At 51.3% G+C, this 71866-nt stretch overlaps 1 protein-coding gene across 1 annotated transcript; it reads left to right on the top strand.

Moving 5' to 3' along the window:
• Positions 1-30677: 30677 nt before the first annotated feature.
• On the top strand, positions 30678-61008 carry LOC119958883 (basic phospholipase A2 PA-15-like). The gene is made up of 4 exons (XM_038787397.1): positions 30678-30772; positions 37124-37289; positions 48520-48626; positions 60624-61008. The coding sequence occupies exons 1-4, from the start codon at positions 30730-30732 to the stop codon at positions 60773-60775; spliced, it is 468 nt and encodes a 155-aa protein (XP_038643325.1). The 5' UTR covers positions 30678-30729; the 3' UTR covers positions 60776-61008.
• The last annotated feature ends 10858 nt before the right edge of the window (positions 61009-71866 follow it).

The following is a 71866-nucleotide window of genomic DNA, read 5'->3' as shown; positions in this document are numbered from 1 at the left end:
ACCCCCCCCCCCCGGCCAGCGCCTGGGCACCGACACAGACACCCCCCCCTCCGGCCAGCGCCTGGGCACCGACGCAGACCCCCCCCCCCCCCGGCCAGCGCCTGGGCACCGACACAGACACCCCCCCCCCCCCCCGGCCAGCGCCTGGGCACCGACACAGACACCCCCCCCCCCGGCCAGCGCCTGGGCACCGACGCAGACACCCCCCCCCCCGGCCAGCGCCCGGGCACCGACGCAGACCAACCGGGCGCACATGGCAGACACCGCCCCTCCCCCGGCCACCGCCTGGGTGGTCAGCCCACAGGGACACGAGCAGTGACGGGGAGGGCAGCTCCAACAAAGCCACCCGGCCGGTCCAGTGATGACACAACTTCGCAGGACAGCAGCACACAGGGGACAGACAGACATAAAAGGACACAACACAACACCAACACGGAGGGGACGGACAGACAGGACACGGAACCCCAGGGGACCCCCGACCACATGTACGATGAAGTTACCAAGGTTGCGTCACAGCTTTCTCCTCCCCCCCCCCCTCCTCCCCGCCATCACTGAGACACTCACCTCGGTTGGCCACATTCATGATGAGGCTTCTGGGACACTAATTGGTGAGCAGCACAAAGCCGCTCCGGTACAGCAGGTGGAGGTAGGAGCAGCCGAGGGGCCGGACGGTGGGAGGGCAGCCCAGCCCCGGCAAACACCGGTCCCCCGGATGGTCCTGGGACCCTGGAGTTTCCCCGCCCACCCATAGACCTGATGCAGTCAGGGACCCAGGGGTGTGATAGTGTGACGGCCGGTTTCCAGCAGCTGCAGACGCAAGTGCAGGAGAGCATCCGCATCCCGGAGCAGGAAATGGTGCCGGTCATGAGTGTCACACAGGCCAACGCCGTACAGGGGGTGTCCGCGGTGGAGACAATGTTGGTGACGGTGTTGGGCTTGGGTCTGAGCCTGCAAGGCCTGGGGCTATCTGGGCACGCGGCCTCTGCAGCCCGGAACAGGGCTGCCGTCGCACAGGAAGCCATGGGCCAGAGCCAGCTGAACATCGCAGAGACGCTCAACAACCTGGCCCAGTCCCAGCAGGCCATGGCCCAGTCCCAGCAGGCCATTGCCCAGTCCCAGCAGGCCACAGCCCAGTCCCAGCAGGCCACAGCCCAGTCCCAGCATGCCATGGCCCAGTCCCAGCAGGCCATTGCCCAGTCTCAGCAGGCCACAGCCCAGTCCCAGCAGGCCACAGCCCACTCCCAACAGGCCATGGCCCAGTCCCAGTAGGCCACAGCCCAGTCCCAGCAGGCCACAGCCCAGTCCCAGCAGGCCATGGCCCAGTCCCAGCAGGCCAGAGCCCAGTCCCAGCAGGCCATGGCCCAGTCCCAGCAGACCACAGCCCAGTCCCAGCAGGCCATGGCCCAGTCCCAGCAGGCCACGGTCCAGTCCCAGCAGGGCACGGCCCAGTCCCAGCAGGCCATGGCCCATTCCCAGCAGGCCACGGCCCAGTCCCAGCGGGCCACGGCCCAGTCCCAGCAGGCCACGGCCCATTCCCAGCAGGCCACGGCCCAGTCCCAGCAGGCCACGGCCCAGTCCCAGCAGGCCACGGCCCAGTCCCAGCAGGCCCTGGCCCAGTCCCAGCAGGCCATGGCGCAGTGTCTGCAGGCCATCGCTAACAGCATCAGCGCCATTGACCGGATGATGGATGGCGTTGTACAGAGCTAGACACGGATGGCGCATCGAGACCCTTGTTGTACCAGCGCGGGCCTCCACGACTGGCAGTGCCAGGTGATGCCGGTGCCCCAGGTGCTGGATCCGCCCGCACCCCCATCCCATGGGGAGCCCCGGGGGCCACCGGGCACCCGGGGAGGGGGAGGAGGTGCTGGGGCGCATCCCGGGTTCCCCTGCAGGGCGGGTCCCCGAACCCCATGCCACTTCCGCGCTTCCTCCTACCATCCCTGGTGCACCTGGTGGGCAGCGGGCAGAACCGCACCACACCACATTGATGTACCATCAATTGTACGCGAGGCGAGTGATTTACCAAAGTCCGGCTGGGGCGGCCCTGGGGGAGAGAGAGAGGCACACAGACCGGGGGGGGGGGGGGAGAGAGAGAGGCACACAGACCGGGGGGGGGGGAGAGAGAGAGGCACACAGACCGGGGGGGGGGGGGGGGGAGAGAGAGGCACACAGACCGGGGGGGGGGGAGGGAGAGAAGCACACAGACCGGGGGGGGGGGGTGGAGAGAGGGCCACAGACCGGGGGGGGGGGGGGAGAGAGAGGCACACAGACCGGGGGGGGGGGGGAGAGAGAGGCACACAGACCGTCACAGGAGGCCGGGGGGGGGGGGGGGGAGAGGCACACAGACCGGTCACAGAGGCCTGTGGGGGGGGGGGGGAGAGAGGCACACAGACCGGTCAGCAGAGGGCCTGGGGTGGGGGGGAGAGAGATGCACACAGAACCGGGGGGGGGGGAGAGGAGGCACACAGACCGGTCACAGAGGCCTGGGGGGGGGGGGGGGGGGAGAGGAGAGGGGGGGAGGAGAGGCACACAGACCGGTCACAGAGGCCTGGGGGGGGGGGGGGGAGGAGAGAGGCACACAGGCCGGTCGCAGAGGCCTGGGGGGGGGGGGGAGAGAGGCACACAGGCCGTTCGCAGAGGCCTGGGGGGAGGGGGGGGGGGGGGAGAGGCACACAGGCCGTTCGCAGAGGCCTGGGGGGGGGGGGGGGGGAGAGGACAAGGACGGTCGCAGGGCGGGGGGGGGGGGGGGGGCCGGGGAGGGGGGGGGGGAGTGCTGTGCAGCTTCCAGAAGCTCTGCAAGCCAGCGATTGTGGCCTGGCAGACCGTGGTAGTAGTGGCCCTTCTTCCCGCAGCTCTTACAGAGGGCGGAGCGGGCTGGGCAGCGCGATGGAGGGTGTTTTGCGTACCCGCCAAAGTAGCAGCGGGCCCCGCCGGATTTATCGGGGCGTCCCGGCACAAGCCTGAGGGAGGTCGGGAGCGGCGGGTGGCGGGTGGGAAGCGTGCCAGGAGGCCTGGCCAGGGTCACTAGGTGCGAGCGCTTTGATCTGCGACCTCCAGAGAGGAGGAGAGAGTCAGCGTCTCCGTTAAACTGAGTTTGTCTCTTTCCAGCATCCGCTGGCGGATCACGGGGGACAGCATCCCAGCCACGTAAGCGTCTCTGATCAGTAGCTCCATGTGCTCTGTAGCCGAGACCTCTACACAGGAGCAACTTCTCCCCAGGGCATAGAGGGCCCGGGCATATTGGCTTAGAGACTCACCGGGGACCTGCTTTCTGGTGGCCAGCAGATGTCGAGCGAATACCCTGTTGACCGGTTTGATGAATTGTCCTTTTAGCTTTTGTATAGCGTCATCATAATCCGTTTCCTCTTTGATTATTGCGTAAGCGCCGATACCCACGCTGGAGTGGAGGACGTGCAGCTTCTGTGCCCCGGTGGGGGGGGGGGGGGGTGGTTGTAGATGCTAGGAACCCTTCGAGGCAAGTCAGCAAGAGTTGGAAAAGTTCTGCAGAGTTCGGAGTTTGCGGGCTGATGCGGAGGCATTCGGGCTTGATGCGGAACTCCATCTTCAAAGTCGTAGTCTATTAAATTGGGATGGCGTGGTACCACACCACGCCATCCCAATTGCCCGAGGTGCGGCCTGGCCCATCCAGGCCGAGTCGCCTCAGGAAGCGGCTGCCATTGAGGGCTCAGTCACAGGGCAGGAATCACAGGAGTCCACCTCCAGCCCTGCTGCACCGTCTGGGGGACACCTAGACGTAGCCATAGGGCCCGTAAGGCTAGACAGGTAGACACGGATGAGTGAGTTGACACGGGTGCAGGGCACAGATTAGTTAGATGGGCGAGGACACATGTACAGGATGTCTGTTATTAAACACATTCCACACCTATGCGAAAAAGTGGAGAAAATGAATGTGCCGTGCGCATGTATCTGTCTCTGTCTCTTGTGTATCTTCTCCGTCTTGTGTTTGTGCCGTCCGTCCGTCTGTGTGATGTGTGTGTCTGTCCGCATCTGCCTGTCTGACATGTTTGTCTATACATCAGGAGGATCAGCATCATTTGGGAATCCAATCAATGTAATTTATAATAAATATTTCAGAGTATTTAAACAACAATATTTACAAAATATACAAATTTCTTTCAGAGAAAAGTCAGTTACAACGATGAGGATCTTTCTGCGATCAGTTGTTATAAATACGATGGTCTGGCCGAGGTCAGTTGTTTTCAGGATGATGATTTGGCCGAGGTCAGTTGTTTTCAGGATGATGATTTGGCCGATGTCAGTTGTTTTCAGGATGATGATTTGGCCGAGGTCAGTTGTTTTCAGTATGATGATTTGGCCGAGGTCAGTTGTTTTCAGGATGATGATTTGGCCGAGATCAGTTGTTTTCAGGATGATGATTTGGCCGAGGTCAGTTGTTTTCAGGATGATGATTTGGCCGAGGTCAGTTGTTTTCAGGGTGATGATTTGGCCGAGGTCAGTTGTTTTCAGGATGATGATGTGGCCGAGGTCAGTTGTTTTCAGGATGATGATTTGGCCGAGGTCAGTTGTTTTCAGGATGATGATGTGGCCGAGGTCAGTTGTTTTCAGGATGATGATTTGGCCGAGGTCAGTTGTTTTCAGGATGATGATTTGGCCGAGGTCAGTTGTTTTCACAATGATGATTTGGCCGAGGTCAGTTGTTTTCAGGATGATGATTTGGCCGAGATCAGTTGTTTTCAGGATGATGATTTGGCCGAGATCAGTTGTTTTCAGGGTGATGATTTGGCCGAGGTCAGTTGTTTTCACAATGATGATTTGGCCGAGGTCAGTTGTTTTCAGTATGATGATTTGGCCGAGGTCAGTTGTTTTCAGGATGATGATTTGGCCGAGGTCAGTTGTTTTCAGTATGATGATGTGGCCGAGGTCAGTTGTTTTCAGTATGATGATGTGGCCGAGGTCAGTTGTTTTCACAATGATGATTTGGCCGAGGTCAGTTGTTTTCAGGGTGATGATTTGGCCGAGGTCAGTTGTTTTCAGGATGATAATTTGGCCGAGATCAGTTGTTTTCAGGGTGATGATTTGGCCGAGGTCAGTTGTTTTCAGGATGATGATTTGGCCGAGATCAGTTGTTTTCAGGATGATGATTTGGCCGAGGTCAGTTGTTTTCAGGATGATGATTTGGCCGAGGTCAGTTGTTTTCAGGATGATGATTTGGCCGAGATCAGTTGTTTTCAGGGTGATGATTTAGCCGAGATCAGTTGTTTTCAGGATGATGATTTGGCCGAGATCAGTAGTTTTCAGGATGATGATTTGGCCGAGATCAGTTGTTTTCAGGATGAAGATTTGGCCGAGGTCAGTTGTTTTCAGGATGATGATTTGGCCGAGATCAGTTGTTTTCAGGATGATGTTTTGGCCGAGGTCAGTTGTTTTCAGGATGATGATTTGGCCGAGGTCAGTTGTTTTCAGGATGATGATTTGGCCGAGGTCAGTTGTTTTCAGGATGATGATTTGGCCGAGGTCAGTTGTGACAATGATGAGTATCTCACTGAGGTCAGTTCTTCGAAGCTGAGAATGTGGTTGAGATCAGTTGTTACAAAAACAACGATATGGCTGAGTTCAGTTGCCCCAAATTTGAGGAGCTGGCTGTGATTAGATATTATAAAGAGGAGGATCTGGCTTAGATCGGATGTTACCAAGATGAGGATCTGGCTGACATCAGTTGTTACCAAGATGTGGATTTGGCTGCAAACAGTTATGTTAACAATCAGGTTCAGGACAGTATCACTGGCTGTTGCACTGAGGGTTCATCAGAGTTGTGCCAATATGGCTACACAGTTGGTCGAGACTGCCTACCATCCAGCTTTCTGATCAAGGTTTAAGTCTGGAACCGCAAGAGGAGACGATCGGGGTTCTGAAATCTTGACATCATGAAACACTGAACCCCGATGCGCAGCGTGAGCAGGTGGCAGAAGCAGTTTCCAAGTCTGTGCCCCATGATCAGCTGGACACCCTGTTGCTCATGGTCTTCGACTACTTGGCTGATCAACATCAGAGTTGTGCCAATATGGCTGCACAGTTGGTGGAGACAATCTTGACAAATCATCATCAAGATCTTCAGGACAAGGTATCAGAGATGATTGATGTGCTGGGGGTTCATTGTCTGTCCATTCCATACCAGGAGGTCAAACGGCGAGTTTTGCGAGGTATAACAATTTTGACCTCACACAGCTCAACAGCAGCTGTGAACCACCAGCTGACCTGCCACATCCCTGGGGAGGAGTTCATCAAGGATGTGAGGAGAGCAGCGCCTGAGGACACAGACTGCGCAGTGAGTACCATAAAGCATCTGGTGAACTCACTTCAGAGTCAATCCTGCCCTATCAGTGGGAACGTGTATCCGACTATTACATCACTGGTTGCTGTCGTTGGAGTGTTCGATATTATAACTCAGCCCGAGATGGAAGTGGTGAGTACATTGATCAGAAAGCTGGATGGTAAGCAGTCTGTAAATGGTGTCCAAGGCAGTCTGTTGAACAGCAAGAGAGTGGTCTGCGCAGCGTGGAAGCAGTCCTCCAAGCAATGTCCCCATGATCTTCTGAGGAATTCTTCTGCTGATGGAGTGAGATTTTACCAGCTCCAAGATGGTAGACAGAGCTGCCTGTCGCTCATGGTCTTCGACTGAAACGATCCCCTCTTCGATCTTGTCTATTTGTGATCTCCCCTCAGTGTTCACAACCAACTCCTCAATAGCAGCTGGAAATAAACGCAGAAGTTTCATTTTATGTCTGATGTTATTTTCACACAGGATCCTCGGAATGAAGTTTACTGACTGAACACGGATGTGCCTTTCGTTGTGGTTTTATATCCACAATAGATTGCATCACTTAACTGTGTCGTCATGGCTCCCATTGTGATGCCAGGTTACCTGACCCCTCAAATGTGATGTAACTCTGAACCTGCGCCCATTTAAGTCCTGCCAACTGTTGGTGACCACTTAAGGTGGCGCTGAGGTTTAAAGTGCCACAATTGAAATACAGGCCATTTGGGACACTGCAACATTTCCAGTCTTTAGCAGTAATATTTGTCTGAAGAGCTTCCATTGTTAATAAAGTATCCACTTCACCATAGTCACTCAAAGTGCTTTGACAACAAATGTTGGACTGGGAGTCTAGGACAGGCATTTTTAGCAGCATGTTGAAGTTTCAGATCATGGGCAAACATGTTGGAATACACGAGGGTCTTGGGAACAAAGAACTTAAAGTGTCATAATATAATTTGGCAGCCACAGTAGGGATTTGTGTCAGAGAAATCTTGGTTGGCCATCTTATTAAGAGGTTTTGAGGCTGTTTCGTGTAGCATAGATAAGTAGGAACAAGAGGATGTCGTGTGCGAGGATTTTCAAAAAGTGTTCAACAAGGTGCTGCCAACAGGTTAATGTATATAATAAGGGCTCATGCAATTGCAATCAAACCATCATGGTTTGAAGACTCGTTAATGGAGCCAGGAAGAAATGGAATAGGAATAATTTGGGGTTTGAAGGCTGTGACTAGTAGGATACTAAGAGGATCCGTTTCCATTGCCCTCCCGAGCCGTACATATTCGATCATAACGACTGCAGTAAGAGAATAGGGATGGAGGAGCTTAAACCAGGAAGTCAGCAACATCTGGCAGCACGGTAGCACAAGTGGAGAGCACTGTAGCTTCACAGGGCCAGGGTCCCAGCCTAGATTCCCGGCTGGGTCACTGTCTGTAAGGAGTCTGCACGTTCTCCCCGTGTCTGTGTGGGTTTCCTCCGGGTGCTCCGATTTCCTGCCACAGTCCAAAGACGTGCAGGTTAGGTGGATTGGCATTGATAAATTGCCCTCAGTGACCAAAAAGGTTCGGAGGGCTTATTGAGTTACAGGGATAGGGTGGAAGTGAGGGCTCAAGTGGGTCAGTGCAGACTCGATGGGCCGAATGGCCTCCTTCTGCACTGTACGTTCTATCTTCTATGTTCTATGTTCTAACTGCCTTTGTACTCTGTCCGATGCGTGCCAGTGTGTGTGTGGGGCGCTATGATAGATGTTGGGCTCTGGTGCGTGTGACCTGTGGCCCCCCTCCCCCATGGACCCCTCCCATACGGGTCCCCCGCACCAGCCCGCCCCAGGCCATACGAGAGGGCCATGCGATGCAGTGTCTGGGCCGCGTGCAGGGTTCCCCCAGGAGGAGGGTCGTGATGTGGCCATGAGTCAGACATTGTCGAACGATGTATGGCTCGGAGCCCATCGCAGAGCAGGCTGTCATCATCCTTCATGCCTTGTAGCAGACCCGCGTACACCATCAACCGTGCCCCCATCCCGCTGTGCCGCAGGCGGATGTGTCATGGAGGGGGGGTCTGCATGCGGGAGTTGTGGTGGTGGGGGGTTGGGAGTGGGGGAGGTGAGGGTGTTGTGGTGGGGGTGGGGGTGGGGGTGGGGGAGGTAGTGTGGTGGTGGGGGTGGGGGGGGTGAGGGTGTTGGGGGTGGGGGTGGGGGGAGGTATTGTGGTGGGGGGAGGGAGGGGGGGTGAGGGTGTTGGGGGTGGGGGTGGGGGGAGGTATTGTGGAGGTGGGAGGGTGGGGGAGGTGAGGGTTTTGTGGTGGGGTTGGGGGTGGGAGGGTCGGGGGGGTGAGGGTGCTGGGGGTGGGGGTGGGGGGAGGTATTGTGGAGGTGGGAGGGTAGGGGGGGTGAGGGTGTTGGGGGTGGGGGTGGGGGTGGGGGGAGGTATTGTGGTGGTGGGAGGGTAGGGGGGTGAGGGTGTTGGGGGTGGGGGTGGGGGGAGGTATTGTGGAGGTGGGAGGGTGGGGGGGGTGAGGGTTTTGTGGTGGGGGTGGGGGTGGGAGGGTCGGGGGGGTGAGGGTGCTGGGGGTGGGGGTGGGGGGAGGTATTGTGGTGGTGGGAGGGTGGGGGGTTGAGGGTGTTGGGGGTGGGGGTGGGGGGAGGTATTGTGGTGGTGGGAGGGTGGGGGAGATGAGGGTGTTGGGTGGGGGTGGGGGTGGTGGTGGGGTGGGGGGGGGTGTTGGGGGGTGGGGGGGTGGGGGGGAGGTATTGTGGTGGTGGGGGGTTGGGGGAGGTGAGAGTGTTGTGGATGCGGTAAGGGTGGGGTGGGGGTGGGGGTGGTGAGGGTGCTGTGGTGGGGGAGGGGGTGGGGGTGGGGGGAGGTATTGTTGTGGGTGGGGGGTTGGGGGAGGTGAGGGTGTTGGGGTGGGGGTGGGGGTGGGGGAGGTGAGGGTGGAGGGGTGGGGGGGTGGGTGGGGGGGGGGAGGTGCCGAATCCGCTGCCTGTGCCGATTCCCGTCACTACTGCCGCCCACCGAGGCCGCCGAAACGGGCAGCTACCAGCGCCTCCCGTGCCTCCTGACCCAGCCGGCGGCACCGGACAGCCTCATGTTCCCATCCATTCCCCATGTCCGTGCACCAGCTCCCCCCTCACCATCCACCTCATCTGGGGAGGAATTCCCCTCATCCTGACCGTCCTCCTCCTCGTCCAGCACATCCCCCTCTGTTGGGCTGTGTTGTGCAGGGGGCAGCAGACCACGACGATGCGGCCGACCCTCTCCGACGGGTACTGGAGGCCCCTCCAGAGCGGTCCAGCCATCTGAACTGCATCTTGAGCAGCCCAAAGCACCTCTCAACCACACCCCTGGTCGCTGCAGGGGCATCGCTGTAGCGTTGCTCCGCGTCGGTCTGTGGCGTCCGTATAGGCGTCATCAGCCACGACCGCAACGGGTAACCCCTGTCGCCCAGCAACCAGCCACACAGCCGGGGGCAAGTGTCCCTCCAACATGGCAGGGATGAATCATTAGGCCAGTATAAAGGAGTCATGCCCACTGCCAGGGTACCTGGCACAGGATTGTCATCCTGTGGTTGCAGACAACCTGCACGTTTATTGAATGTGTACCCGTCCTGTTTAGGCACGTGGTCCTTTCCTCCGAGGTGGGCCGAATGGCGCTGTGCACTCCATCGATTGCCCCCTGCACCATGGGCATCTGGGAAATAGCGGCGAACCTCGCTACGCGGGCATTCTGGTGGGCGCAGTCCGCAGGGAACTGTATGTACCGGTCTGTGATGTCGTACAGGGCGTTGGTGACGGCCCGGATGTACCTGTGCACCGATGGCTGGGAGATGCCGGACAGGTTCCCCACTTGGTGACTGGAACGACCCCGAAGTTGAGGCCCACCATCACCTTGACGGCCACCGGGATGGCATGTCCACCTTCGGTCCCATGTGGTGCCAGGTGTGCCATCAGGTGGCAGATGTGGGCGACGGTCTCTCTGCTCAGCTGTAGTCCTCTCCTGCACGCCCTGTCCGGGAGGACATCGTAGGACATGCTGGGCCGATACACACGGGTGTCGCATCGGACCCCTCCGCGGCCATGGCACACCCTCCTCCTCCTCCTCCTCCCCCTCGGCAACCCCGTGCTGTGGCTCCCACACGGTGTGGTGCCCTCCTATGTGTCAATCACTGCCTCTCTGCATCTCATTATATACATGAGTGGATATTATGACACAATCATCAGTGACCTTCTGACCTTATGATGGAAAGAAGGTCATTGATGAAGCAACTGAAGAATGTTTGGCCGAGGACACTACTCTGAGGAACACTTGCAGTAATGTCCTGGGGCTGAGGGAATTGACCTCAACCACCACAACCATCTTCCTTTGTGCCAGGCATGGGTCCAACCAGAGGAGGGTTTCCCCCCAATTTGCATTGTTTCCAGTTTTGCTCGGGCTCCTTGATGCCCGACTCAATCAAATGCTGCCTTGATGTTTAGTGCAGTCACTCTCACCTCACCTCTGGCATTCAGCTCTTTGTCCATGTTTGAGCCAAGGCTGTAATGAGGTCAGGAGCTGAGTGACGCTGGCAGAACCCAATCGGAGCGTCAGTGAGCAGCTTATTGCTAAACACGTGCTGCTTGATAGCGGAGTTGCTGACCCCATCCATCACTTTACTGATGATCGAGTGTAGACTGATAGGGCGGGAATTGGCTGGGTTGGATTTGTTCTGTTTCTTGTGTACAGGACATACCTGGGCAATTCTCCACATTGCCGGGTAGATGCCAGTATTGTAGCTGTACTGAAATAGCCCAGCTCGGGGCACAGCAAGTTCTGGAGCACAAGTCAAGGCCCATCCAGTATCCAGGGCCTTCAGCCGTTTCTTGATATCAAGGGGAACGAATCAAATTGGCTGTTGACTGACATCTGTGATGCTGGGGATCTCCAGAGGAGGCCGAGTTGGATCATCCACTTGGCATTTCTGGTTGAAGATTATTGCGAATGCTTCAATCCTATCGTTTGCACTGATGTGCTGGGCTCCTCCATCATTGAGGATGTTGATATTTATGGACATTCCTCTTCCGCAGAGTTGTTTAATTGTCCACCACCATTCATGACAGGATGTGTCAGGACTGCAGAGCTTAGATCTGATCAGTTGGATGTGAGATTGCTTCGTTCTGTCTCTCATGTGCTGCTGATTCTGTTTGGCTCAGATGTAGCCCTGGCTGCAAGTATCTGGCTCTCTCACAGCCTGGTATGGCAGCTGCTCAGCCCAAGGCCGTACCAAACTGCAGAGAGTTGTGATTTGGCGGGGAGGGAAATCGCGCCGCGCCGTTCGGCAGCCGCTAGCAGCACCTCCCCAGCGATTCTCCAGCCCGCAAAGGGCCGAGTGGCCGCTTGTTTTGTTTTTGCCCGTCCGGCCGGCCTAAATTAGAGGAGGTACTTTCCGGCGGGGCCTAGAGGCGTGGGCGGTCTCCGGGGTCCTCGGAGCCCCCCCCCCCCCCCCCCGTGCGCATGCGCTGGGATGACACCAGGGACACGCTGGCGCTCCCACGCATGCGCTAACTCGCGCTGGCCGGAGTAGGCCCTTCGGTGCCGGTTGGCATGGTGACAAGCCCCTTCCCCGCCTGCCGGCACGGCACAAACCACTCCGGCACCGGCCTCGCCCCTGAAGGTGCCGAGGATTCCGTACCTTTGGGATGGCCCGACGCTGGAGTGGTTTCCGCCACTCCTTCCCGCCGGAGTTGTCCGCCCCGCCTATTCCCGCAGAATCCTGCCCACCGATGTTTTTCATGGATGGAACGATCTGTCTGGACTGTTCGCTGAACAACAATTTTCATTGTACCTCGGTACATGTGACAACAAATTCAAATTCTGCGTTGTGGCTTCACCAGATTGACAACTCATTTTTGGGTCGGCCTGAACACAGAACATAGAGAAATACAGCACAGAACAGGCCCTTCGGCCCACGATGTTGTGCCGAACCTTTGTCCTAGGTTAATCATAGATTATCATAGACTTTACAGTGCAGAAGGAGGCCATTCGGCCCATCGAGTCTGCACCGGCTCTTGGAAAGAGCACCCTACCCATGCCCACACCTCCACCCTATCCCCATAACCCAGTAACCCCACCCAACACTAAGGGCAATTTTGGACACTAAGGGCAATTGGCCAATCCACCTAACCTGCACATCTTTGGACTGTGGGAGGAAACCGGAGCGCCCGGAGGAAACGCTTACACACGGTGAGCATGTGCAAACTCCGCACAGACACTGGCTCAAGCCGGAATCGAACCTGGGACTCTGGAGCTGCGAAGCAATTCTGTTGTCCACAATGCGACCATGCTGCCCTCAAGAACCAATTAATCTATACCCCATTATTCTACCGTAATCCATATACCTATCCAATAGCCGCTTGAAGGTCCCGAATGTTTCCGACCCAACTACTTCCACAGGCAGTGCATTCCAAGCCCCCACTACTCTCTGGGTAAAGAACCTACCTCTGACATCCCCTCTATATCTTCCACCATTCACCTTAAATTTATGTCCCCTTGTAATGGTTTGTTCCACCCGGGGAAAAACTCTCTGACTGTCGACTCTATCTATTCCCCTGATCATCTTATAAACCTCTAACAAGTCGCCCCTCATCCTTCTCCGTTCTAATGAGAAAAGGCCTAGCACCCTCAACGTTTCCTCGTAAGACCTACTCTCCATTCCAGGCAACAGCCTGGTAAATCTCCTTTGCAACTTTTCCAAAGCTTCCACATCCTTCCTAAAATGAGGTGTCCAGAACTGCACACAGTACTCCAAATGTGGCCTTACCAAGGTTTTGTACAGCTGCGTTATCACCTCACGGCTCTTAAATTCAATCCCTCTGCTAATGAACGCTAGCACACCATAGGCCTTCTTCACAGCTCTATCCAGTTTGAGTGGCAACTTTCAAAGATCTATGAACATAGACCCCAAGATCTCTCTGCTCCTCCACATTGCCAAGAACCCTCCCGTTAACCCTGTATTCTGCATCTACATTTGTCCTTCCAAAATGGACAACCTCACACTTGTCAGTGTTAAACTCCATCTGCCACTTCTCAGCCCAGCTCTGCATCCTATCTATGTCTCTTTGCAGCCAACAACAGCCCTCTTCACTTTCCACAACACCACCAATCTTCGTATCATCTGCAAATTTACTGACCCACCCTTCAACTCCCTCATCCAAGTCATTAATGAAAATCACAAACAGCAGAGGACCCAGAACTGATCCCTGCGGCAAGCCACTGGTAACTATGTTCCAGGCTGAATATTTGCCATCCACCACCACTCTCTGACTTCTATTGGTTAGCCAGTTCGTTATCCAACTGGCCATATTTCCCACTATCCCATGCCTCCTTATTTTCTGCATAGGCCTACCATGGGGAATCTTATCAAATGCCTTACTAAAATCCATGTATACTACATCCACTGCTTTACCTTCATCCACATGCTTGGTTACCTCCTCAAAGAATTCAATAAGACTTGTGAGGCAAGACCTACCCCTCACAAATCCGTGCTGACTATCCCTAATCAAGCAGTGTCTTTCCAGATGCTCGGAAATCCTATCCTTCAGTACCCTTTCCTTTACTTTGCCTACCACCGAAGTAAGACTAACTGGCCCGTAATTCCCAGGGTTATCCCTATTCCCTTTTTTGAACAGGGGCCCAACATTCGCCACTCTCCAATCCCCTGGTACCACCCCTGTTGACAGTGAGGACGAAAAGATCATTGCCAACGGCTCTGCAATTTCATTTCTTGCTTCCCATAGAATCCTTGGATATATCCCGTCAGGCCCGGGGGACTTGTCTATCCTCAAGTTTTTCAAAACGCCCAACACATCTTCCTTCCTAACAAGTATCTCCTCGAGCTTACCAGTCTGTTTCACACTGTCCTCTCCAACTGTCCACTGGCCTGGTGTTGTTCCTGGCCTGCCATCCTGCACTCTTCATTGAACCAGGGTTGGTCCCCTGGCTTGGCAGTAATGTTAGAGTGGGTGATGTGCTGGGCCATGAGGTTACAGATTGTGGCTGAGTACAATGATGCTGCTGCTGATGGCCCACAGCACCTCATGGATGCCCAGTCTTGAGTTGCTCAATCTGTTCACAGTCTGTCCTATTTAGCACGGTGGTGATGCCACACAACAGGATGGAGACTATTCCCAATATGGAGATGGAGCTTCATCTCCACTGGGACTGTGGTGGTCACACCCATTCCGATAGTATCCTGGACAGATGTATCTGCGGCAGGCAGATTGGCGAGGGTTATATTTCTTTGTTAGCTGCAATGACAAAATGTCTGGAGGTGCCCAAACTCTGGATTGTTTCAAACATGATGAGAGGTTTTATTAAGAGGTGTTGCTCTAACAATCTAAGATGGAGAATCACAAAGCCCGGCAAACACTCTGCCGACGTCACTACACATCACGTGATGCTTTACCAGCTGGGATATATTCTCTGATACATAACAGTGGGGACCAAACCCAGTATGTTTGTCCCTCTTGTTGGTTCCCTCACCACCTCTCACAGACCCAGTCTGGCAGCGATGTCCTTTAGGACCCGGCCAGCTCGGCCTGTGGTGGAGAAACCGAGCCCCTCTTGGTAACGGAGAGTGAAATCCCCCACCCAGAGTACATTCTGTACCCATCCCACCCTCAGTGCTTCCTCCAAGTGGTGTTCAACATCCAGGGGTATTGATTCACCAGCTGACGGGGGCGGTACGTGGTAATCAGCAGGAGGTTTCCGTGCCCGTGTTTCATCTGGTGCCGTGAGACTTCATGGGGCCCAGAGTTGATGTTGGGGTCTCCCAGGGCAACTCCCTCCCGACTGTATTCCACTGTGTCGCCGCCGTCTCTGCTGGATCTGTGCTGCCGGTGGGACAGGACATACCCAGGGATGGAGACAGTGGTGTCTGGGACATTGTCCGTGTGGTATGATTCCATCAGTATGGCGATGTCAGGCTGTTGCTGGACTAGTCTGTGAGGCAGCTCTCCAAATTTGGCACAAGCCCCCAGGTGTTAGTAAGGAGGACTTTGCCGGGGCGACAGGGCTGGGTTTGCCGTTGTGGTTTCCGGTGTGAAGGCCGATGCCGGGTGGTCAGTCCGGTTTACATTGTGTCTGTAGCAGTTGGATACAATCGAGTGGCTTGCTGGGCCATTTCACAGGACAGTTAGGAGTCAGCCACATTGCTGTGGGTCTGGAGTCACATGTAGGCCAGACCGGGTCAGGGCGGCAGATTTCCTTCCCTGAAGGGACATGAGTGAACCAGATGGGTTTTTACAACAATCAACAACAGTTTTGTTGCGTTGACATCATTAGACTTTTAATTCCAGACTTTTTCTATCAAATTGAAATTTCACCAGCTGCCGTGGTCAGATTGAAACCCGGGTCCCCAGACCATTCCCTGGCTCTCTGGATTACTAGCCCAGTGACAATACCACTAGCCCACTGCTTCGTGCCACGTACCAGTTGATGTTTCTGATCATTAGCTCAGTAAGAAAGGCTGGACACACCTACCCCACCCACAGCATCAGTCTTTTCAAACCTCTGCCACTCTGGAGAATGTCAGGATGTTAGAATGAGCGCCCCAAGGTGACCTTTACCCTATATTGCTTTGCAGAGCTAACCTGGGATGGAGCGGCCCTGAGGACATGATAAGAGAGGGAGAGACACGCATTCTGCAAACATCGAGCTGGCAAAGGAAACAGGAACCCATGGAGCCCCCGAACCTCATTGCTCTCCTCATACTGTTCACAGGTAAGTGATCACCTGGAGACCAGGGGAGGGGGTGGGGCAGGGGCAATAACAATGAGAGAGCTCACACCCAAAGCTGGGCAACATTTGAAATGCTGATGAGAAGGTGAAAAGTAATGGGAAAGCCTGCCCTGGGAATGTTTGATGGGGACAGTGTAGAGGGAGCTTTACACTGTATCTAACCCTGGGTTGTACCTGTCCTGGGAGTGTTTGATGGGGACAGTGTAGAGGGAGCTTTACTCTGTATCTAACCACATGCTGTACCTGTCATGGGAGTGTTTGATGGGGACAGTGCAGAGGGAGCTTTACTCTGTATCTAACCTCGTTCTGTAACTGTCCTGGGAGTGTTTGATGGGGACAGTGTAGAGGAAACTTTACTCTGTATCAAACACTGTGCTGTACCTGTCCCGGGACTGTTTGTTGGGGACAGTGCAGAGAGAGCTTTACTCTGTATCGAACCCCGTGTTTTACCTGTCCTGGGAGTGTTTGATGGGGACAGAGTAGAGGGATATTTACTCTGTATCTAACCCCATGCTGTACCTGTTACTGGGAGTGTTTGATGGGGCCAGTGGTAGAGGGAGCTTTACTCTTGTACTACCCGTTTGTGTACCTGCCCAGGGAGTGTTTGATGGGGACAGTGTAGAGGGAGCTTTACTCTGATATCTGACCCGTGCTGAACCTGTCCTTGGAGTGTTTGAGGGGGACGTGTTCAGAGGGGAGCTTTACTCTGTATCTCACCCATGCTGTACCTGTCCTGGGAGGTTTGATGGGGACAGTGAGAGGGAGCTTTACTCTGTATCTAACCCGTGCTGTCCCTGTCCTGGGAATGTTTGATGGGGACAGTGTAGAGGGAGCTTTACTCTGTATCTAACCCCGTGCTGTACCTGTCCTGGGAAGTGTTTGATGGGGACAGTGTAGAGGGAGCTTTACTCTGTATCTAACCCCGTGCTGTACCTGTCCTGGGAGTGTTTGATGGGGACAGTGTAGAGGGAGCTTTACTCTGTATCTAACCCCGTGCTGTACCTGTCCTGGGAGTGTTTGATGGGGACAGTGTAGAGGGAGCTTTACTCTGTATCTAACCCCGTGCTGTACCTGTCCTGGGAGTGTTTGATGGGGACAGTGTAGAGGGAGCTTTACTCTGTATCTAACCCCGTGCTGTACCTGTCCTGGGAGTGTTTGATGGGGACAGTGTAGAGGGAGCTTTACTCTGTATCTAACCCCGTGCTGTACCTGTCCTGGGAGTGTTTGATGGGGACAGTGTAGAGGGAGCTTTACTCTGTATCTAACCCCGTGCTGTACCTGTCCTGGGAGTGTTTGATGGGGACAGTATATCCTCCTCTCCAGCTTCCTGACTTCAAAAAACATTCAGACCTCACAGCTCCCTGAACACAGCTTTCTCACAAACACTTATGTCAGAGTCCTTGACGGGATGTAAAGCAGCATCAATCTGCCCAAACTCCTTGCTGCATTTGCCTACTGAGCATCAATTCCTTGGCTGGGACGGCCTAAGGACGTTTAACAGAGGGCGGAATCTGACCACAATTTGGCAAAGTGTCAGGCTCAGACTGGAAACTGTGTGGAACTCTCCAGCTGCACACACCAGTTTCTCCCTAATATTGAGGCTCTGTGAGAAGAAAATGAGGGGACATGGTTTACACGGTCACCCTGGCTGGGTGGGGTCTGATAGAGCCGGCAACCGGCTCCCCAGAGACCAGGGGGCCATCTTTACAGGACGGCCCAATCAGAGCTGCAGCCTAATGGCCCCCATCACAGAGGGATTGGGGGCTCTCCCCCCCCCCCATCCCGACAATCCTCACCGGCATTCCATCCCCCCCCCCCCATCCCGACAAAGCTCACCGGCATTCCATCCCCCCCCCCCCCCACCCCCCCCCCCAACCCTCACCAATACTGCGGAATTATAGCCGGCACTTCCCCCCCCCTCAGTGTTCACTCCTCCCCCCGCCTCACATCAAGGCTCCCCCCTCCCCCCAATCGGGCTCCCACTCGGGCCCGCTCCTGGCACTGTCCCCGTGTAGCTCTGTGGTGGAGCTAACTTGTGACAGGGGGCAGAGCCAGGGCACTGTTTGGGCATTCTCCCTCCCCCCCCCCCCCCGCCCCCGGGGGGCTCTGCTTACCTCTGTGCCCCCGGGGGGACCCTGTCAATGGCTTCTCGTTTGGCCTAACCTGCTGTAAATGTCGGCTGGGTATGAATATTTAGTGAGGGGGGATCATGTGGTGGGTGGGGAGGGGTGGGGGGGGGGGGTCACTAATAAGATTTAAATTGACGCGAATCTATTAAAATGAGGTCCACCCGCTTTGTGGGCGTGAACCTCGTCACATCGTCGGCGAGGGACGGGGAAAATCGGGAATCACGATCTCTCCGGCAAGAATCGCGTTTCCTGATTGTCGCGGGATTCTCCCCCTTGCCGCCGGTGTCGCTCATGGCTGGAGCGGGGTCAAAGTTGCTGCCGCTGTGTAGGGTTTGTATTCCCTACCAGCAGCTTTACATGGAATCTATAGCTCAGAAACTGGCCATTTGACCCATCTCATCCCTGCTGGCCTTTATGTTCCACACAAGCCTACCCCCCCCCCCCCACCCCTTCCTGATCCCACTATCAGGGTCACCTTCAGCCCCCCCCCCACCCCTTCCTGATCCCACTATCAGGGTCACCTTCAGCCCCCCCCCCCCACCCCACCCCTTCCTGATCCCACTATCAGGGTCACCTTCAGCCCCCCCCCCCCCGCCCCGCACCCCTTCCTGATCCCACAATCAGGGTCGCCTTCAGCCCCCCCCCCCCACCCCTTCCTGATCCCACTATCAGTGTCACCTTCAGCCCCCCCCCCCGCCCCGCACCCCTTCCTGATCCCACAATCAGGGTCGCCTTCAGCCCCCCCACCCCACCCCTTCCTGATCCCACTATCAGGGTCACATTCTGCCCCCTCCCCCCCACCCCTTCCTGATCCCACTATCAGGGTCACCTACAGCCCCCCCCCCACCCCCTTCCTGATCCCACTTTCAGGGTCACCTTCAGCCCCCCCCCCCCCACCCCACCCCTTCCTGATCCCACTATCAGGGTCACCTTCAGCCCCCCCCCCCCACCCCTTCCTGATCCCACTATCAGGGTCACCTTCAGCCCCCCCCCCCCCCCCCCCCCCCCACCCCTTCCTGATCCCACTATCAGGGTCACCTTCAGCCCCCTCCCCCCACCCCTTCCTGATCCAACTATCAGGGTCACCTTCAGCCCCCCCCCCATCCCTTCCTGATCCCACTATCAGGGTCACCTTCAGCTCCCCCCCCCCCACCCCTTCCTGATCCCACTATCAGGGTCACCCTTCAGCCCCCTCCCCCACCCCTTCCTGGTCCCACTATCAGGGTCACCTTCAGATCCCCCCCCCCACCCCCTTCCTGATCCCACTATCAGGGTCACGTTCAGCCCTCCCCCCCCCCCCCACCCCTTAGTGGTCCCACTATCAGGGTCACCTTCAGCCCCCCCCCCCCCCCCCCCCACCCCTTCCTGATCCCACTATCAGGGTCACCTTCAGCCCCCCCCCCCCACCCCTTCCTGATCCCACTATCAGGGTCACCTTCAGCCCCCCCCCCCACCCCTTCCTGATCCCACTATCAGGGTCACCTTCAGCCCCCCCCCACCCCTTCCTGATCCCACTATCAGGGTCACCTTCAGCCCCCCCCCACCTCTTCCTGATCCCACTATCAGGGTCACCTTCAGCCCCCCCCCCCACCCCTTCCTGATCCCACTATCAGGGTCACCTTCAGCTTCTTTCTCCCCCATGTGTTTATTTGATTTATTGTCACATGTACCGAAGTACAGTGAAAAGTATTTTTCTGCGGCCGAGGAATGTACACAGTACGTACACAATAGACACAAGAATAATCAACAGGGAACATTGACAAATGGAACATCGACAAAACACTGATTGGTTACAGTACGGAACAAGGGGCCAAACAAAGCAAATACATGATACCTTATTATGTTTTTAAGAATTCATTTTTACGGGACGTGGGCTTCCCCGGCTAGGCCAGCATTTGTTGCCCATCCCTAATTGCCCTTTAGAAGGTGGTGGTGAGTTACCTTCTTAAACTGCTGCAGTCAATGTGTTGTAGGTACACCCGCCGTGCTGTTAGGGAGGGAGTTCCACGATTGTTCCCCAGCGACAATGAACGAACGGCAGATAGATTTCCATGTCAGGATGGTGAGTGACTTGGAGGGGAACTTCCAGGTGGTTGTGTTCCCCATGGATGTGCTGCCGTTGTCCGTTTCGATGGCAGTGATGATGGGATTGGAAGGTGAGGGCCTGTACTGTGCAGTAATGTTCTATGTTCTATGCCTATGGAGCCTCGGCGAGATCCTGCAGTGCATGTTGTAGATGGTACAGACGGCTGCCACTGTGCGTCGGTGGTGGAGGGAGTGAATGTTTGTGGAAGGGGTGCCAATCAAGCGGGGCTGCTTTGTCCTGGATGTTGTCACCATTCTTGAATATTACAAAAACATAGAACACAGAAAAATACAGCACAGAACAGGCCCTTCGGCCCACGATGTTGTGCCAAACTTTTGTCATAGATTATGAACAAATTAATCTACACCCCATCATTCTACCTTAATCCATGTACATATCCAATAGCCGCTTGAAAGTCCCTAATGTTTCCGACTCAACTACTTCCACAGGCAGTGCATTCCATGCCCCCACTACTCTCTGGGTAAAGAACCTATCTCCGACATCCCCCGCTACATCTTCAACCATTCACCTTAAATAAATGTCCCCTTGTAATGGTTTGTTCCAGCCGGGGGAAATGTCTCTGACTGTCTACTCTATCTATTCCCCTGATCATCTTATAAACCTCTGTCACATCGCCTCTCATTCTTCTCCGTTCTAATGAGAAAAGGCCGAGCACCCTCAACCTTTCCTCGTAAGACCTACTCTTCATTCCAGGCAACATCCTGGTCCATCTCATTTGCACCTTTTCCAAAGCTTCCACATCCTTCCTAAAATGAAGTGACCAGAACTGCACACAGTACTCCAAATGTGGCCTTACCAAGGTTTTGTACAGCTGCATCATCACCTCACGGCTCTTAAATTAATTCCCTCTGCTAATGAACGCTAGCACACCATAGGCCTTCTTCACAGCTCTATCCACTTGAGTGGCAACTTTCAAAGATCTATGAACATCGACGCCAAGATCTCTCTGCTCCTCCACATTGCCAAGAACCCAACCATTAACCCTGTATTCCTCATTCATATTTGTCCTTCCAAAATGGACAACCTCACACTTTTCAGGGTTAAACTCCACCTGCCACTTCTCAGCCAAGCTCTGCATCCTATCTGTGTCTCTTTGCAGCCGACGACAGCCCTCCTCACTATCCACAACTCCACCAATCTTCGTATCGTTTGCAAATTTACTGACCCACCCTTCAACTCCCTCATCCAAGTCATTAATGAAAATCACAAACAGCAGAGGACCCAGAACTGACCCCTGTGGTATGCCACTGGTAACTGGGCTCCAGGCTGAATATTTGCCATCCACCACCACTCTCTGACTTCTTTTTTATTTTATTTATTTATTTATTTATTTATTTAAAAAAAAATTTAGATTGCCCAATTATTTTTTCCAATTAAGGGGCAATTTAGCGTGGCCAATCCACCTACTCTGCACATTTTTGGGTTGTGGGGGCGAAACCCACGCAGACATGGGGAGAATGTGCAAACTCCACACGGACAGTGACCCAGAGCCGGGATCGAACCTGGGACCTCAGCGCCGTGAGGCGATTGTGCTAACCACTAGGCCACCGTGCTGTCCCACTCTCTGACTTCTTTCTGTTAGCCAGTTCATTATCCAACTGGCCAAATTTCCCACTATCCCATGCCTCCTTACTTTCTGTATAAGCCTACCATGGGGAACCTGATCAAATGCCTTACTAAAATCCATGTACACTACATCCACTGCTTTACCTTCATCCATGTGCTTGGTCACCTCCTCAAAGAAGTCAATAAGACTTGTAAGGCAAGACCTACCCCTCACAAATCCGTGCTGACTATCCCTAATCAAACAGTGTCTTTCCAGATGCTCAGAAATTCTTATCCCTCAGTACCCTTTCCATTAATTTGCTGACCACCGAAGTAAGACTAACTGGCCTGTAATTCCCAGGGTTATCCCTATTCCCTTTTTTGAACAGGGGCACGACATTTGCCACTCTCCAATCCCCTGGTACCACCCCTGTTGATAGCGAGGACGAAAAGATCATTGCCAACGGCTCTGCAATTTCATCTCTTGCTTCCCAGAGAACCCTTGGATATATCCCGTCAGGCCCGGGGGACTTGTCTATCCTCAAGTTTTTCAAAATGCCCAACACATCTTCCTTCCTAACAAGTATCTCCTCAAGCTTACCAGTCTGTTTCACGCTGTCCCCTCCAACAATATGGCCCCTCTCATTCGTAAATACTCAAGAAAAGTACTCGCTCAAGACCTCTCCTATCTCTTCAGACTCAATACACAATCTCCCGCTACTATCCTTGATCGGACCCACCCTCGCTCTAGTCATTTTCATATTTCTCACATATGTGTAAAAGGCCTTGGGGTTTTCCTTGATCTCACCCGCCAAAGGTTTTTCATGCTCTCTCCTAATCCCTTTCTTCAGTTCCCTCCTGACTATCTTGTATCCCTCCAGCACCCTGTCTGAACCTTGTTTCCTCAGCATTACATAAGTATCTTTCTTCCTCTTAACAAGACATGCAACCTCTCTGTTCAACCATAGTTCCCTCACTCGACCATCTCTTTCCTGCTTGACAGGGACATACATATCAAGGACACGTAGTATCTGTTCCTTGAACAAGTTCCACATTTCAATTGTGTCCTTCCCTGACAGCCTATGTTCCCAACTTATGTACTTCAATTCTAGTCTGACAGCATCGTATTTACCCTTCCCCCAATTGTAAACCTTGCCCTGTTGCACGCACCTATCCCTCTCTATTACTAAAAGGGAAAGTCACAGGATTGTGGTCACTATCTCCAAAATGCTCCCCGACTAACAAATCTATCACTTGCCCTGGTTCATTACCAAGTACGAAATCCAATATGGCTTCCCCTCTGGTCGGATAATCTACATACTGTGTTAGAAAAGCTTCCTGGACACACTGCACAAACACTACCCCATCCAAACTATTTGATCAATATTTGGGAAGTCGAAGTCACACATGACTACTACACTATGACTTCTGCACCTTTTCCAAAATCTGTTTCCCAATCTGTTCCTCCACATCTCTGCTGCTATTGGGGGGCCTATAGAAAACTCCCAACAAGGTGACTGCTCCTTTCCTATTTCTGACTTCAACCCATACTACCTCAGTAGGCAGATCTTCCTCGAACTGCCTTTCTGCAGCTGTTGTACTATCTCTAATTAATAATGCAACCCCCCCCCCCCCCCACCCTGCCCCCCACCTCTTTTACCACCCTCCCTAATCTTATTGAAACATCTATGAGCAGGAACCTCCAACAACCAATTCTGCCCCTCTTCTATCCAGGTTTCCATGATGGCCACCACATCGTAGTCCCAAGTACCGATCCATGCCTTAAGTTCACCCACCTGGGGCGGCATTCTCCCCTACCCGGCGTGACGGAGGGTCCCGGAGTAGGGGAGTGGCGCCAACCACTCAGGGGTCGCCCCTCCCCAAAGGTGGGGAATTCTCCCCGCGCCGGAGCGGTTGCCACCAGGAGACCGGCGCAAAAAACCGGTGCCTCCGGCAGCGGGGCTGGCCGAAAGGCTTTCGCCAGTCCGCGCATGCGCCAGCAGTGACGCGATGTGGGGTTCTCTTCCGCTTTCGCTATGGCGGAGGCCGTGGCAGGACGCGGAAGGAGAAAGAGTGCAGCCAGGGCACTGGCCCGGACTCTGAGGGGGGGGCCCCGATCGCGGGCCAGGCCTCCGTGGGGGCACCCCCCGGGGTTCGATCGCCCCCCGCACCCCCAGGACCCCGGGGGCCTGCTCGCGCCGCTGAGCCCGCTGTTCCAGAGGTGGTTTAAACCTCGGTGGCGGGAGAGGCCTCCCAGAGGCGGGACTTCGGCCCATCCAGGCCGGAGAATCGCCGCAGGGGCCTCTCCGATCGGAGTGGCGAGATTCCCGCCACCGCCACTTCCCGGGTGGCGGAGAATCTCTGCCGCGGCGGGGTTGGGATTTAGGCGCCCCCAAGCGATTCTCCGACCCTGCTAGGGGTCGGAGAATTTCGCCCCTTATTCCTGATGCTTCTTGCGTTGAAGTATACACACTTCAACCCATCTCCATGCCGGCAAGTAATCTCCTTTGTTAGTGTTACTTTCCCCACTGCCTCACTACACGCTTTGACATCCTCAACATCGGCCATCTTAGTTGCTGGACTACAAATCCGGTTCCCATGCCCCGGCCAAATTAGTTGAAACAAACACGGACAAAAGCTCCAAATTGTTGGAGCTGAACTCATCCGGGATAGTGGGCAGTATTCCATCCCACCCCTGACTTGTGCCTTGTAGATGGGGGAGAGGCTTTGGGGATTCAGGAGGTGAGTTACTCACTGCAGGATTCCTGACCTCTGACCTCCTCTTGTAGACACAGTATTTAGATGGCCACACCAGGACAGTTTCTGGCCAATGGCCACCCACAGGATGTTGATGGTGGGGGATTCAGTGATGACAATGCCATTGAATATCAAGGGACGATGGTTTGATTCTCTTTTGTTGGGAATGGTCATTGCTGGACACTTGTGAGGCAGGAATGTTACTTTCCGCTTGTCTGCCAAGTCCGGATATTGTCCAAGTCTTGCTACATTTGAACTGCTTCAGGATCTGAGGAGTTGTGAATTGTGCTGAACATTGTGCAATCATCAGTGACCTTCTGACCTTCTGATGGAAAGAAGGTCATTGATGAAGCAACTGAAGAATGTTTGGCCGAGGACACGACTCTGAGGGACACTTGCAGTAATGGATGCCCAGTCTTAAGTTGCTCAATCTGTTCACAGTCTGTCCTATTTAGCACGGTGGTGATGCCACACAACAGGATGGAGACTATTCCCAATATGGAGATGGAGCTTCATCTCCACTGGGACTGTGGTGGTCACACCCATTCCGATAGTATCCTGGACAGATGTATCTGCGGCAGGCAGATTGGCGAGGGTTATATTTCTTTGTTAGCTGCAATGACAAAATGTCTGGAGGTGCCCAAACTCTGGATTGTTTCAAACATGATGAGAGGTTTTATTAAGAGGTGTTGCTCTAACAATCTAAGATGGAGAATCACAAAGCCCGGCAAACACTCTGCCGACGTCACTACACATCACGTGATGCTTTACCAGCTGGGATATATTCTCTGATACATAACAGTGGGGACCAAACCCAGTATGTTTGTCCCTCTTGTTGGTTCCCTCACCACCTCTCACAGACCCAGTCTGGCAGCGATGTCCTTTAGGACCCGGCCAGCTCGGCCTGTGGTGGAGAAACCGAGCCCCTCTTGGTAACGGAGAGTGAAATCCCCCACCCAGAGTACATTCTGTACCCATCCCACCCTCAGTGCTTCCTCCAAGTGGTGTTCAACATCCAGGGGTATTGATTCACCAGCTGGCGGGGGCGGTACGTGGTAATCAGCAGGAGGTTTCCGTGCCCGTGTTTCATCTGGTGCCGTGAGACTTCATGGGGCCCAGAGTTGATGTTGGGGTCTCCCAGGGCAACTCCCTCCCGACTGTATTCCACTGTGTCGCCGCCGTCTCTGCTGGATCTGTGCTGCCGGTGGGACAGGACATACCCAGGGATGGAGACAGTGGTGTCTGGGACATTGTCCGTGTGGTATGATTCCATCAGTATGGCGATGTCAGGCTGTTGCTGGACTAGTCTGTGAGGCAGCTCTCCAAATTTGGCACAAGCCCCCAGGTGTTAGTAAGGAGGACTTTGCCGGGGCGACAGGGCTGGGTTTGCCGTTGTGGTTTCCGGTGTGAAGGCCGATGCCGGGTGGTCAGTCCGGTTTACATTGTGTCTGTAGCAGTTGGATACAATCGAGTGGCTTGCTGGGCCATTTCACAGGGCAGTTAGGAGTCAATGACATTGATGGGAGGGCGGGAGACATCTAAGCGGCTGTGGTTTCAAGTCATTGGAAGGTTGTCTTCGTCTCTTTGAATTTCAATCAGTGGCTTCCAGCCGATAAATACATGAAACCATTTTCGACATCACGCATGTCTTCCCAACAATAGATTTAGTAAAATTGATTCATGGGATGTGGGCGTAGCTGAGCTGACGCAGCATTGATTGCCCGTCCCTAATTGCCCGAGAACTGAGCGTCTCGCTCGGCTATTTCACAGGGCAGTTAAATGTCAGCCACATTGCTGTGGGTCTGGAGTCACATGTAGGGCAGACCGGGTCAGGGCGGCAGATTTCCTTCCCTGAAGGGACATGAGTGAACCAGATGGGTTTTTACAACAATCAACAACAGTTTTGTTGCGTTGACATCATTAGACTTTTAATTCCAGACTTTTTCTATCAAATTGAAATTTCTCCAGCTGCCGTTGTCAGATTGAAACCCGGGTCCCCAGACCATTCCCTAGCTCTCTGGATTACTAGCCCAGTGACAATACCACTAGCCCACGGCTTCGTGCCACGTATCAGTTGATGTTTCTGATCATTAGCTCAGTAAGAAAGGCTGGACACAACTACCCCACCCACAGCATCAGTCTTTTCAAACCTCTGCCACTCTGGAGAATGTCAGGATGTTAGAATGAGCGCCCCAAGGTGACCTTTACCCTATATTGCTTTGCAGAGCTAACCTGGGATGGAGCGGCCCTGAGGACATGATAAGAGAGGGAGAGACATGCATTCTGCAAACATCGAGCTGGCAAAGGAAACAGGAACCCATGGAGCCCCCGAACCTCATTGCTCTCCTCATACTGTTCACAGGTAAGTAATCACCTGGAGACCAGGGGAGGGGGAGGGGCAGGGGCAATAACAATGAGAGAGCTCACACCCAAAGCATTTCAAATGATGCCACTGTAACTCACCCAGCGCTTTCCCTGTATGTGGAGTGTTTGATGGGGACAGTGTTGAGGGAGCTTTACTCTGTATCTAACCCCGTGCTGTACCTGTCCTGGGAATGTTTGATGGGGACAGTGCAGAGGGAGCTTTACTCTGTATCTAACCCCGTGCTGTACCTGTCCTGGGAATGTTTGATGGGGACAGTGCAGAGGGAGCTTTACTCTGTATCTAACCCCGTGCTGAACCTGTCCTGGGAGTGTTTGATGGGGACAGTGTAGAGGGAGCTTTACTCTGTACCTAACTCCATGTTGTACCTGTCCGAGGAGTTTTTGATGGGGACAGTGTAGAGGGAGCTTTACTCTGTATCTAACCCTGTGCTGTCCCTGTCCTAGGAGTGTTTGATGGGGACAGTGTAGAGGGAGCTTTACTCTGTATCTAATCCCGTGCTGTACCTGTCCTGGGAGTGTTTGATGGGGACAGTGCAGAGGGAGCATTACTCTCTATATAACCACGTGCTGTACCTGTCCTGGGAGTGTTTGATGGGGACAGTGTAGAGGGAGCTTTACTCTGTATCTAACCCCGTGCTGTACCTGTCCTGGGAGTGTTTGATGGGGCAGTGTAGAAGAGGGAGGTTTACTCTGTATCTAACCCCGTGCTGAACCTGTCCTGGGAGTGTTTGATGGGGACAGTGTAGAGGGAGCTTTACTCTGTACCTAACTCCATGTTGTACCTGTCCTGGGAGTTTTTGATGGGGACAGTGTAGAGGGAGCTTTACTCTGCATCTAACCCTGTGCTGTCCCTGTCCTAGGAGTGTTTGATTGGGACAGTGTAGAGGGAGCTTTACTCTGTATCTAATCCCGTGCTGTACCTGTCCTGGGAGTGTTTGATGGGGACAGTGCAGAGGGAGCATTACTCTCTATATAACCACGTGCTGTACCTGTCCTGGGAGTGTTTGATGGGGACAGTGTTGAGGGAGCTTTAGAACATAGAACATAGAACATAGAACAGTACAGCACAGAACAGGCCCTTCGGCCCTCGATGTTGTGCCGAGCAATGATCACCCTACTTTAAACCCACGTAACTCGTATACACGCAACCCCATTAACCTTACACTACGGGCAATTTAGCATGGCCAATCCACCTAACCCGCACATCTTTGGACTGTGGGAGGAAACCGGAGCACCCGGAGGAAACCCACGCACACACGGGGAGGACGTGCAGACTCCACACAGACAGTGACCCAGCCGGGAATCGAACCTGGGACCCTGGAGCTGTGAAGCATTGATGCTAACCACCATGCTACCGTGAGGCCCTTTACTCTGTATCTAACCCCGTGCTATACCTGTCCTGGGAATGTTTGATGGGGACAGTGTGGAGGGAGATTTACTCTGTATCTAACCCCGTGCTGTACCTGTCCTGGGAGTGTTTGATGGGGACAGTGTAGAGGGAGCTTTTCACTGTACCTAACCCCGTGCTGTACCTGTCCTGGGAGTGTTTAATGGGGATAGTGTAGAGGGAGCTTTACTCTGTATCTAACCTCGGTCTGTACCTGTCCTGGGGGTGTTTGATGGGAACAGTTTATCCTCCTCTCCAGCTTCCTGACTTCAAAAAACATTCAGACCTCACATCTACCTGAACACAGCTTTCTCACAAACACTTATGTCAGAGTCCTTGACAGGATGTAAAGCAGCATCAATCTGCCCAAACTCCTTGCTGCATTTGCCTACTGAGCATCAATTCCTTGGCTGGGACGGCCTAAGGACGTTAAACAGAGGGCGGAATCTGACCACAATTTGGCAAAGTGTCAGGCTCAGACTGGAAACTGTGTGGAACTCTCCAGCTGCACACACCAGTTTCTCCCTAAATATTGAGGCTCTGTGAGAAGAAAATGAGGGGACATGGTTTACACGGTCACCCTGGCTGGGTGGGGTCTGATAGAGCCGGCAACCGGCTTCCCAGAGACAGGGGGCCATCTTTACAGGACGGCCCAATCAGAGCTGCAGCCGAATGGCCCCCATCACAGAGGGATTGGGGGCTCTCCCCCCCCCCCATCCCGACAAAGCTCACCGGCATTCCATCCCCCCCCATCCCGACAATCCTCACCGGCATTCCATCCCCCCCCATCCCGACAATCCTCACCGGCATTCCACCCCCCCCCCCCCATCCCGACAATCCTCACCGGCATTCCATCCCCCCCCATCCCGACAATCCTCACCGGCATTCCATCCCCCCCCATCCCGACAATCCTCACCGGCATTCCACCCCCCCCCCCATCCCGACAATCCTCACCGGCATTCCATCCCCCCCCATCCCGACAATCCTCACCGGCATTCCATCCCCCCCCATCCCGACAATCCTCACCGGCATTCCATCCCCCCCCATCCCGACAATCCTCACCGGCATTCCACCCCCCCCCCCCCCGACCCCCACCAACACTGCGGAATTATAGCCGGCACTCCCCCCCACCCTCAGTGTTCAGTCCTCCCCCCGCCTCATATCAAGGCTCCCCCCTCCCCCCAATCGGGCTCCCACTCGGGCCCGCTCCTGGCACTGTCCCCGTGTAGCTCTGTGGTGGAGCTAACTTGTGACAGGGGGCAGAGCCAGGGCACTGTTTGGGCATTCCCCCCCCCCCCCCGGGGTCCCTGCTTACCTCTGTGCCCCCGGGGAGACCCTGCCAATGGCTTCTCGTTAGGCCTAACCTGCTGTAAATGTCGGCTGGGTATGAATATTTAGTGAGGGGGGATAATGTGGCTGGTGGGAAGGGGTGGGAGGGGGGGTGGGGGGGTGTCACTGATAAGATTTAAATTGACGGGAATCTATTAAAATGAGGTCCACCCGCTTTGTGGGCGTGAACCTCGTCACATCGTCGGCGAGGGACGGGGAAAATCGGGAATCACGATCTCTCCGGCAAGAATCGCGTTTCCTGATTGTCGCGGGATTCTCCCCCTTGCCGCCGGTGTCGCTCATGGCTGGAGCGGGGTCAAAGTTGCTGCCGCTGTGTAGGGTTTGTCTTCCCTACCTGGATCACGATCGGGGCCCACCCATCTGCGGATGGGCCTTTGCCGTGGGTGCACTCTTTCCCTCCACGCCGACCTCTGTAAAGCTTCACCATGTCTGGCGTGGAGAAGAAACCGCCTTTCCATGCGCAGGAAACACACAACCGGAAGTCACCCTGTCACAAAGCTTGCCCAAATCCAACAAACCTACACATGTTTCTCAGTAATCTAACTCCAGTAAAATAGGGACCTTTCCTGGGACACGTTTACTGGGATGCAGAGCGATACAACTCGGTCAGTAAATTAACACTCCGATAGATGAGGGAAATCATTAATCTGATCATTGTGACTGAATAAATTGGAGTGGGAATTGTGCTGGACTTACAGCTGAGTGACTCGCTCTGAGTGCTGATAGCTGAGTGCAACCTATAAAGTGACACTTTCTCCATGTCCTCACTTCTCAGTATTTTGCTCAGAGAATCCAAGCCGACAAGCCCCACACCAGAACAACAGGTTCCTCAAACCTCTCACACGTTGGACAACAGCAAAATATTTGAAACAGCAGCCAAGGATCCTTCACCCTATTTGCATTTGCTGAGCTAATCTGGGTTGTAACCATCCCGAGATCTGAATAAAAGAGGCAGAGCCACGTTGAGACAAACATCGATCACTCGGAGGAAACGAGAAGTCATGGAGTCCCCGAAACTCACTGCTATCCTCATCGTGCTCGGAGGTAAGTGATCAACTGGAGACCTCAGGGATGTGCTGGAGGAATGGGGGGAACAGCAAGTGAGGCAGCAGCCAAACTGGGGGGAATTCAGAACAGAGAAGTTGTCAATGACAAAGAAGTTAAAAGAAATGTAAATAACTGTCTTGGGAGTGTTTGATGGGGACAGTGCAGAGGGAGCTTTACTCTGTATCTAACCCTGTGCTGTGCCTGTCCTGGGAGTGTTTGATGGGGACAGTGTAGAGGGAGCTTTACTCTGTATCTAACCCCGTGTTGTACCTGTCCCTGGAGTGTTTGATGGGGACAGTGTAGAGGGAGCTTTACTCTGTATCTAACCCCATGCTGTACCTGTCCTGGGAGCGTTTGATGGGGACAGTGTAGAGGGAGCTTTACTCTGTATCTAACCCCGTGCTGTACCTGTCCTGGGATTGTTTGATGGTCAGATTGTGAAACTCACTACCACAGGGAATGTTTGATGTGAATATTATTGATGGCTTTGAGGGGAAGCTCGGTCAGTCCATGAGGGTGAATGGAATGGGAAGTTACGCTGCTAGTGTTAGAGGAAGAGGGATGGGAGGAGCCTGGTGTGGAACAGATCCAGACAGGCAGAGAAATGGGTGACCACCAGAAGGGTCAGCCAGTCAGTGCAGGAATCCCCCGTGTTTGTCCCCATGCTTGAACAGGTATACAATACCCCTTTGGACTCTGTTGGGGGGAATAGCCTATCAGGGGAAAACAGCAGCAGCCAGAGCAGTGGCACCACGGCTGGCTCTGATGTTCAGCAGGGAGGGTCAAAGCGCAGAAGAACAATAGTCATTGGGGACTCTATAGTCAGGGGCTCAGATAGGCGCTTCTGTGGACATGAAAGAGACTCCAGGATGGTGTGTTGCCTTCCTGGTGCCAGGGTCCAGGATGTCTCAGAAGGGGTCACGGGTATTCTGAAGGGGAGGGCAAACAGGCAGATGTTGTGGACATACTGGTACTAACGAGATAGGCAGGAAGGGGCTGAGGTCCTGCAGCAGGGTTTCAGGGAGCTAGGCAGAAAGTTAAAAGTCAGGACCTTTAAGGTTGTCATCTTGGGATTACACCCTGTGCCACGTGCCAGTGAGGCTAGAAATAGGAAGATAGAGCAGCTAAACATGTGGCTAAACAGCTGGTGTAGGAGGGAAGGTTTCAGTTATCTGGACCACTGGGAGCTCTTCCCGGGCAGGTGTGACTATACAAGAAGGACGGGTTGCATCTAAACTGGAGAGGCATAAATATCCTGGCCGCGAGGTTTGCCAGTGTCACACTGGAGGGTTTAAACGAGTTTGGCAGGGGGGTGGGTACTGGAGCAATCGGTCAGAAGGTGAAAACATTGAGGTAGAACTAGGGAATAGGGCCAGTATGACTCTGAGGAAGAGCAGACAGGGAGGTGTTGCTGAAGACAGTGGGACTGGTGGCCTGAAGTGCATTTGTTTTAATGCAAGAAGTATAACGGGTAAGGCAGATGAACTTAGAGCTCGGATTAGTACTTGGAACTATGATGCTGTTGCCATTACAGAGACCTGGTTGAGGGAAGGACAGGATTGACAGCTAAACGTTCCAGGATTTAGATGTTTCAGGCGGGACAGAGCGGGAGGTAAAAGGGGTGGAGGAGTTGCGCTACTGGTTAGGGAGAATATCACAGCTGTACTGCAGGAGGACACCTCAGGGGGCAGAGAGGCTGTATGCGTCAAGATCAGGAATAAGACGGGTCCAATCACAATGTTGGTGGTTTATCACAGGCCACCCAACAGCCAGCTGGAGATAGAGGAGCAGATAGGTAGACAGATTTTAGAAAGGAATAAAAGCAACAGGGTTGTTGTGATGGGAGACTTTAACTTCCCCAATATTGACTGGGACTCACTTAGTGCTAGGGGCCTGGACGGGGCAGAGATTGTAAGGAGCATCCAGGAGGGCTTCTTAAAACAATATGTAGATAGTCCAACTAGGGAAGGGCTGTACTGGACCTGGTATTGGGGAAATGAGCCCGGCCAGGTGGTAGAAGTTTCAATAGGGGAGCATTTTGGGAACAGTGACCACAATTCAGTAAGTTTTAAAGTGCTGCCGGACAAGGATAAGAGTTGTCCTCGGGTGAATGTGCTAAATTGGGGGAAGGCTAATTATAACAATATTAGGAGGGAACTGAAGAACCTAGATTGGGGGAGGATGTTTGAGGATAAATCAACATCTGACACGTGGGAGGCTTTCAAATGTCAGTTGAAAGGAATTCAGGACCAGCATGTTCCTGTGAGGATGAATGATAAATACAGCAAATTTCAGGAACCTTGGATAACGAGAGATATTGGAAGCCTCATCAAAAAGAAACAGGAGGCATTTGTCAAGGCTAGAAGGCTGGGAACAGACGAAGCCTGTGTGGAATATAAGGAAAGTAGGAAGGAACTGAAGCAAGGAGTCAGGAGGGCTAAAATGGGTCACGAAAAGTCATTGGCAAATAGGGTTCAGGAAAATCCCAAGGCTTTTTGCACGTACATAAAAGCGAGAGGGTAGCCAGGGAAAGGGTGGGCCTACTGAAAGACTGGAGAGGGAATCTATGTGTGGAGCCAGAGGAAATGGGCGAGGTACTAAATGAATACTTTGCATCAGTATTCACCAAAGAGAAGGAATTGGTGGATGTTGAGTCTGGAGAAGGGTGTGTAGATAGCCTGGGTCACATTGAGATCCAAAAAGACGAGGTGTTGGGCATCTTGAAAAATATTAAGGTGGATAAGTCCCCAAGGCCTGATGGGATCTACCCCAGAATACTGAAGGAGGCAGGAGAGGAAATTGCTGAGGCATTGACAGAAATCTTTGAATCCTTACCATCTTCAGGTGATGTCCCAGAGGACTGGAGATTAGCCAATATCGTTCCTTTGTTTAACAAGGGGAGCAAGGATTATCCAGGGAACGACAGGCCGGTGAGCCTTACTTTAGTGGTAGGGAAATTACTGGAGAGAATTCTTCGAGACAGGAACTACTCCCATTTGGAAGTAAATGGACATATTAGCGAGAGGCAGCACGGTTTTGTGAAGAGGAGGTTGTGTCTCACTAACTTGATAGAGTTTTTCGAGGTCACAAAGATTATTGATTCTGGTAGGGCAGTGGATGTTGTCTATATGGACTTCAGTAAGGCCTTTGACTAGGTCCCTCATGGCAGACTGGAAAATACGTGAAGTCACACGGGATCTGGGGCGAGCTGGCAAGATGGATACAGAACTGGCAAGGTCATAGAAGGCAGAGAGTAGCAATGGAAGGGTGCTTTTCTGATAGGAGGGCTGTGACTAGTGGTGTTCCGCAGGGATCAGTGCTGGGACCTTTGCTGTTCGTAGTATATATAAATGATTTGGAGGAAAATATATCTGGTCTGATTAGTAAGTTTGCGGACGACACAAAGGTTGGTGGAATTGCGGATAGCAATGAGGACTGTCAGAGGATACAGCAGGATTTAGGTTGTTTGGACACTTGGGCAGAGAGATGGCAGATGGAGTTTAATCTGGACAAATGTGAGGTAATGCATTTTGGAAGGCCTAATGCAGGTAGGTAATATATAGTGAATGGTAGAACCCTCAAGAGTATTGACAGTCAGACAGATCGAGGTGTGCAGGTCCACAGGTCACTGAAAGGGGAAACACAGGTGCAGAAGGTAGTCAAGAAGGCAGACGGCATGCTTGCCTTCATTGGCCGGGGCATTGAGTATAAAAATTGGTAAGTCATGTCGCAGCTGTAAAGAACCTTAGTTAGGCCACACTTGGAGTATAGTGTTCAATTCTGGTTGCCACACTACCAGAAGGATGTGGAGGCTTCAGAGAGGGTGCAGAAGAGATTTACCAGGATGTTGCCTGGTATGGAGGGCATTAGCTATGAGGAGAGGATGAATAAACCCGGTTTGTTCTCTCTGGAACGACAGAGGTTGAGGGGCGAACTGTTAGAGGTCTACAAAATTATGAGGGGCATAGACAGGGTGGATAGTCAGAGACTTTTTCCCAGGGTAGAGGGGTCAATTACTGGGGGGCATAGGTTTAAGGTGCAAGGGGCAAGGTTTAGAGGAGATGTACAAGGCACATTATTTACACAGAGGGTAGTGGGTGCCTGGAACTCGCTGCCGGAGGAGGTAGTGGAAGCAGGTACGATAGTGACATTTCAGGGGCATATTGACAAATACATGAATAGGATGGGAATAGAGGGATACGAACCCCGGAAATGCAGAAGATTTTAGTTTAGATGGGCAGCCTGGACGTCACAGGCGTGGAGGGCCGAATGGCCTGTTTCTGTGCTGTACTTTTCTTCGTTCTTTCATCTTTGTTGGATTCTCCATGCGGGCGGCCAAGTTTTCCCGCTGGACTCAAACCGCTCCGGATCTGCGCTGGCACCAGGTGCAGTGCCCAGGAACGATTCCCTCTCCCTCACTATATAAATTAATGCACGGTGGGAATCCTGTGGGATGCTGTCGGAACCCGCCTAGCGGGCCGCCAAGCGCTTTGACATCCTCTGTTTCACAGCACTTAGCTGCCTTTGATGTGGTGAGGGGCTGTAAAACACACAAAAAGGATTTGTGTTGTGAGGGGCTGGGGCCCATCCATGGACTTTGGGGGGCATGTACATTACATACTTACCGCCTTGACCCACCGCGGGGTGCACAGCTTCAGGGCAACGCTGGAAAATACCCTCACCAATCCACACCCGCCTGAATCCCGACTGAGAGGCCTGGAGCAACACGGGGGGGGGGGGAAGAAAATGGGGTTTCCAGCCCGTTAATCAGGTTTCACTGGATGTTCATGACCCATTTGCACCGCCCGCCAGCCCGGGGCGTGTAGCTCCCTGCCGCTGTGGGCGGGGTTCGGAACATCGGGCTGAATTCTCCAAACATGAGGCTATGTCCGGAGCACGTGTCCAGTATTACGGCCAAAAAGTAGGCACTGCCCCTGCACCGATGCTCCAGCCAGTAGGGGGCAGAGCAGCCGCACCACGTAAACCCCCGGCTTCCCCAGCAGATACGGACGGAGAATTGCCGGGTCCGTGGCCGCGTATTGCGCACGGTGACGACCTACAGCTGTCACGCCGAACAACATGGTGCCGGCCGCGCGTGGACAAGGCCTGCCAGATAGTGACCCTCTGTGACCCCGCAGCTTCGCCGAAGCTCCTGTCACCAGAGGAGCATTACCCCCACCCTACCTCCCCCCTCCCCCCTCCCCCCCACCGCCGACTGTGGTGCCACTGGACACAGTCCGCAGCTGTCAACTCTGGTCTGAGTTGACAAAATCTCAGCCCACAAGTGATTCACGCCGTCGGGAAATCGGGCCCTCGGGGTGGGGGGGGGGGGGGCATCGGGGGAGGGATTTCAGGTGTCGTCCTGAGGCCGTCCCAACAGCGTGCGGCGTCCTTACCGATGACGCTGTTTTGGAGGGGGCGGAGCATCGGAAGACAGGTGCAGCCCCCGATTTTGGCATTAAAAGGGTGATTTTGGTGTCGGCAATCAGAGAATCCCGCCCATCGAGCGCTGATCTCGCTTTTCGCCCGCCGCTTGATTCTCCGCTGGATCAGGAACCCCGTTATTGGTGGTGGGTGGTAGAGAATGTAGCCCATGGTATTGTTGGGCAGAATGGCCTGGTTCCGAGATGCAGGAATCGCGTTCAGCAATTGGCCGGAGAATCCGTTTCTCCACCTAAATCGAGGGCGGGGCCATTTTTCAGATGCTCCGCCCCCTCAAAAACAGCGTAATGGCTGAGTACGCCGCACGCCATTGGGACGTCCTCAGGATGTAACCCGAGGCCCCCCCCCGATGCTCCGCTCCCAATTGGCCGACATCCTGACGGCGTCGCTCGTGCATGCTCACTGTTTTCTGGGACCTTGCGTGGTGTCTGCAGACTGTGAGCAGCACCGCCACAGTTGGGGAGGGGTGGGGTGGTGGACCAGGGGTGGCAAGGTGGTTACAGTGGGGCACTATCTGGCAGGTCGGGTCCGCGGGTGGCCGGCGCCATGTTGTACGGCACGGCTGCCGCAGGATCCACCGTGCGTATGCGCAGCCACGGACCCGGCAATCCTCCATCTGTATCTGCAGGGGAAGCCGGGGGCTTTACATGGTGCGGCTGCTAGCCCCTCCCACTGGGCGGAGCATTAGTGCGGTTGTGGCGCCGACTTTTTCATTGTAAAACTAGACACATGCTCCGGACAGAGCCGCAATATCGGAGAATCCAGCCCACAATCTCCGCTGAATTCACAAATATTCCTTTGCAGCTTCTTCTGCTTTCTAAATCGGCGTGTTGTTAAATTGTCTCCCTGCTCACTCTGTACCAGGGCTTTCCTGATACAATGATTTATTTTGTTTTCCTCTTGTAGCAATTTGGATCCCTGCTCATGGATTCGTAGATTATCGAAGCATCACGAGCGTCCTAAGGATTGTTCACTGCCTCAATTCAACTCTCCTGTTCCCGCACTACAGGAAGTATGGCTGTTTCTGTAGGTTTGGAGGAAATGGAAACCAGCCAGTGGATGAGATTGACAGGTAAAATGGGATGATATTTGTGTAAAAAACAAGTGAGATACCTTTGCTTCTGAGCATTTTTATAAATGACCTGGAGGAGGGCATAGAAGGATGGGTGAGTAAACTTGCAGATATCACTAAAGTTGGTGGAGTTGTGGACAGTGCGGAAGGATTTTGCAAGTTACAGAGGAACATAGATAAGCTGCAGAGCTGGGCTGAGAGGTGGCAAATGGAGTTTAATGCAGAAAAGTGTGAGGTGATTCATTTTGGAAGGAATAACAGGAAGACAGAGTACTGGGCTAATGGTAAGATTCTTGGTAGTGTGGATGAGCAGAGAGATCTCGGTGTCCATGTAATGAAATGAAATGAAATGAAAATTGCTTATTGTCACAAGTAGGTTTCAATGAAGGGCAGCATGGTAGCAATGTGGATAGCACAATCGCTTCACAGCTCCAGGGTCCCAGGTTCGTTTCCGGCTTGGGTCACTGTCTGTGCGGAGGCTGCACATAAGAACATAAGAACTAGGAGCAGGAGTAGGCCATCTGGCCCCTCGAGCCTGCTCCGCCATTCAATTAGATCATGGCTGATCTTTTGTGGACTCAGCTCCACTTTCCGGCCCGAACACCATAACCCTTAATCCCTTTATTCTTCAAAAAACTATCTATCTTTACCTTAAAAACATGTAATGAAGGAGCCTCAACTGCTTCACTGGGCAAGGAATTCCATAGATTCACAACCCTTTGGGTGAAGAAGTTCCTCCTAAACTCAGTCCTAAATCTACTTCCCCTTATTTTGAGGCTATGTCCCCTAGTTCTGCTTTCACCCGCCAGTGGAAACAACCTGCCCGCATCTATCCTATCTATTCCCTTCATAATTTTAAATGTTTCTATAAGATCCCCCCTCATCCTTCTAAATTCCAACGAGTACAGTCCCAGTCTACTCAACCTCTCCTCATAATCCAACCCCTTCAGCTCTGGGATTAACCTAGTGAATCTCCTCTGCACACCCTCCAGCGCCAGTACGTCCTTTCTCAAGTAAGGAGACCAAAACTGAACACAATACTCCAGGTGTGGCCGCACTAACACCTTATACAATTGCAACATAACCTCCCTAGTCTTAAACTCCATCCCTCTAGCAATGAAGGACAGAATTCCATTTGCCTTCTTAATCACCTGTTGCACTTGTAAACCAACCTTCTGTGACTCATGCACTAGCACACCCAAGTCTCTCTGAACAGCGGCATGCTTTAATATTTTATCGTTTAAATAATAATCCCGTTTGCTGTTATTCCTACCAAAATGGATAACCTCACATTTGTCAACATTGTATTCCATCTGCCAGACCCTAGCCCATTCACTTAACCTATCCAAATCCCTCTGCAGACTTCCAGTATCCTCTGCACTTTTCGCTTTACCACTCATCTTAGTGTCATCTGCAAACTTGGACACATTGCCCTTGGTCCCCAACTCCAAATCATCTATGTTAATTGTGAACAATTATGGGCCCAACACGGATCCCTGAGGGACACCACTGGCTACTGATTGCCAACCAGAGAAACACCCATTTATCCCAACTCTTTGCTTTCTATTAATTAACCAATCCTCTATCCATGCTACTACTTTACCCTTAATGCCATGCATCTTTATCTTTTGTAGCAACCTTTTATGTGGCACCTTGTCAAAGGCTTTCTGGAAATCCAGATATACCACAACCATCGGCTCCCCGTTATCTACTGCACTGGTAATGTCCTCACAAAATTCCACTAAATTAGTTAGGCATGACCTGCCCTTTACGAACCCATGCTGCGTCTGCCCAATGGGACAATTTCTATCCAGATGCCTCGCTATTTCTTCCTTGATGATAGATTCCAGCATCTTCCCTACTACCGAAGTTAAGCTCACTGGCCTATAATTTCCTGCTTTCTGCCTACCTCCTTTTTTAAACAGTGGCGTCACGTTTGCTAATTTCCAATCCACCGGGACCACCCCAGAGTCTAGTGAATTTCGGTAAATTATCACTAGTGCATCTGCAATTTCCCTAGCCATCCTCCCGGTGTGTGCATGGGTTTCCTCTGGGTGCTCCAGTTTCCTCCCACAGTGCAAAGATGTGCAGGTTAGGTGGTTTGGCCATGATAAATTGCTCATAGTGTCCAAAATTGCCCTTAGTATTCGGTGGGGTTACTGGGTTATGGGGATAGGGTGGAGGTGTTGACCTTGGGTAGGGTGCTCTTTCCAAGAGACAGTGCAGACTCGATGGGCCGAATGGCCTCCTTCAGAACTGTAAATTCTATGACTCTATGAAGTTTCTGTGAAAAGCCTCTCATCGCCACATTCCAGCGCCTATTCTGGGAGGCTGGTACGGGAATTGAACCATGCTGCTGGCCTGCCTTTGTCTGCTTTAAAAGCCAGCGATTTAGCCCAGTGTGCTAAACCAGCCCTTACATAGATCGCTGAAAGTTGCCACCCAGGTTGATAGGGTTGTTAAGAAAGTTGTATGATGTGTTAACTTTTATTGGTAGAGGGATTGAGTTTCGGAGCACGAAGGTCAAGTTGCAGTTGTACAAAACTCTAGTACGGCCGCATTTGGAGAATTGCGTACAGTTCTGGTCGCCTCATTATAGGAAGGATTCAGAAGCATTAGAAAGGGTGCAGAGGAGATTTACCAGGATGTTGCCTGGTATGGAGGAAAGATCTTATGAGGGAAAGCTGAAGGACTAGAGGCAGTTTTCGTTAGAGAGAAGGTTAAGAGGGGACTTAATTGAGGCATGCAAGATGATCAGAGGATTAGATAGGATGGACAGTGAGAGCCTTTTTCCTCAGATGGTGATGTCTAGCATGAGGGGACATAGCTTTAAATTGAGGGGGGATAGATATAGGACAGATGTCAGAGGTAGGTTCCTTACTCAGAGAGTAGTAAGGGAGGGAAATGCCCTGCCTGCAACAGTAGTGGACTCTCCAACACTAAGGGCATTTAAATGGTCATTGGATAGGCATATGGACGATAAGGGAATAGTGTAGATGGGTTTTAGAGTGGTTTCACAGGTCAGCGCAACATCGAGGGCCGAAGGGCCTGTACTGCGCTGTAATGTTCTATGTTCTATGAGCAGACCATCGATGAAGAACGCACACATGAAACTGGATATGGAACAGGATAAGGCAACAGTTTGTGGAAAGACGGTGGACTTACAATTTACACAGTCGGTACACTATTGTATGCCATTACTGACAAATAATATTTCAGGTGCAGTTGTTAAGGTAGTGTAATTGGCAGTTGGAAATCAGTTTAGCTGATAGAAAGCTTGTTGTATTAAAACTGCACTGGCAATTTGTGCATCCATCTCCTCGGAGGCTGAAAAATTATTAAAGGATGCAGGGGTAAGGGGTAAGGTTAGTGATCACTGTGAGTTTTATGGGAAGTACAGAAGGACACCATTACAATATGTTTATTTGGCATTTTGTCAATTTCGCAACCAGATTTAGTCAATCAACCATTGTACGAAGTAAAGAAAAGAGAGTAATCCTGGACCAGATGGTAGAAAAATGGACAGGGACAGGACTGGGCCCCCTGCAAAATTCCTCACAGACAACGGGGGAGAATTTGCTAATGATGAGTTTCGGGATATGTGTGAAAATGTGAATATCACTGTTATGAATACCGCTGCGGAAACCCCATCTAGTAATGGTGTGTGTGAAAGAAACCATGCAGTAATAGATGACATGCTCCGGAAAATTTTGGCAGATAGACCGAATTATGAGTTACATTCAGCTTCAGCAGGGGTGGTACATGCAAAGAATTTGTTGCAGATGTTTGGGGTGAATGCCCCTATCAATTAATGTTTGGTAAAAATCCTTAAATTCCATCCATTTTGGATGACCAGCCTCCAGCTTGTGAAGGGGCTACAATTAGCTCGGCCTTTGCTGGGCTTTTAAATGCATTACATAGCAGCAGAAAAGCTCTTTTCGAAGCAGAAGTCTCTGAAAGAATTCGCAGAGCTTTGAGGCATAATGTACGGCCATCAAATACCGTTTTTCAGCAAGGAGACATAGTATACTATCAGAGAGACAATTTTAATGAACGGGGAAGATCAAAGGCATAGATGGCAAAACAATAAATTTGCAACATGGTAATCAAACTGTCCGGGTACATTCATCAAAGATAATGGGTACAGATTACAAATTTTCAAATTTAGACAGAGCAGACAGACATGATGAGGAACCAGGGTCATCTGATATCCATGTGTTACAGAACTATGAGGAGCAGTTTACTGATATGGACAGGGTTTCTGTAGAGGAACACAATACTCCTGATGAATTAGAACAGGTCATTTTTCCGAAAGGACAACTGCCAATGGTTGGTACAAAAGTGACATACTTGCCTGAAAGATCTAGTCAATGGAAGGATGCAACTATTATTAGTAGAGCAAGGAATGCCACTGGAAAGAATAAACACTGGTTGAAAGTACAGCATACAGGGGATGGTGGCAAGACAATGGATTGGGAACACAAAGTTCAAAAATGGAGCACCAGAAATGAAGAGCCAGTTCAGATAGTATATCAGATAGTGAACAGGTTCACAGGAAAAAAATCGAGAACTATTAAAAGGACATCCCACAGCAGAAGGGAAATGTCAAGCAGTAGCAGTGCAGAACTAAATACCAGGCGGGAGAGGGGAGGTAGTTTGTCAAGTCCTCGGAACATGGGTAAGACTATGAATGCTACGAGGAGTAGAAGCGCACATGCATGTGAGATTTTGGTGGCCTCCAATAAATTCAATAAAAAAGTTATCAAAGACGCCAAACAGCAAGAACTGCATAGTTGGAGTGAATTTGGGGTACACACGGAAGTACCGGATAGGGGACAAAGAGCTCTATCCCACAGATGGATTTGCATGGAAAAGGTTCTTCCGGATGGAACTTATAAGGCCAAAGCTAGGCTTGTGGCAAGGGATTTGAAGAAAACTTAGAAGATCAGGACTGAAAGGGTAGATTCACCTACGGCAGCAAAGGTTATTTTAAAGATCTTCTTGGCTCTGTTAGCCACAAAGGCATGGGAATGCAAATCTATAGATATAAAAGCTGCCTTTTAGCACAGGAGGGGTACTCTGGAAGTTGAACAAATGTGTAGATGGATTAAATTATGCATCTAAAGTCTGGTATTTTTTTGAAAGGTCAGTTTTGTTAAAGTTAGGCTATTGCCAGTTCAAAGCAGATCCGGCAATGTTTTACTGGCACTATAAAGGAAATCTTTCTGGCATCTTTATGATGCATGTCGATGATTTTTTTTGTGGGGTGGGACTAGTGATTTCGAAGCTATTGGAATCTCTGGTTTGAGGAAAGAATTCAGGGTTGAAAGTCCGGCTTCCGGTTCATTTAAATATGTTGAACTGGAAATTGGACAGACTAAGTTAGGAGCAACTTTCCGTCAGCAATCTTATTTGGAGAGCATCAGCCCAATAGCAATTAGTCGTAGTCGGGTTTAACACAGCGGTTTGAAAGATGGAAAAAAAGCAACTGCGAAGTTTAATTGGGCACTGAATTGGTTCGGTTGACAGACTAGACCGGACGTGAGTTTTGATGTCTTAGAGTTGAGTACAAAAATGAATGATCCCAAATTGGAAGACATAATGAGAACAAATAAAGCGTTGGTCAAACTAAAAATGCAAGAGGTCCCCTGTTTTAGATGACTGTCGGCACCTCAAACTCATCGTTTGTAGTGATGCATCCTATGCAAATTTATATGATAGGGTTTCAAGCGCAGGAGGTTTTATAATTTTCCTTTTGGGAAATAATGGTAAATGTTGCCCTTTTGTGTGGGATCAAAGAAAATAAGGAAAGTGGTCAAAAGCACTTTGGCTGCTGAGACGATAAGCCTTGTAGAGGCGGTGGATATGGCCGTTTATATATCTCAGATATTAACAGATGACAATTGTGGCGGGGATGCAGGAATCCTACAGCAAGATCTGGACAGGTTGGGCGAGTGGGCAACCCAATGGCAGATGTCGTAAAATTTGGATAAGTGTGAGGTTATTCATTTTGGAAGCAAAAACAGGAAGGCAGATTACTACCCGAATGGTTGTAAATCGGGAAAGGGGAGTGTGCAGTGGGACTTGCGTGTCCTTATGCACCATTCGCTGAAGGTAAGCATGCATGGTGGTAAAGAAGGCGAATGGTATGTTGGCCTTCATTGCGAGAGGTTGCGAGTATGGAAGTGGGGATGTGTTGCTGCAATTGTTACTGCTGACGTTCAGTTTTCTTTGAAGAAGTGGATGAACGGCTGCCATCTCTGGGCGAACCCCTGAGTTGATCCTCTCAAGGTGAACTTGATTTGTTCCAGGCTGAGGAACCGTGCCATATCGCTGACCCACACACCTGACTTTGGGGGCTCCGAGTCCCTTCATCCCAGCAAAATCCATCTCTGGGCCACCAGGGAGGAGAAAGCCAGGACATTACATTCCCTCCCCCCCATGGCCCCCGGATCATCCTACCAGCCTGTCCAGCTCCGCCCATTCAAACCTTTCCCTATGGGACTGAATCAAAATATATTCCCCTCTGATGACCGCTTTCAATGCCTCCCACACCACCCCAGCCGCGGTCTCTCCCGGGGTCTCTCACTCACATATCTTGGCGTCTGCTAACAGCCCTGCATCTCGCCTGCACTGTGGGCGCTGAGAATTTCCCGTGTAGGTCTAGCCAATGTGGCACATGGTCTGATTCTACACACCGCACGTGGTTTGCGGGAGCGAAAATGGCAGCGCCCACGGGTCGCACATGGGGGTGTGTGCAGGAACAATGGGGCTGGTTACAGCGGTGAGCGACCGGGCCTGGCACACCGCAGTGAAATGTCCTTACTTCCCGCAGGCCTTGCAGAGTGCGCTCCGCGCCGGGCAGCACTGGCGGGGGTGATCTGTATGCCCACAGAAATAGCACTTGGGCCCCCCCCCCCAGATTGGCTGGCTGCCACATGGCGCAGGCTTGCGGTTGGCTGGGGGCGGTCGTTGGTGGGGTCCACGATGTCCATTAGGGGTCGCTTGCCCTCGGGGGTATACGCTTGTACATTACGGGAGGGAACCATTAGCGAGGTCGCATGTTTCTTGACCGCCGCGGGGTCGAGCATACCCCCTTCTCCGAGACGCTGGCGGATGTACGCCGACCCTATGCCCGTAACGAAAGCATCACTGATTAGGAGTTTGGAATGTTAAACAGACGAAACTGCCTGGCAATCGCAGTTCCTCGCCAGGACGTGCAGTGCACGCCAGAAATCTTCCACTGACTCACCGGGGAGTTGTTGCCGTGTGGACAGGAGGTGCCTGGCATAGAGTTTGTTGATCGGCCGTGTGTAGTTCTCTTTCAGAAGCACCATGGCCTCAGTGAAGTTGGGCGCGTCCCAGATAAGAGGAAAAATATCAGAGCTCAACCGTGTGTACAGGATGTGTAGTTTCTGTGCCTCTGAGGGTGGTTCTGTCGCTGATCCGGTGTAGGTTTCAAAGCAAGTTAGCCAGTGGTCGAAGGCCGATGTGGTGTCTGCTTGAGGGTGCAGCTGCAGGCGATCTGGCTTGATGTGAAGGTCCATTGCTGTAAAATCTCTGCATAATAAATTGATGCACTATCAATTACAGCGAGACGAGAGTAGAGAGTAATCAAGGCTTTATTACGCAGAGATGTGCTGCCTCCAGCAGCAGCTCGGTGAGCACACACATTTATACTCAGCCTACTGGGCAGAGCCAGTAGGAATCTACCCCGTACCTGTAGTACAGGAGCCTTACTGTATTACATCTCATATGTGTTCTATATACAACAGTGGTGACTACCACAGTTACCCAAAGACGGGCCGGGTAGAGCAGTGCAGATTTTATTCCCTTCGCATACATGGCCACTTTAACTTTATTAAAACTCATCCTCCTCTCAGCAAGTTCTGCTCCCAAGTCTTGGTCAAACCGGATCTCAATTTCTTCCCATCCGAACCGTTTTGTCTCCCTTGCCCATCTCATGATGCTTTCTTTGTCCAGGAATCGATGCAGCCTCACCACCAATGCCCTCGGAGGCTCATGACCCTGGGGCTTGTGTATCAGTGCCCTTGAGCCCAGTCCACCTCCAACGGCCTGTCGAACGCCTCTGCCCCCATCATTTTCTGGAACACCTTCACAACATCCGCACCGGCATCCGATCCTTCCTTTCCCTCTGGCAGACCGACCATCTGAATGTTCTGCCTGCGGGAACGATTCTCCAGGTCTTCCACCTTTTCCAGCAGCCGCTTTTCCCGATCCTGTAAAATGCCAATTTGCAGGGCCATCCCAGTGGACTGCTCCTCTTGCTCCGTCGCCTACTCCTGTAGATTTTGGATCGACTGTCCCTGGGCCGTCACTGTCACCTCCATCCTGTCGACAGCCTCCTTAATCGAGGCTACCACCTTGGTTAGGTCCTCGCACACTCCTTACGGTGCCAGGCAAACGTCTCATCCAGGCCTGTAACCAACTGATCCATCGTCCATTGGGCCGGTGGGGCCGGACCTCGCTTCTCTGCCATTGCAGCCACCAAGCTCAGATCCTCACCTCCAACCAGCTTTTAATCCCTTCTTTTGTGATTACTTTTTGAGCGTAGATCCATAGGATAGGAGTCGCCTTCTCCTCCACTCACTTTAATCCACTTGTGTGCTAGTGTTTGAAACAAACATGTTGGACTATAACTTGATGTTGTAAGACTTCTTACTCTACTTTAATCCACTTATGTTAGAAATAATTTCTGCGAAAATCCAGGTTAAAAGCCGTTAAGAAAACCACCGGGGCAGCACAGTGGCCTAGTGGTTAGCACAACCGCCTCACGGCGCTGAGGTCCCAGGTTCGATCCCGGCTCTGGGTCACTGTACGTGTGGAGTTTGCACGTTCGCCCCGTGTCTGCCTGGGTTTCGCCCCCACAACCCAAAAATGTGCAAAGTAGGTGGATTGGCCACGCTAAATTGCCCCTTAATTGGAAAAAAAAAATAATTGGCTCATTAGCTAAGAAAACCACCAAGAGCAGGAGCTGCTAAATGTGCGACCTTTCACAGCATGGTCGCCAACGGAAGTCCGTTCTCCATCTTTGATGAGGGATGTGCTCCATGTTCATTTTAGGCAGCGCTCCATGTTTGTTGGGGGCAGCGGGCCATGTTTGTTGGGGGCAGTGCTCCATGTTCATTGTGGGCAGCACTCCATGTTTGTTGGGGGCAGCGCTCCATGTTAGTTGGGGGCAGCGGGCCATGTTTGTTGGGGGCAGTGCTCCATGTTCATTGTGGGCAGCGCTCTGTGTTTGTTGGGGGCAGCGCTCCATGTTTGTTGGGGGCAGCGGGCCATGTTTCTTGGGGGCAGCACTCCATGTTTGTTGGGGGCAGCGCTCCATGTTTGTTGCAGGCAGTGCTCCATGTTTGTTGGGGGCAGCGCTCCATGTTTGTTGGGGGCAGCGCTCCATGTTTGTTGGGGGCAGCACTCCATGTTTGTTGGGGGCAGCGGGCCATGTTTGTTGGGGGCAGCGCTCCATGTTTGTTGGGGGCAGCGGGCCATGTTTGTTGGGGGCAGCACTCCATGTTTGTTGGGGGCAGCGCTCCATGTTTGTTGGGGGCAGCGCTCCATGTTTGTTGGGGGCAGCGCTACATGTTTGTTGGGGGCAGCGCTCCATGTTTGTTGGGGTCAGTTCTCCATGTTTGTTGGGGGCAGCACTCCATGTTTGTTGGGGTCAGTTCTCCATGTTTGTTGGGGGCAGCGCTCCATGTTTGTTGGGGGCAGCGCTACATGTTTGTTGGGGGCAGCACTCCATGTTTGTTGGGGGCAGCGGGCCATGTTTGTTGGGGGCAGCACTCCATGTTTGTTGGGGGCAGGGCTCCATGTTTGTTGGGGACAGGGCTCCATGTTTGTTGGGGGCAGCGCTACATGTTTGTTGGGGGCAGCGCTCCATGTTTGTTGGGGGCAGCGCTCCATGTTTGTTGGGGGCTGGGCTCCATGTTTGTTGGGGGCAGCGCTCCATGTTTGTTGGGGACAGCGCTCCATGTTTGTTGGGGGCAGGGCTCCATGTTTGTTGGGGGCAGTGCTCCATGTTTGTTGGGGGCAGCACTCCATGTTTGTTGGGGGCAGCGGGCCATGTTTGTTGGGGGCAGCGCTCCATGTTTGTTGGGGGCAGCACTCCATGTTTGTTGGGGGCAGCGCTCCATGTTTGTTGGGGGCAGCACTCCATGTTTGTTGGGGGCTGCGGGCCATGTTTGTTGGGGGCAGCGCTCCATGTTTGTTGGGGGCAGCACTCCATGTTTGTTGGGGGCAGCGCTCCATGTTTGTTGGGGGCAGCGCTCCATGTTTGTTGGGGGCAGCGCTACATGTTTATTGGGGGCAGCGCTACATGTTTGTTGGGGGCAGCGGGCCATGTTTGTTGGAGGCAGCGCTCCATGTTCATTGTGGGCAGTGCTCCATGTTTGTTGTTGGCTGGCATCCATATTTGTTAGGGGCTGGGCTCCGTGTTCTTTCACAAAATATTGGTTTAATAAGAGTAAGCTTTGTTGTCACAATACAATGGAGTTACTGCGAAAAGCCCGTAGTCGCTCATTCCGGCGCCTGTTCGGGTACACGGGGAGAATTCAGAATGTCAAAAGTACCCAACAGCACATCGAGGACTTGTGGGAGGGAACCGGATAAGCCGGTGGAAAACCACGCAGACACAGAGAGAACATGTCGACTCCACACGGGCAGTGACCCAAGCCAGGAATCGCACCTGGGACCCTGGAGCTGTGAAGCCATAGTGCAAACCACTGTGCTACCGTGCTGCCCCAATGTTGATGCCAAGAATAATTCAACATGTTCCTGGCGTGTTCATGATATCACCTCCCACCTCAAACATCCCAGCTCCATGCTGCCATTGGTCTGACATGTCCAATCTCGGGGTGCCCACCTTTCCAAACCAATTGGAAAGGGAACAGACTCTTTGTCATCTGATTGGGTGTTTTTTCAGAAACAGCTTTTCCCTCCTACCACCAGTTTCCCTCCAATGAACAAATGCATTGAAATAAAATAGGAGAACACCATGTTGTTAAAGGGCAGCAATGTCCTTTTCCCCTCAGTTATGTGAAATGAGTTCCCTGAGGATTCATCTTTAATTCCTGAAAACTCCAGGACAATTCTTCAGAGTTGGGAACCCAATCTGAGGCTTGTTTGGAATCATTAATCCCCTGACTGAGTTTCAGTCTCTCCATGAAAAACTTACATCTGAAATGATATCTCCTGTTTGTCACCCACTCAGATGCTGTCAAGTGCACGAAGACTGTTACAGAGAAGCTGGAAGGACGGGATGTGATGGAAAATTGGTGTGGTACCATTCAACTTGTGAAAATGGAATTCCCCAGTGCGGTAAGTAAACACCAAACAAAATCGATGTTGGCCTCGGGAAGTTGCTCTGACTCCCTGTCCTCTCCCTTCCCTCAATAGTTCAACATCAGTAAGGTATAACAACAACTTATATTTATGTGGTGCCTTCAGAGTAATGAAACATCCAAAGTGGCTGACCAAAAGCTTTTGTTAAAGATGTTTTAAGGAATGTCTGAATAGAGTCGGAAAGGTGGAGGGAGGGAATTTCGGAACTTGGGGCCCAGACACCTGAAGACACGTCCACCAATGGTGAACAAATTAAAATTGGGAATGTTCAAGAGACTATCCAGGGTTGGAAACGGGTGCGGAGGCAGATATTATAGCCTTTGCCTCGTTGATCACCCGAAGGTGGATCCTGTGGGATTGAGAGCAGTCTCTCCACCCTGTGCCCTGGCGTGGCAGGGGGTCCTGTTGCAATACTTGACCCTTGAGAAGGTTAAGTTCGAACTGAGGGGAAGCTCGGAGGGGTTCTACAATTCATGCCCACTATTTATTATGCACTTTCAAGAACTGGATAGCATCGAACTTGCTTAACAAAAATCTTCTCATAGTTAATTTTAATTCTCAAATGAACTCCTGTCTGAACAGTAAGGGAGAATGTTGAAGAGTGTTGCACGTTTTACTTGAGTGTAATTCGCGTTTATTGGAGTGTATTAACACGCCTCCGTTTAAAGGCCGTGTGCTTAACACTGCTAGGCTCTATATGTGTATTTTCAGCTCGGGAGTCGCCAGGTGTCGTATAAACACCTCACAAATATTCCGAGGTCAGGTTCAAAGTAATAAAACGATACACCGATTAGTAAGTTCCAAACGATTAGTATTTATTATTACAAATATAATAAATACGCATGCACACGCTAAGGGACTAAGCTACAACTAAACTAAGCGATCAGAATACTTAACTAAACAGGAACAGGCAAGGTCAGGGAGCGAGGCCTTCGTTCCGATCTTGGTCTGTAACCTTCAGAGAGTGTGCTGGTCGCTGGGGGTCTAGTGGGGCTGGTTCGCGTAGCGAGCGTCGTATTGTCACTTACGGTTCGGCGGCTGGTGCTCAACGGCTGGAGTCAGGATACAAGTCGAAGTTCTGGGTCGAAGTCAAAGCCGGAGCACGAAAACAGACCGGACCATGTGTGGGGGTCTATCTTTTATAGGGCCCGCAATGTCCGTGCCTTTTTGGGGCGGGCTTTTACCTTCAGGTATCGATTGGATCAGCTCCCAATCGATATCTTTCGAATCCCCCAATGTGAGGGTCTCTCCTCGATGGAGGGGGCGTTCTCTATGGTCTTTTGTGGTGGATACCTTTGGTGCCGCTCTGTCTGGACATCCACTTAAAGTATCTATTCAAACCCAAATGTTGCCATTGTGTGTGCCCAGATCTGGATTGCCTCATTAATATGCAAAGCGTTTTGCTATTAACACCTTTGGTTGAGATCTTCCACCTGGCCAGAAACTAGTTTTGCTGCTTGCAAAATGCTAATCAGTCTTTGCAGACTGCTTGTCTTGGCTAAACTGCTTTTTCCCTGCAGTCTTAGCAGTTCTCCATCTTGTTAGCCCAGTGTCCACCTTAGGTGGCTACATTCCCTCCTTGTGATCCTCACAATCAAAAATATTGTGAAGGATCACCTATGCACGTTGCTTCGAGTGCTTCTGGGTGCCTTCTTTGTGTTCCCTGACCTCGGCAAGTTCCTGAGCGTCTACTCTGTCCTTGACTATGGGAAGAAAATTTTTACCTGACATCTCTACTTGGCACTATGTCAAAGGGGACATGCATTACCAAAAACCGGGAACCTCTACCTATCACAACTATCCTTATCTTACCTTAAACATTTCATTACAGACTAAACCTCATCCATTCATACCACATCACATAACATTTCCTAACTCGGCAGTCGAGTTCAGGACAATATAATACATGGGTATATTTTATTTTATTCACACAGTGCTTTATTCATTGAGGGGCGGGGGGGATTGGTGGAAACCGAAGATAGGAGATTGAACTCCATAGATGGTTGAGGGGCAGGAACGGGAGGCTCTCCTCTTCCACTTCCTCAACCTGAGGGTCTGTACGATGATGAAGAGGATTGCAATCACTAGCAGTGATTCAATCACATATGACATGGAGTACCAGGTCACCAGGTCTGAACTTCACTGATCAGAGCTGAGCACGGGGAAGTTGTTGTGAGTGAAACATTTACGGCGGGGTTGTGGGGGAAACGTGTCTTGCTTTGACATAAACAAATACAACATTTAAGAGCAATAAGTAGGCTTCCATCATCTTCTCTTCGTTCTTTTTCTCTTCCTCCTGTATGGCTGATCCTTGCTGTGAACCCTTTTTCGTCCTTCGAAAGCTATGGGATCAAGCACAGTATCTGTCAATACAGTTTAATATCCGTACTTGTTAGTGTATCTGTCCTCTAATTCCAATTGACCCATTAAAATGACTGGCCAAGTCACACCCTGTGACTCCCCTCATTTTTTTTTTCAAAATGCAAATTTATGAACCAGAATACACCTAACAACTTTTCTCCTGCGAGCCGTCTCGCAGGCTTTGCTCATTTACCATCCGAATGTTCCTGGATGTAAATAGCATGTGGGATGGCGGCCTAAGGGCTGCCTAACGAAAAATGAAAACAAATTTTGAAAGAAAAGGTCGAATGGGTTGCGTATGGGCCGCTACGGGTACGATTTGAATGGGATCCCCGGGTAGGGCGTGCTGTGCCATACCCGAGCTTGGCTGACCAAAGTGGGTTCTCAGACAGGGCGGGTCCTCAGTGCCGTTTGTCCACTGCCTGAGTAACCTGGAGTAAACGGGCAAGAATGTGTTTACCGTGGATTTGCAGCCTCTATTCGCCGAATAGAGGGGCACCTAAAAACAAGGGAGGAGCCAAGATGCTCCTTTTGAAAAATGAGCTGGGCTTCAGACATTTTAGACGATAAGGTGAGCTGCTCACCATAGAAAGTTCTCAGAGGTATCTGCGGACAAGCTAAAGTGCGTGCGAGGTGGTCACAATCTTTTCAGCTGAAAAGATCTGCAATCAAACCCTTAACATATTAACAAGGAAACAAACATAAACTGACAAACAAAACATACGTGCAGGTTCCATCAGAAAGGACATCGCTTCCCTCAAGCGGTTCCTATTTTACATCATCTGGACACCTCACTTTTCCTCTGTCTCTGTGAACAGGGTCACGAAGGGGTTGCCGTATCGGGATTCAGACACTGTGTCGTCCTGCTCTCCCGGATCCCACACCCTTGTGTGGATCAGGCATGATATCTTTGAATTGTGTGACTGGGGGTCACTTACGTCATTGCGGACAAGTCGGTACGAATTGTCCCTGTGCCAGAGTGTTGGGTCTAAAAATGAATGGGTATTGTCGGGGTAGTCGGGGTCGGGTGGTGGGTCTGGGTTTTCAATGTAAGTGACTTCCATGGGGTCACTGGAGTCGGGGTCATAGTCGCTGCAGTGTGGGCTGTAGTGTGGTGTGCTGTGGCTGTCCTCAGAGTCAGTGTCTGTATCGCTGTCTCTGCTGCGGCAGCTTGTGGGCGTTTCGGGGCGTGGTCTGTCGTGGTCAGTGGGCGGAGTCGTGGGCGAGTCCGATGAAGAACTGGTCTGTGAGGGGGATGGTGGAAACGTGTCTCTAGTGGGTGGGGTGAGGTGTTCTGCTGCGTCTAGCAGGACATGGTGTGCATGGTTGGCCTGTGTTCCATATGCCTTTAACTGGTTGATATGGAACCACGCGGTCTTACCATTAGGATATTTTATCCTATAAACTGAGGGGCTAATTTTATCCAAAATTGAATATGGGCCGGAATATTTTGGTGCCAAAAAACTGCTGGGGTTATATACAGATAGCATTACCTGTTGCCCAACCTGGAATTCTGTGGGGTGTATGGTCTTGTTAAAGCATGCTGTGCGTTGTCTACGCCGTTTCCCTAGTTGAACTGCGGCTGCGATCTGTGCAGACCTCACAGTCTTAACCAGGTCTTTAACTGCCTTTTCATGTGTGAGGGCCGTCACTTCGGGGCTAGTCATGTCCAGTCCTAAAAGGAATTCTGTACCTTTCATAGGGTGTCCGGTCATGAGTGTGTGTGGTGCGTATCCTGTGGAAGTTGAAACTGTATTTCTGATGAACATGAGTGCAAATGGGAGCACTGAATCCCATGTGGAGTTGTTTTCTTGTACCATTTTTCTAAGTGTGGATTTTAGGGTCCGATTCATGCGCTCTACAATCCCGCTGGACTGTGGGTGATACGCAATATGAAAGTTTTGTTTTATGCCAAATATTGTCAGGACGTTCTTCATGACCCGTCCTGTGAAGTGAGATCCCTGGTCCGAATCAATACTTCGGGGTAAACCCCATCTCGTGAAGATGTGGTGGGTCAGGATCTTTGCAGCTGTCCTAGCTGTATTCGTTCTAGAGGGGAATGCCTCTACCCATTTGGTAAAGGTATCGATTACCACCAGAACGTATTTATAGCCATTCCTACAAGGGGGCAATGGTCCTATAAAGTCGATCTGGAGGTTTGTCCAGGGGCCATTAACTGGTCGAGTATGCCGAAGTTGTGCCTTTTTAGAATACCTCTCCGGGTTATTCTGGGCGCAAATAAGGCAATTCTCGATGTAGTGACTTACATCTGTCCTTAGGTTAGGCCACCAACAGAGCTGCCTGAGGTGCCTCGTGGTTGCGTCGATCCCTTGATGCCCGTGCCCATCATGGAACAAAGCAATCATTTCATTCCTGTCCTGCTGCGGGACCACATAAAGCTGATCCTTTATGATCACACCCTCATGTGTGGTCAGTGCGTGTCTGAACTTGTCGTACTGGGGCACAAAGTTGCCTTTGAAAATCTCCCTGAGATCCTCATCCTGCTTCTGTGCTTCAGCTAAATCCCTGATATCTGTTTGTGAGACTTGAACTGCGCTCACAGGGGCGCTAGCTGGTGCGCTAGCTGGGGGTGTCCACAAGTGTCCTCGTCTGGAACCTGCCTTAGCCAGTGCGTCGGCTTTTACATTCCCAGGGGGGGATGACCTATGGTGGCTTCTCACTTTGATAATGCCGAAGGTCCTGTCCTTCGCTTTCTCTAAAATGTGTTGGAGTAAAGGGGCTGATGGAAGGGGTTTCCCATCTGCGGAGACAAAACCTCGTGTCCTCCACAGGGGCAGAAAATCCGTTAAACTATTGCAGACATATAGACTGTCCGAATATATGTCCGCTGGGCTGGGGAAAGAATCGGGGTGGTCCACTATGTATGCTATGGCCGCGAGCTCTGCTGCCTGCGCGCCTAAATGTCCTGGTAATTTTAATGCTATCTCTTCGAGAGCGCGCCCCTGCGCGTCCTCGACATAGATGCCGCATCCTGTGATACGCTCACCTTCTAAAACCGTGGAGGAACCGTCTACGTATATCCTCAGTGGTCCACACGTGTCTGTGTGTTGGGGGCTTTGTCTGGGGTTCCCTATCTTCCTGGGGGGTGTCTTCGCTATGAAGGGTCCTGTGTTGTGTAGGGGTGCTACAATTTCACATTCATGGGGCTGTCCTGGATATTGGAGGTTGTCGGCTAAAAATGTGTGTGTGCGGGTCCGTTTAACCGTAATGTCCCGTCCTTGTAAAAGTAGTGTCCACCTAGCTGCCCTAATCTGGCTAACTGAACCGTCCTTCAGTCGACCGTCTAGGAGTAACTGTGTGGGGGTGTGCTCGGTCAAAATGGTGATGGGGTTGAGTCCGGTAATGTAAGAAAAGTATTGTAGTGCCCAGAAAACTGCAAGGAGGTTCCTCTCGCAGGCTGAAAATCCTTGTTCAACTGGGTCTAACAGTCGGGAGGCATAAGCCACTGGTCTTAGCTGCTCGTGCCGTTCCTGAAGTAACACGGCCGAGAGGGTCAGATCTGTGCTCGCTACCTCTATTGCATAGGGGGAAAGTTGGTCTGGGACTTGTAGCGCGGGTGCAGCGCTAAGGGCTTTCTTTAACTCTTCCACGGCCTCTGTATGCTGCAGAAGCCATTCCCAGGGGGCTCCTTTCTTAAGGAGGTCTGAGAGTGGGGCTGCCTTTGTCGCGAATCCGTCGATGTGGTTCCGACAATAGCCAACCAGTCCTAAGAACGACCGGAGGGCTGAAACATTCTGGGGAAGGGGCAATTTGACAATCGAATCAATTCTTTTGAATTCGATCTCGCGTTTGCCGTGTGTGATGACTGTTCCCAAATACATCACTTTGTGTTCCAAAATCTGGGCCTTTGTTGGGTTAACTTTACAGCCAATTGAGGTTAAAAGTTCCAGGAGTTCGGCCAGAAGCGTAATGTGCTCTGCCTTTGTGTCTGTCTGCAGTAGTAGGTCGTCTACATACTGTACCAGACATTCGGGGCGGGAAAATTTTTCTAAACCATTCGCCAGCTGTCGGTGGAAAATGGAGGGGGAATTGTGGAATCCTTGTGGAAGGCATGTCCACGTATACTGTTGTGTTTTGAAAGTGAAGGCAAATTTGTACTGACACGCTTTTGCCAATGGGATTGACCAGAAGCCATTGCTAATGTCCAATACCGTGAAATATTTGGAGTTGAGTCCCTGTTTGAGCATGGTCTCGGGACTTGTTGCTACCGTGGGGGCTACTGCTGGGGTTACTTTGTTGAGTTCCCGATAATCAATGGTCAGACGCCATGATCCGTCGGGCTTTCTCACTGGCCAAATAGGGGCATTATTGGTCGAGGCTACTGTTCTAAGCACACCTTGCTCCAATAAGCTACCTATTACCTTCTCTATTTCTCCCTCTGCTTCTAGGGGAAATCTGTACTGTTTCTGTGGTCTGGGGTCAGGTCCGGTAACGTGAATTTGTCCAGTCATTCTGCCGCAGTCGTGCCGGTGACTGGCAAATGCTGTCCTATGTTTGTTTAATACTGCCTTAACTTGTCTGTCCGTGTTTAGTGTAGTCAAGTCAAATGAATAGTCTCCTACTGCGCTAATCCTATTAGCGTAGTCTCCTACTGTGAGGGTAGCGGGTGCTCTGTCCGATCTTGCCATTTGCCAGACACACTGGTTCACTGGGTCGAACGACAGGCTATGTGCATTCATGAAATCTATCCCTAGGATGTGTTCTGCTGTCCGGGGAAGATTTACTAAAACTACTGGGTGTTTGGTGGAAATGTTCCCTAGCTGGATTGCTACGGGTGCTGTGATATGTCCCTGCTGCGAGTGTCCTGTGAACCCGCTAAGTGTGATGGTGGAGGTGGTCGGCCACGTGTCTGCCTGTGCCGTGGTGGTGGAGTTAATTGTGGTGCGGGACCCTCCTGTGTCCCAAAGTAACTCTATGGGCTTCCCTCTTACCTTTGCCGTGACTACCGGTCTTCCAGATGGATCCCATAGTGTGTCACAGACCCAAGTGGGGGAGCCCGAACACCGTCAGTTCGTTCCGTCCACATTGGTGGGTCCTGACTGTACGCCTATACTGTGAATTGGTTTGGCTTTATTGCGATTCAGAGTGCCTGTCTGCTGGCCTCTCTGTGATCTCTGGGGTGCGTTATATTCTTTTGCCCAATGCCCTAACTGTCCACAGTTGTAGCATTCCTGCGACTTCTGTGGAGGGCTGTTCTTCCCTTCATTCACCCACGCGGGGTTTTGGTGCGCTCTCACTGCCTGTATGTCTGCTGCAGCCTGAGCTTCTTCTGGGGATTTCACTTTGCCTCTGCCCTGAACTGATTGCTCCCAAGCGCGGGAAAATCTTTTCAGGACCCACTTCTCATTATGGGCTTCCTCTGAGGGGTCATAGCTGTTGCAAGCGCTCTGTCCTGCTTCTGTTGCATGAGAAATTATGGTGCGCGTCCATTTAACCATATTTTCTCGGTTCAAATGGGCTCTATTTAAATCGCCAAATACTGCGTTAAAATGGATCCACAGTCTTCCTGCGAATGCTGTGGGGTGCTCGGTTTTCTTCTGTCGGCACTTATTAAGTCCTTCTACTGGGTCACCTCGATTATACCCTATGGCATCTAAAATGGAGGTGTGCATTTCCTCTAGGGTGCCTCCGCCAACGTTCTGTGGGTCGGGGAGGGCTGCTACAACCGATGGGTCTAAACTCAGAACTGTGAGTTTAACCTGCTCTCTTTCGTCCAGGCCGTACATGGTTGCCTGTTGCTTTACCTTTGCGAAAAATTGGTGGGGGTCTGCGGTGGGGAGAAACGGAGTGATCTTTTCACACGCGTCCCTTAGTTGGGTTACAGTTAAGGGGGTGGTGTAGGTGATATCGGGTGCGCCTTCTGTGGTCGCTTTCCGTTGGGTGGTGACTGGATTCATTGGTGCGGTAATTATCTGATCTGTGGGGGGTTGGGGTGCTTGTCTTTTCTGTTGCGCTGCTGGCGCACATGTTCCCTGAACATAACGCTGCGCTGTCTCACTTAACTCTTTCCAGTCTGGGGCATTCTCCTCATCTAACTGGGTTCCAAAGGTGCTTTGAAACCCATTTTGTACTGAAAGCAGCGATTGCAGCTCCGCAATCTGCTTCCTGCATTTCGCATGGTCTACAGTACTCTGCCTTTGTTTTGTGGTGGCAGCATGGAGTGCTCTCAAAGCTGCTTTAAGGTCAGAGCATTGCCTCTGCAAAGCCTCTACCTGCTTCTCTGATTCTTCTCTTATCAGGACGGCACGTTGCACGTCCTGATAGGCCTTTTCGTACTGGGTCTGGGAACTGCTGAGATGGGCTAGACAAGACTGATGTGCCCTCTTGGCATCATCCACCTCTCTACCTTTCTCTGCCAACTTCTCTCTGAGATCCATATTTTCCTTTTCGATGTCCCTGACATCCACTTTACTCATTCGATTTCTCTCCTCTAGTTCTGCCCGGAGCGTCTGAACGACCTCCTCTGTGCCTTGCAATTGTGCCAAACAGGACACAATCGCCATCGGCTTGCGTGCTTTACTCATATTTTTTTTGTGAATTTGAGAGAGGTTCTCCCACCAAGTATGTCCTATACTTCCGGGACCTGTCTCCTCATTCAAACAGAATTCTTTCCAAAGGGGCCATCCCTTTCCTTGCAGATACTTGCGGAGTTCCAGCTCCCACACGGGACACTGAACTACTCGGCTACTGCTGGTCGCTGCGACCACAAACCGTTCTGGGTTCATGAGGCGTTCCATTGCCTGCATGGCCATTTTCTCTGACTCACTTTAATTTGGAACAGGGGGTGTTGAGGTTATGTCTCACGAAACGGGTAAGGCTTGCGCTATGTTCCGTTCACAAAACTACCGAAAGTTTGTCGCAACAAAAATGCTTTCAGGTTTTCCTTACAACCCTGTTAGTACGCATGCACTAAACACACTTCCGAATTACGTTTATTCCTTTGAACACCTTGAATACTTGTGATTTCTTTCCTTTTTCTTTACCAGATTTCTAATTCAAATTTCAGGGTCCTCGACGGAGTGGGGGTACCACTTATAACCGTGTCCCGTCAGGATGTCGCCACTAAATGTTGCACGTTTTACTTGAGTGTAATTCGCGTTTATTGGAGTGTATTAACACGCCTCCGTTTAAAGGCTGTGTGCTTAACACTGCTAGGCTCTATATGTGTATTTTCAGCTCGGGAGTCGCCAGGTGTCGTATAAACACCTCACAAATATTCCAAGGTCAGGTTCAAAGTAATAAAACGATACACCGATTAGTAAGTTCCAAACGATTAGTATTTATTATTACAAATATAATAAATACGCATGCACACGCTAAGGGACTAAGCTACAACCAAACTAAGCGATCAGAATACTTAACTAAACAGGAACAGGCAAGGTCAGGGAGCGAGGCCTTCATTCCGATCTTGGTCTGCAACCTTCAGAGAGTGTGCTGGTCGCTGGGGGTCTAGTGGGGCTGGTTCGCGTAGCGAGCGTCGTATTGTCACTTACGGTTCGGCGGCTGGTGCTCAACGGCTGGAGTCAGGATTCAAGTCGAAGTTCTGGGTCGAAGTCAAAGCCGGAGCACGAAAACAGACCGGACCATGTGTGGGGGTCTATCTTTTATAGGGCCCCCAATGTCCGTGCCTTTTTGGGGCGGGCTTTTACCTTCAGGTATCGATTGGATCAGCTCCCAATCGATATCTTTCGAATCCCCCAATGTGAGGGTCTCTTCTTGATGGAGGGGGCGGTCTCTATGGTCTTTTGTGGTGGATACCTTTGGTGCCGCTCTGTCTGGACATCCACTTAAAGTATCTATTCAAACCCAAATGTTGCCATTGTGTGTGCCCAGATCTGGATTGCCTCATTAATATGCAAAGCGTTTTGCTATTAACACCTTTGGTTGAGATCTTCCACCTGGCCAGAAACTAGTTTTGCTGCGTGCAAAATGCTAATCAGTCTTTGCAGACTGCTTGTCTTGGCTAAACTGCTTTTTCCCTGCAGTCTTAGCAGTTCTCCATCTTGTTAGCCCAGTGTCCATCTTAGGTGGCTACAAGAGTCTGCTGAGAGCAGTGATAATAGATTTCCAATAGTAAGATCATTTCCAATAGTAAGATCATTGGGGGGGGGGGGGGGTGGGGCTGGATGGATGGGTGGGATGGGTGGGTGGGGGGAGAGGGGCTGTGTATATTAAAGATGGCTATGGGTAATCCCTGATTCCTTTTTTGTCATTTGCTTATGTTAACATGCGGGCTGATGTTTGGGGTTTGGTGGGAGGATGGGATCGTTGTTATTGTTATGGGGTTTGATATATTTGATTATTGTTTGTTGTTGGTGGCTGCAAATTCGGGAGAAAAATTGTGAGAAAGGAGAATAAAAATATTTTTTTTAAAAAGAGACTCGGCCCGGAACTTTCCATGTAGATTTTGCACATTCTCCCCGTGTCTGCGTGGGTTTCACCCCCACAACCCAAAAATGTGCAGACTAGGTGTATTGGCCACGCTAAATTGCATCTTAATTGGAAAAAAATAATTGGATGCTCTAAATTTATTTCAAAAAATGTATGTATAGTCCAGAGTGTATATTAATGTGTGTATATTCCAGTGTGTATATTAACGTGTGTATATTCGTGTGCATATTAATGTGTGTATATTCCAGTGTGTATATTAATGTGTGTATATTCCAGTGTGTATATTAATGTGTGTATATTCCAGTGTGTATATTAATGTGTGTATATTCCAGTGTGTACATTATTGTGTGTTTATTCCAGTGTGTATATTAATGTGTGTATACTCCAGTGTGTATATTCCAGTGTGTATATTAATGTGTGTATATTCCAGTGTGTATATTCCAGTGTGTATATTAATGTGTGTATATTCGTGTGTATATTAATGTGTGTATATTCCAGTGTGTATATTAATGTGTGTATATTCCAGTGTGTATATTAATGTGTGTATATTACAGTGTGTACATTAATGTGTGTATATTCCAGTGTGTATATTCCAGTGTGTACATTAATGTGTGTATATTCCAGTGTGTATATTAATGTGTGTATATTGCAGTGTGTATATTAATGTGTGTAAATTCTAGTGTGTACATTAATGTGTGTATATTCCAGTGTGTACATTAATGTGTGTATATTCCAGTGTGTACATTAATGTGTGTATATTCCAGTGTGTATATTAATGTGTGTATATTCCAGTGTGTATATTAATATGTGTATATTCCAGTGTGTATATTAATGTTTGTATATTCCAGTGTGTACATTAATGTGTATATTCCAGTGTGTATATTAATGTGTGAATATTCCAGTGTGTATATTAATGTTTGTATATTCCAGTGTGTACATTAATGTGTGTATATTCCAGTGTGTATATTAATGTGTGTATATTCCAGTGTGTACATTAATGTGTGTATATTCCAGTGTGTACATTAATGTGTGTATATTCCAGTGTGTATATTAATGTGCGTATATTCCAGTGTGTATATTAATGTGTGTATATTCCAGTGTGTATATTAATCTGTGTATATTCCAGTGTGTGTTTCCATGTAAATATTACTGTGCATATTTTACACTGTGTATATTTAGTTGTTCTCTCCTCTTTTTCAGCTGATGGGGCGGTCATGTCTCACGATGCTGAATGTGTTCAGAAGTTGTGTGACTGTGACATTGCAGCTGCCCTGTGCATCAAGGAGAATAACGACAAGCATAACCCAAAGTTTGTGCGTTATGACCAAAGCCTGTGCAAGACCGTCCCATAGCTCCAGCTTGCAATGAAGCGATGGTGATGTGACCGAGGGTCACACTGACAAGAATCTCTCCAATAGAATATTCCGGGTGTGATTGATGGGATTTCTCTCTCGCCGTCTCACTGATTTCTAATTGCTCACTGAGTGTCTCTCAGATCTCGCTTTTGTTGCTGTTTTACCTTTAATTCATTTAAAATGTATTTTACAATTCTAGTGAAATAAAATACACTGATTGAAGCATGGAATGCTGGGAATGGGAGTGTTTATTCATTATTGATACAGGGGGCATGTCCAATTAGTTTCTGCACAGACATTCTGATCTTTCACAGTCAGTATGGGAGCCTGCTGTTCTCTTTGTAGTTTGTGGTGCGACACTGCCACCTGCTGGTGTAACAGCAGCAGCAGCCGTCACGTCTCTGCTCTCAAATGATGACAGAGGCACCCCTGGTGTCACAGTCTGAAACTGCCAACTTCATTGAGCCAAATGCTGCAACTCGTGGGGTAATTTCGACATTGCTGCAATTAGTGTAAATAAAAATTGGGAGAGATAGTGTAGTGAATTATATGCCTCATAATTCACACTGTATTGTATTACATGTATTGTGTCCTCGTGGGCTCTGTATAAGAGCCGTTACGCGGCTCTGCCCATAGGGGGAGATGAGGAGTTTATACTGGGCCCCACCGTTGGCTCCGCCCATGGCTCCTCCCACTAACCGGAAGTATAAAGCTCCGCAGTCATAAGCCTGCTCTCAGTTCATCTTGTCGCAGGCTGGCTTAGTTGTAAGACTATTAAAACCACGGTTTACTTCCAATCACGTGTCTTGTGAATTGATGGTCTCATCAATTTAATAGTCTCAGAAAACTTGAAGAAAACTACTATATAATCCCTCAAACCTGACAGACTAGAACTCGACCCGCAGGCTGCAGAGGGAAAATAAATCTTTCTACACTGGCTCAGATGTTTCAGTGCCTACCTGGCTGAATCAAGCACTTCAGAAACTACGGAGGAGCAGAAATTCAGCCTACTGGATGCAAGAGTGAGCCATCGTATCGCTACACACTTAACTGTACTACCTCGTATACGGAGGCTCTGGCCATGCTCAATCGAATGTACGCACGGCCCATCAACTACGCGCGCCACATTTTTACGACCCGCCACAAACGCCCCGCGGAGTCGCTGGAAGACTTTCTGCGCAATTTAAAAGCCTTCGCTCGGGACTGCAATTATCAGGGTGTAACAGCCGGCCAACATATGGAGCTCGCTGTCCGGGATGTATACGTGGCGGGGCTCAGGTCCAACTATGTGCGCCAATGGTTGCTTGAGAAAGGGGCCCAGAACTTGGAGGACACCGTAGAATTAGCTACAACCATGGAGGTCTCATTCTGCAGCCTCACCTCGTTCCCCGCTGACCAAGCAACCCCATCATGGGCCCCCCACCAGCGACTGCCCCAGGCCTGCACCGTGCGGCCACCCAGCCACTATGGAGCGCCAGCGTGCCAATTTTGTGGGCAGCCCCAATACCCACGGCAGCACTGCCCGGCCCGCAATGCGACCTGCAGCAGCTGCGGTCGCAAAGGACACTATGCCCGGGTCTGCCTAGTGAAGAAAACTCCTACTCCAAACTCTCCCGCAGCCCAGAGCACTCGCTTCGCAAATTCACAGGCCCACAGGCCCCGTAATGCCGCAGCCTGTATGCCGACTCCACCCCCACCCGACATATGCGACTCATGGGGGCCTCCATCTTGGACGCCAACTTCCTCGCCACCCGCCACATGCGATCCACGGGGGCGGCCATCTTGGGCTCCATCCTCTCCAGTCTCTGAACCTCATCTCGACGATTATGACCTCAGCGGACAGTCATCACGGGGCCACTCCAGCACAGCTGATCGAGCCGCCGACTACCCCCAATTCAGCGCGGTCATGTTGGACCAGTCGGTCCGAAACACCTCCGGAACTCTATAATGACCGTTAAAATCAACGGGTACAGGACACCGTGCCTCTTCGACCCCGGGAGCACTGAGAGCTTCGTACACCCTGATCTGGTAAGATGCTGTTCGCTCCCTATCTTCCATGTACGGCAAACTATCTCCCTCGCTTCAGGCTCACACTCTGTTCATCTCCAAGGGCGCACCGTCACAACCCTAACGATTCAAGGCGCCAGCTACTCAAACTTCCAGCTGTACATACTCCCCGAACTCTGCGCCCCACTCTTACTGGGACTCGACTTCCAGTGTAACCTCAAAAGCCTCACACTCAGCTTCGGCGGACCCCGACCTCCACTCACTATCTGCAGTCTAGCAAAGCTAAAAATCGACCCCCCTCCACTCTTTGCTAACCTCACTCCGGGCTGCAAACACGTAGCCACTCGCAGCAGGCGGTATAGCATGCAGGGCAGGGTGTTTATCAGAACCGAGGTCCAGAGGCTCCTACGTGAGGGGGCCATAGAGGCCAGTAATAGCCCCTGGAGAGCTCAGGTGGTGGTCATCAAGACCGGGGAGAAATTCCGAATGGTAGTGGACTATAGCCAAACCCTTAACCGGTTCATGCTCCTCGATGCGTACCCTCTCCCCAGGATTGCAGACATGGTGAATCAGATTGCCCAGTACCGCATCTTCTCCATGGTGGATCTGAAGTCTGCATAACACCAGCTCCCAATCAGCCCGGAGGACGGCCACTACACAGGATCACGACGCCAACCTCAATCGATTTCTCCAAACCGCCCAGAAACTTAACCTCACGTATAAGACGGAGAAATGTGTTTTCCGCATGACCAGGCTAGCCATTCTCGGCAATGTCATGGAAAGCGGAGTCCTGGGCCCCGACCCGGACTCTTACAACTCCCTCTCCCTCATTGTCCCAGGGCCCTCAAGTGGTGCCTGGGATTCTTCTCATATTATGCCCAGTGGGTCCAAAGAACAAAGAAAATTACAGCACAGGAACAGGCCCTGCGGCCCTCCCAGCCTGCGCCAATCCAGATCCTTTATCTAAACTGTTTCCTATTTTCCAAGGATCTACTTCCCTCTGTTCCCGCCCATTCATATATCTGTCTAGATGCCTCTTAAATGATGCTATCGTGTTCGCCTCTACCACCTGCTCTGGTCAAGCATTCCAGGCACCCACCACCCTCTGCGTAAAAAACTTTCCACGCACATCTCCCTTAAACTTTCCCCCTCTCATTTTGAAATCGTGACCCCTTGTAACTGACACCCCCACTCTTGGGAAGAGCTTGTTGCTATCCACCCTGTCCATACCTCTCATAATTGTGTACACCTCAATCAGGTCCCCCCTCAACCTCCGTCTTTCCAACGAAAACAATCCTAATCTACTGAACCTTTCTTCATAGCTAGCACCCTCCATACCAGGCAACATCCTGGTGAACCTCCTCTGCACCCTCTCTAAAACATCCACATCCTTCTGGTAATGTGGCAACCAGAACTGCATGCAGTATTCCAAATGTGGCCGAACCAAAGTCCTATACAACTGTAACATGATCTGTCTACTCTTGTACTCAATATCCCATCCGATGAAGGCAAGCATGTTGTATGCCTTCTTGACCACTCTATCAACCTGCGGTGCCACCTTCAGGGTACAATGGACCTGAACTCCCAAATCTCTCTGCACATCAATTTTCCCCAAGTCCCTTCCATTGACCATATAGTTAACTCTTGAATTTGATCTTCCAAAATGCATCACCTTGCATTTGCCTGGATTGAACTCCATCTGCCATTTCTCTGCCCAACTCTCCAATCTATCTATATTTTGTTGTATTCTCTGACAGTCCTCCTCGCTATCTGCAACTCCACCAATCTTAGTATCATCTGCAAACTTGCTAATCAGACCACCTATACCTTCCTCCAGGTCATTTATGTAGGTCAGAAACAACAGTGGTCCGAGCACGGATCCCTGTGGAACACCACTAGTCACCCTTCTCCATTTTGAAACACTCCCTTCCAACACTACTCTCTGTCTCCTGTTGCCCAGCCAGTTGTTTATCCATCTAGCTAGTACACCCTGAACCCCATACGACTTCACTTTTTCCATCAACCTGCCATGGGAAACCTTATCAAACGCCTTACTAAAGTCCATGTATACGACATCTACAGCCCTTCCCTCATCAATTAACTTTGTCACTTCCTCAAAGAATTCTATTAGGTTTGTAAGACATGACCTTCCCTGCACAAAACCATGCTGCCTATCACTGATAAGTCTATTTTCTTCCAGATGTGAATAGATCCTATCCCTCAGTATCTTCTCCAACAGTTTGCCAACCACTGACGTCAAGCTCACAGGTCTATAATTCCCTGGATTATCCCTGCTACCCTCCTTTTTTTTTTCTTTTTTTTTATAAATTTAGATTACCCAATTATTTTTTCCAATTAAGGGGCAATTTAGCGTGGCCAATCCACCTACTCTGCACATTTTTTTTGGGTTGTGGGGGCGAAACCCACACAGACACGGGGTGAATGTGTAAACTCCACACGGACAGTGACCCAGAGCCGGAATCGAACGTGGGACCTCAGCGCCGTGAAGCGGTTGTGCTAACCACTAGGCCACCGTGCTGCCCCCTGCTACCCTTCTTAAACAAAGGGACAACATTAGCAATTCTCAAGTCCTCCGGGACCTGACCCGTGCTCAAGGATGCTGCACAGATATCTGTTAAGGTCCCAGCTATTTCGACCCGCGCTTCCCTCAGTAACCTGGGATAGATCCCATCCAGTCCTGGGGACTTGTCCACCTTAATGTCTTTTACAATACCCAAAACTTCCTCTTTCCGTATGAAAACTTGACCTAGAGTATTTAAACATCCATCCCTAGCCTCAACATCCGTCTTGTCCCTCTCCTTTGTGAATACCGAAGCAAAGTACTCATTAAGGATCTCACCCATTTCCTCTGAGTCCACGCATAAATTCCCTCTTTTGTCTTTAAGTGGGCCAATCCTAACTCTAGTTACCCTCTTGCTCCTTACATACGAATAAAATGCTTTGGGATTTTCCTTAACCCTGTTAGCCAAAGATATTTCATGACCCCTTTTAGGCCTCTTTATTGCACATTTGAGATTCGTCCTACTTTCCTGATATTCCTCCAAAGCTTCATCAGTTTTGAGTTGCCTCAATCCTATGTATGCTTCCTTTTTCATCTTAGCTAGTCTCACAATTCCACCCGTCATCCATGGTTCCCTAATCTTGCCATTTCTATCTTTCATTTTCACAGGAACATGTCTGTCCTGCACTCTAATCAACCTTTCCTTAAAAGACATCCACATTTCAAATGTGGATTTACCCTTAAACAGCTGCTCCCAATCCACATTCCCGAGCTCCTGCCGAATTTTGTTATACTCTGCCTTTCCCCAATTTATCACTCTTCCTTTCGGATCCCTCCTGTCCTTGTCCATGAGTATTCTAAAACTTACGGAATTGTGATCACTATTCCCAAAGTAATCACCGACTGAAACATCAACCACCTGGTCGGGATCATTCCCCAATACCAGGTCCAGTATGGCCTCTTCCCGAGTTGGACTATTTACATACTGCTCTAAAAAACTCTCCTGGATGCTCCTTACAAACTCTGCTCCGTCTACGCCTCCAACACTTCTCTAATCCCATTCAATGTTGGGGAAGTTAAAATCTCCCATCACAACCACCCTATTGTTCCTACATTTTTCCATAATCTGTCTGCATATTTGTACCTCTACTTCATGCTCACTTTTGGGAGGCCTGTAGTAAAGTCCCAACAATGTTACTGCACCCTTCCTATTTCTCAGCTCCACCCATATTGCCTCAGTGCTCGAATCCTCCATCGTACCCTCCTTAATCACAGCTGTGATATCATCTCTGACGAGTAATGCAACTCCTCCACCCTTTCTACCTCCCTCTCTATCCCTCCTGAAGCATCTGTACCCTGGGATATTCAGTTGCCAATCCTGCCCTTCCCTCAACCAAGTCTCAGTAATACCAATAGCATCATATTCCCAGGTACTGATCCAAGCCCTAAGTTCATCTGCCTTACCTGCTACACTTCACGCATTAAAACAAATGCACCTCAGACCACCTTTGCATTCATCATCTCTTCCCTGTCTACTCTTCCCCTTAGTCACATTGAGTTTATTGTCTCGTACCTTACTGGCTTTAGTTGCTGCTTCTTTACTGACCTCTAACTTCCTAATCTGGTTTCCATCCCGCTGCCACATTAGTTTAAAACCTCCCCAACAGTGTTAGCAAAAGCACCCCCTTGGACATTGGTTCCAGTCCTGCCCAGGTGTAGACCATTTGGTTTGTAATGGTCCCACCACCCCCAGAACCGGTTCCAATGTCCCCAAAATCTGAACCCCTCCCTCCTGCACCATCTCTCAAGCCACGTATTCATTCTGACTATTCTTGAATTTCTACTCTGACTGTCCCGTGGCACTGGTAGCAATCCTGAGATTACTACCTTTGAGGTCCTACTTTTTAAATTATCTCCTAACTCCCTAAATTCTGATTGTAGGACCTCATCCCTTTTTTTTTCTACCTATATCTGGTTGTTCTGGTTGTTCACCCTCCCCCTTCAGTATGTCTTGCAGCTGATCGGAGACATCCCTGGTCCCTCAGTATGCAGACAAAGTCCGGCCACTAGAAAAGGCCACACTCTTTCCTCTTTCAGCTGAGGCTCGCCAGGCCTTCAACTGCATCAAGGAGGCCATCGCCAAAGCGGCCATGTGGACGGTGGATGAATCCGTCCCCTTCCAGGTGGAGAGCGACGCCTCAGAGGTCGCTCTCGCAACCACTCTGACTCAGGCAGGGAGACCAGTCGCCTGTTTCTCCCGAACCCTCTCCGCTTCAGAACTTTGACACTCCTCAGTCGAAAAAGAAGCACGAGCCATTGTGGAAGCCGTACGGCACCGGAGGCACTACCCCGCAGTTAGGAGATTCACCCTCATCACCGACCAAAGATCGGTTGCCTTCATGTTTGACAACTCACAAAGGGGCTAAATGAAAAATGATCAAATCCTGCGGTGGAGAATCGAACTCTACACCTACAATTATGAAATGATGTATCGACTGGGGAAGCTGAATGACCCCCCAGATGCCCTGTCCCGCGGTATGTGCGCCGGCGCACAAGACGACCGATTAAAGGCTATCCACAATGACCTCTGCCACCCAGGGGTCACCCGGCTCGCTCACTACATCAAATACCGAAATCTGCCATTCTCCACCCAGCAGGTAAAAGCCATCACCAGGGATTGCCCGATCTGCGCGGAGTGCAAACCGCACTTCTATAGATCAGACAAGGCCCACCTGGTAAAGGCTTCCCGGCCCTTTGAACGCCTGAGCATCGATTTCAAAGGGCCACTCCCCTCGACCAATCGAAATGTGTACTTTCTGAACGTCATCGATGAGTTCTCCTGCTTCCCATTTGCTATCCCGTGCCCCGATATGACCTCCCACACAATCAGAGCCCTGCACAGTATCTTCACCCTGTTCGGGTTCCCCAGCTACGTACACAGCGACTGGGGTTCGTCCTTTACGTGAGCGACGAGCTGCGTCAGTACCTGCTCGACAAGGGCATCGCCTCGAGCAGGATTACCAGCTGCAGCCCCAGAGCAAATGGGCAGGGGGAGAGGGAGAACAAGACGGTCTGGAAGACCGTCCTACTGACCCTCCGGTCCAGGAATCTCCCGACCTCCCATTGGCAGGAGGTCCTCTCCGACGCGCTCCATGCTATTAGGCCCCTCCTATGCACCGCCACCAACCAGACCCCTCACGATCGACTATTTGTTTTTTCCCAGGGGCACGACCACGGGGGTTTCACTCCCAGCTTGGTTGAAGACGCCGGGCCCAGTTCTCCTCCGGAAGCATATCCGGGCACAGAAAACTGATCCACTCGTAGAAAGAGTGCTCCTACTCCACTCAAACCCCCAATACGCTTTCATCGAATACCTTGACGGCCGTCAGGACACTGTTTCCCTCCGGGACCTGGCACCTGCAGGATCCAACTCCACCACCACTACCACCGAGGTACCCCTCACACTACACCCCAACCAACCCTCCGCGCCCTGCGCCCCCGCACCTATAGGTTCACCGCCCATGATCCGCGCCCCCGCGCCTATAGGTTTCCTGCACTCCCCGTCGCCCGTCGCACCAGTCGGGTACGAAGCTCGGACTGAATCACCCCCAGAGTCCACCATCGTACCCACACCAGCCATCACCACCCAGCCACCCGAAGAGGCTGCAACCCCGGTGCTCCGCCGATCCCAAAGGACAACTCGGCCACCGGACCGGCTCAATTTGTAGACCCATCACCCCCGCCGGGGGTGAATGTGGTGAATTATATACCTAGTAATTCACACTGTATTGCCTGACATGTATTGTGTCCTTGTGGGCTCTGAATACGAGCCGTTGCGTGGCTCTGCCCAGAGGGAGAGATGAGGAGTTTATACTGGGCTCCACCCGTGGCTCCGCCCATGACTCCTCCCACTAACCGGAAGTATAAAGCACTGCAGTCGTAAGCCTGCTCTCAGTTCCTCTCGTCGCAGGCAGGCTCAGTTGTAAGACTATTAACACCGTTGTTTACTGCCAATCACGTATCTAGTGAATTGATGGTCTCATCAGCCCCTCATAAATTTGTAAAACTCTATCAGGTCGCGGCTCAAGCTCCGCCGTTCCAGTTAGAACAAACCGAGTTTATTGAACCTCTCTTCATAGCTAATGCCCTCCATACCAGGCAACATCCTGGTAAATCTCTTCTGCACGCTCTCTAACCCCCCACATCCTTCTGGTAGTGTGGCGACCAGAATTTAACACTATACTCCAAGTGTGGCAGAACTAAGTTCTATACAGCTGCAACATGACTTGCCAATTTTTATACTCAATGCTCTGCCAATGAAGGCAAGTATGCCGTATGCCTTCTCCACCTGTGTTGCCCCTTTTAGTGATCTGGATATAAAACAATACAAGCTTAGGATCTGTTTTATGACAAGAATTTTAAAATTAGGAGGTTATGTATCAGAGCCCATGTAGGTCAGTGAGCACAATGGTGAGAGGGGAACGGACTTGGTGCGGGTAAAGATACGGGCGACAGATGTTTAGATAACCTCAAGGTTACAGAGGGTGGAATGTGGTCGATTGTCCAGAAGTGCATTGGAATAATCAAGGGGTGGCAAAGGAATGGTTAAGTTTCCATTAGGAGATGGGCTGAGGCAGTGGATGTATTGGGTGATGTTATGGAGGTGAAACTAGGTGGTCTGAGTGATGGTGACGATCAGTTCTCAGAAGCTCAGCCCGAGATCTAGTTTAACACCAAGGTAACGGACCATCTGATTCTACAACAGACATACAGTTGCCAGGGAAAAGGGTACAGTTGGTCCCAGGATGTTGGGTTACGGGTATAGGGTGGATACGTGGGTTTGAGTAGGGTGATCATGGCTCGGCACAACATTGAGGGCCGAAGGGCCGGTGCTGTGCTGTACTGTTCTATGTTCTATGTTTTACAGGTGAGCCCTGGCTATCAAGGTATCTGTGCAGTAATAAGATGTGTGAATGTGATGCTGCAGCTGCCCTGACCATCAGGAAGCACATCCACAAATTCAAGCAGACATTTGTGGACTTGGACCAGGAACTGTGTCAGACCATCCCAGGCTCCAGCTTGCAATGAGGTGGCGGAGATGTGGCTGGGAGTCAGCCGGCCAAGCGGATCTACAATGGAATATTCCTGGCTGAGCGTCAGCCGGCCAAGCGTATCTCCAATGGAATATTCCTGGCTGAGAGTCAGCCGGCCAAGCATATCTCCAATGGAATATTCCTGGCTCAGAGTCACCCGGCCAAGCGGATCTCCAATGGAATATTCCTGGCTGGGAGTCAGCTGGCCAAGCAGATCTCCAATGAAATATTCCTGGCTGGGAGTCCCCCGGCCAAGCGGATCTCCAATGGAATATTCCTGGCTGGGAGTCCCCCGGCCAAGCGGATCTCCAATGGAATATTCCTGTCTGATAGTCCCCCGGACAAGCGGATCTCCAATGGAATATTCCTGGCTTTGAATAACCCGGCCAAGAGGATCTCCAATGGAATATTCCTGGCTGGGAGTCAGCCGGCCAAGCGTATCTCCAATGGAATATTCCTGGCTGAGAGTCAGCCGGCCAAGCGTATCTCCAATGGAATATTCCTGGCTCAGAGTCACCCGGCCAAGCGGATCTCCAATGGAATATTCCTGGCTGGGAGTCAGCTGGCCAAGCAGATCTCCAATGAAATATTCCTGGCTGGGAGTCCCCCGGCCAAGCGGATCTCCAATGGAATATTCCTGGCTGGGAGTCCCCCGGCCAAGCGGATCTCCAATGGAATATTCCTGGCTGGGAGTCACCCGGCCAAGCGGATCTCCAATGGAATATTCCTGGCTGGGAGTCCCCCGGCCAAGCGGATCTCCAATGGAATATTCCTGTCTGATAGTCCCCCGGACAAGCGGATCTCCAATGCAATATTCCTGGCTTTGAATAACCCGGCCAAGAGGATCTCCAATGGAATATTCCTGGCTGGGAGTACCCCAGCCAAGCGGATCTCCAATGGAATATTCCTGGCTGAGAGACAGCCGGCCAAGCGGATCTCCAATGGAATATTCCTGGCTGGGAGTCCCCCGGCCAAGCGGATCTCCAATGGAATATTCCTGGCTGGGAGTCCCCCGGCCAAGCGGATCTCCAATGGAATATTCCTGGCTGATAGTCCCCCGGACAAGCGGATCTCCAATGGAATATTCCTGACTGGGAGTCCACCCGGCCAAGCGGATCTCCAATGGAATATTCCTGGCTGGGAGTCACTCGGCCAAGTGGATCTCCAATGGAATATTCCTGGCTGGCTGTCCCACGGCCAAGCGGATCTCCAATGGAATATTCCTGGCTGGCTGTCCCACGGCCAAGCGGATCTCCAATGGAATATTCCTGGCTGGGAGTCCCCCGGCCAAGCGGATCTCCAATGGAATATTCCTGGCTGGCTGTCCCACGGCCAAGCGGATCTCCAATGGAATATTCCTGGCTGGGAGTCACCCGGCCAAGCGGATCTCCAATGGAATATTCCTGGCTGGCTGTCCCCCGGCTAAGCGGATCTCCAATGGAATATTCCTGGAAGGGAGTCACCCGG

Source organism: Scyliorhinus canicula, chromosome 31, assembly GCF_902713615.1.
Source record: "Scyliorhinus canicula chromosome 31, sScyCan1.1, whole genome shotgun sequence".
In the NCBI taxonomy this organism is placed as follows: Eukaryota; Metazoa; Chordata; class Chondrichthyes; order Carcharhiniformes; family Scyliorhinidae; genus Scyliorhinus; species Scyliorhinus canicula.
The sequence above is the reverse complement of the archived record's forward strand: the minus strand, read 5'-3'. Positions and strand labels throughout refer to the sequence as shown.

Bases quoted from the DNA above. Each gene is read 5' to 3' on its own strand.
- LOC119958883 (XM_038787397.1), top strand. From the start codon at position 30,730: ATGGAGTCCCCGAAACTCACTGCTATCCTCATCGTGCTCGGAG. The intron at 30,773-37,123 runs GTAAGTGATCAA...TTCCTCTTGTAG, and splicing joins TATCCTCATCGTGCTCGGAG to CAATTTGGATCCCTGCTCAT. The intron at 37,290-48,519 runs GTAAAATGGGAT...TCACCCACTCAG, and splicing joins CCAGTGGATGAGATTGACAG to ATGCTGTCAAGTGCACGAAG.